The sequence below is a fragment of the Brachyhypopomus gauderio genome, unplaced genomic scaffold (genome assembly GCF_052324685.1).
Source record: "Brachyhypopomus gauderio isolate BG-103 unplaced genomic scaffold, BGAUD_0.2 sc73, whole genome shotgun sequence".
NCBI lineage: Eukaryota > Metazoa > Chordata > Actinopteri > Gymnotiformes > Hypopomidae > Brachyhypopomus > Brachyhypopomus gauderio.
In genome coordinates, this window is record NW_027506894.1 from 903,227 (window position 1) to 975,315 (window position 72,089).

General features: G+C 43.7%; 3 protein-coding genes across 9 annotated transcripts in view; 1 reads left to right on the forward strand and 2 right to left on the reverse strand.

The window, feature by feature from the left end:
• The first annotated feature begins 16,978 nt into the window (after window positions 1–16,978).
• LOC143491303 (uncharacterized) lies at window positions 16,979–32,172 on the forward strand. Of its 2 annotated transcripts, XM_076990162.1 has the most exons (3): window positions 16,979–17,518; window positions 17,915–18,212; window positions 31,244–32,172. In XM_076990162.1, the coding sequence occupies exons 2-3, from the start codon at window positions 17,918–17,920 to the stop codon at window positions 31,477–31,479; spliced, it is 531 nt and encodes a 176-aa protein (XP_076846277.1). In that variant the 5' UTR covers window positions 16,979–17,518; window positions 17,915–17,917; the 3' UTR covers window positions 31,480–32,172. The 2 variants fall into 2 exon arrangements, with proteins under 2 accessions (XP_076846277.1, XP_076846276.1); XM_076990161.1 differs by having other exon boundaries at window positions 16,979–18,212.
• An 11,765-nt stretch (window positions 32,173–43,937) lies between these two features.
• On the reverse strand, window positions 43,938–52,655 carry LOC143491307 (zinc finger protein basonuclin-2-like). Of its 4 annotated transcripts, none has more exons than XR_013125174.1 (5): window positions 51,216–52,655; window positions 50,302–50,404; window positions 48,679–48,914; window positions 45,839–47,302; window positions 43,938–44,137 (listed from the first exon to the last, which is right to left on the reverse strand). XR_013125174.1 is itself a non-coding variant. In XM_076990171.1 (5 exons), exons 1-5 carry the CDS (start codon window positions 51,876–51,878, stop codon window positions 45,944–45,946), a joined length of 1,782 nt encoding a protein of 593 aa, XP_076846286.1. In that variant the 5' UTR covers window positions 51,879–52,655; the 3' UTR covers window positions 44,471–45,943. The 4 variants fall into 4 exon arrangements, 2 of the variants coding, with proteins under 2 accessions (XP_076846286.1, XP_076846285.1); XR_013125173.1 differs by having other exon boundaries at window positions 43,938–44,140; XM_076990171.1 differs by lacking the exon at window positions 43,938–44,137 and having other exon boundaries at window positions 44,471–47,302; window positions 51,216–51,263; window positions 51,843–52,655.
• Window positions 52,656–59,840: 7,185 nt separating this feature from the next.
• The window catches only part of LOC143491265 (NACHT, LRR and PYD domains-containing protein 14-like), a 19,820-nt gene continuing 7,571 nt past the window's right edge, over window positions 59,841–72,089 (reverse strand). For 2 of the 3 annotated variants that reach the window (XM_076990114.1, XM_076990115.1), the window contains 12 exons: window positions 71,954–72,089; window positions 69,976–70,149; window positions 69,760–69,873; window positions 69,406–69,579; window positions 68,942–69,118; window positions 66,555–66,728; window positions 65,869–66,045; window positions 65,230–65,457; window positions 64,932–65,105; window positions 62,614–62,787; window positions 62,362–62,540; window positions 59,841–61,837 (listed from right to left, as the gene is read on the reverse strand). The exon at window positions 71,954–72,089 is cut by the window's right edge and continues 38 nt beyond it. In XM_076990114.1, coding sequence (XP_076846229.1) covers window positions 61,797–61,837; window positions 62,362–62,540; window positions 62,614–62,787; window positions 64,932–65,105; window positions 65,230–65,457; window positions 65,869–66,045; window positions 66,555–66,728; window positions 68,942–69,118; window positions 69,406–69,579; window positions 69,760–69,873; window positions 69,976–70,149; window positions 71,954–72,089 — 1,922 coding nt within the window. In that variant the 3' untranslated portion in view covers window positions 59,841–61,796. The remainder of the gene's footprint in view (window positions 61,838–62,361; window positions 62,541–62,613; window positions 62,788–64,931; window positions 65,106–65,229; window positions 65,458–65,868; window positions 66,046–66,554; window positions 66,729–68,941; window positions 69,119–69,405; window positions 69,580–69,759; window positions 69,874–69,975; window positions 70,150–71,953) is intronic. The other variant, XM_076990116.1, reaches the window with a different exon arrangement.

Below are 72,089 nucleotides of genomic sequence, written 5' to 3' on the forward strand. Positions count from 1 at the left end.
CTAGAATGATGATGTGTATGTGCCCGTTTCCCATCATGCCCTAGTACTAGAATGATGATTTGTACGTGCCCGTTTCCCATCATGCCCTAGTACTAGAATGATGATTTGTACGTGCCCGTTTCCCATCATGCCCTAGTACTAGAATGATGATGTGTACGTGCCCGTTTCCCATCATGCCCTAGTACTAGAATGATGATTTGTACGTGCCCGTTTCCCATCATGCCCTAGTACTAGAATGATGATTTGTACGTGCCCGTTTCCCATCATGCCCTAGTTCTAGAATGATGATTTGTACGTGCCCGTTTCCCATCATGCCCTAGTACTAGAATGATGATTTGTACGTGCCCGTTTCCCATCATGCCCTAGTTCTAGAATGATGATTTGTACGTGCCCGTTTCCCATCATGCCCTAGTACTAGAATGATGATGTGTACGTGCCCGTTTCCCATCATGCCCTAGTACTAGAATGATGATTTGTACGTGCCCCTTCCCATCATGCCCTAGTTCTAGAATGATGATGTGTACGTGCCCGTTTCCCATCATGCCCTAGTACTAGAATGATGATTTGTACGTGCCCGTTTCCCATCATGCCCTAGTTCTAGAATGATGATTTGTACGTGCCCGTTTCCCATCATGCCCTAGTACTAGAATGATGATTTGTACGTGCCCGTTTCCCATCATGCCCTAGTACTAGAATGATGATTTGTATGTGCCCGTTTCCCATCATGCCCTAGTTCTAGAATGATGATTTGTACGTGCCCGTTTCCCATCATGCCCTAGTACTAGAATGATGATTTGTACGTGCCCGTTTCCCATCATGCCCTAGTACTAGAATGATGATTTGTACGTGCCCGTTTCCCATCATGCCCTAGTTCTAGAATGATGATTTGTACGTGCCCGTTTCCCATCATGCCCTAGTTCTAGAATGATGATTTGTACGTGCCCGTTTCCCATCATGCCCTAGTTCTAGAATGATGATTTGTACGTGCCCGTTTCCCATCATGCCCTAGTACTAGAATGATGATTTGTACGTGCCCGTTTCCCATCATGCCCTAGTACTAGAATGATGATTTGTACGTGCCCGTTTCCCATCATGCCCTAGTACTAGAATGATGATTTGTACGTGCCTGTTTCCCATCATGCTCTAGTTCTAGAATGATGATTTGTACGTGCCCGTTTGGAACGCCACGCTGGGATGTAAACACCGCGCATGTTCTCTGTTTTAGATTAATCTACTTAAAATGGGGCCGTCTGATTGGCCATGCTTTAGAAAAGAGGGATGAATCTATAGTACCTGCTCATCACTAAAGAGGATAGACGCTGTATTTGTCTGTGTGTGTGTGTGTGTGTGTGCCTGTGTGTGTGTGAGCCTGTGTGTGTGTGAGCCTGTGTGTGTGTGTGAGCCTGTGTGTGTGAGCATGTGTGTGTGTGTGTGTGTGTGTGTGTGTGTGAGAGAGAGCCTGTGTGTGTGCCTGTGCATGTGTGTGTGTGTGTGCCTGTGTGTGTGTGTGAGCCTGTGTGTGTGTGTGAGAGAGAGCCTGTGTGTGTGTGCCTGTGCATGTGTGTGTGTGTGTGTGTGTGTGCGCCTGTGCATGTGTGTGTGTGTGTGTGTGTGTGAGCCTGTGTGTGTGTGTGTGTGTGTGTGTGTGTGTGAGCCTGTGTGTGTGTTTGTGTATGTGTGTGTGTGTTTGTGTGTGTGTGTGTGTGTTTGTGTGTGTGTGTGTGTGTATGTGTGTTTGTGTGTGTGTGTTTGTGTGTTTGTGTGTATGTGTGTGTGTGTGTGTGGTCCATCCATTGGTGATATCTGCATCTGGAGGATGTATCTGAGGTACAAATAAATACATATATAGTTATTTAATTAGAGCTCCTCCATCGGTCTGATTTACAGCTGTTGTCTTTGTTCTTCACTGAACTAGATCCACAGTGTCAGAGTTCAGATCTGGTTCATGGCTGACAGCCCAAGATGATTAAGACTTGTTTACTCCATGTGATGACCGTGTTGGTGAATGTTTGTCTATTCTATGTGATGACCTCACTGGTGTTTGGTATTTCCATGTGATGACCTCACTGGTAAACATTTTTGTTTATTTTGTGTGACGACCTCACTGGTAAACATTTGTTTATTCTGTGTGATGACCTCACCAATAAACATCTCTTGGTAAGAATGTAGCTCAGGACAGCGTTAGTTCAGAATATGGACGCATATAAAAGACACAGACTGTGGAGGCAGAAAATGACGAGGGCATAAACAAACAGTGAGGGTTAATTTGGGGGATCAGTCCAGCCTCACACAGCACCACCCAAACTCCACCCAGGCACTCTGTTGAGTCACAGCAGCCGAGTCACTGAAAATGGTGAAATATGATACTATATTTGGAATCTCATCTAGCAATTCAATTTCAGTTCAATGTTGAAGCCACTAAGGTGACACCACAGCTCATAAGCAAACATTTGCTTTGCAGTTCTCAGATGAATAGATGAGAACAGACAATCTCAGGAGAACAAAGAACCTGTAGAACAGAGAACCTATGGAACAGAAAAAAAACAAAACAAACCAACTAAAGTTGCAGTAAGAGGTCACTGTTACAGGCTGCATCCTCCAGTAGGTTAGCCTTAGTTTAGAACGCAGTTTAGAATGTAGTTTAGAAGGTAGATTAGATTGTACTTTAGAATGTAGTTTAGAACATGGTTTAGAATGTACTTTAAAATACAGTTTAGAATATCGTTTAAAATGTAGTTTAGAAGGTAGTTTAGATTGTACATTAGAATGTAGTTTAGAAGATAGTTTAGAATGTACTTTAGAATGTAGTCTAGAACATGGTTTAAAATGTAATTTAGAATGTAGTTCAAAATGTAATTTAGAACTTAGTTTAGAATGTACTTTAGAATGTGGTTTAGAACATGGTTTAGAATGTAGTTTAGAATGTAGTTTAGAACATGGTTTCGAATGTAGTTTAGAATGTAGTTTAAAACGATTTATAATGTAGTTTATAAGGTAGTTAAGAATGTACTTTAGAATGTAGTTTAGAACATGGTTTCGAATGTAGTTTAGAATGTAGTTTAAAACGATTTATAATGTAGTTTATAAGGTAGTTTAGAATGTACTTTAGAATGTAATTTAGAACATGGTTTAGAATGTAGTTTAGAATGTAGTCTAGAACATGCTTTAAAATGAAATTTAGAACGTAGTTCAAAATGTAATTTAGAACTTAGTTTAGAATGTACTTTAGAATGTAGTTTAGAACATGGTTTAGAATGTAGTTTATAATGTAGTTTAGAACATGGTTTAGAATGTAGTTTAGAAGGTAGTTTAGATTGTACTTTAGAATGCCGTTTAGAACATGGTTTAGAATGTAGTTTAGAACATGGTTTAGAAGGTAGTTTAGAATGTACTTTATAATGTACTTTAGAACATGGTTTAGAACAGGGGTGCTCATTACGTCGATCGCGATCGACCGGTCGATCGCGAAGGAAGTGTCGGTCGATCGCGAAGCAATGTGCGTAGATCGCGTCACATAAAATAGTAGTAGATGAATCGCACATCTGCACTGACGGTTGTATTTTGATTGACATTCACGGTAGCCAATCTGCAATCCACTCAACAAATTACGTTCGCCACCCCCCCCCCCGCTCAACAAATTACGTTCGCCGCCACCCCCGGTAGATCTTTCTGACTTGGTCATCTTATAAGTAGCTCGCAAGCTGAAAACTGTGGGCACCCCTGGTTTAGAATGTAGTTTAGAATGTAGTCTAGAACATGGTTTAAAATGTAATTTAGAATGTAGTTCAAAATGTAATTTAGAACTTAGTTTAGAATGTACTTTAGAATGTACTTTAGAACATGGTTTAGAAAGTAGTTTAGAATGTAGAGGTGTATTCAACTAAAAATTTTCATAGTCGAATCTGATTCGTCAGCTTTTCCCTTTAGTCGACTAATAGTCGAATCGGGTTTATTTTTTATTTAGAGTACCTAAAACGGAATCCCGTTTTCATTCAGGACTTTTTTCCTCTTCAAAGTAAAAACCTAAAACACTCAGATAAATGAATAAACACGGTAGGTTGGCTTTATTCAGCTTTTATTTATTTACTTATTTATTTTTTTAATGAAACATTAGATAACATTAACCGTCAGTGCGCATTGCGCCTTTCGAACTGTCAGACAGGCACTGTGCAACATGTCAAACATATTTTAAATAAAATATGCCTGCCTGAAAATATTAAAAAATTGCCACACAACAGCAAAATAATACAAGGAAAGGTTCAAGTAATGGGTTTAAAAGCAAACAACAACAAAAAATGTTTAGGCTATAGGCCTACTGGCCGAGACGCACCGCAACGAGACGAGACAACACGACTGAAACGACAAACGTTTTTTTTCGCCTTACACGTTTTAAATGGTATGCCATGTTGGTTGTTGTGCGAAATGAAAGACGTTGATGACATAACTTGCACTTTACTTTGTTTGATTCATCTTTGTTTTTCAAAATACTTTTGAAGTTTTTTAGTAGCCATTATAATCTCGGAAGATGCTGCGCGTATTCTGTAGCGTGTTCAGCTCCGCTCGTTTGGATTGTGCAACAGCAGGATGTGATTTATTATTGTGTAGTAAGGAAGATGCCTATTGTTAATGCGCAAACATAATTTTTTAATATTTATTAACAGAAATTAGGATGATTTTATTTGACAAAAGGTTATATATAACGAAAACAAAGACATTTCATGCAACAACTAATGCTTAGCTGCATCCTTGGGCACCCCCATGCAGTTAGAATGGTATATTTGACTATGACGTTCATAGTCGAGTAGGGGGTATAGTCGACTATAGTCGAATCAGCGACTATTGCAGGTCACCCCTATTAGAATGTAGTTTAAAACGGTTTATAATGTAGTTTATAAGGTAGTTTAGAATGTACTTTAGAATGTAATTTAGAACATGGTTTAGAATGTAGTTTAGAATGTAGTCTAGAACATGGTTTAAAATGAAATTTAGAACGTAGTTCAAAATGTAATTTAGAACTTAGTTTAGAATGTACTTTAGAATGTAGTTTAGAACATGGTTTAGAATGTAGTTTAGAACATGGTTTAGAATGTAGTTTAAAACAGTTTATAAGGGAGTTTATAAGGGAGTTTAGAATGTACTTTAAAATGTAATTTAGAACATGGTTTAGAATGTAGTTTAGAACATGGTTTAGAATGTAGTTTAGAAGCTGTTTTGGCTGATGTGGTGTCTGTAAAACTTTAGATTTTCATTGTTCAGATATCATTCCTGGCATCTACTTCCAACCCTCCCAACTGCCCAAGCCTGTCATTGTCTCTTATTTGGGATTTATACTAAATATGTACTAGGAAACATATTTGGCCAAGGACTTGTAGACGCAGATCTTTCTGGAGGCATTAGTATTGGGCGTGTGGTCCACAAGTCCTCACAAGCTCTCATCACACCTCAGGTCACACATGTAGTAATTACACCACAGAACCTCATATGACACAGTCTGCTGAACTGAAGCTCGACTAAATACTTCCTAATCCCAAACAGTAATGAATATATCCTAATCCCAAACAGTAATGAATATATCCTAATCCCACTGTGATTCAGTCTGTGGGATTAGGATCAACCCACACATTTTCTTTCCTTTTTTAACTGCCCAAATCATCAAGTGCAAGGTGATAAATCTATCCAGGAAAGTACCTATGAGAGTGCTGTGATGACCTATGAGAGTGCCGTGATGACATATGAGTGCTGTGATGACATATGAGAGTGTTGTGATGACCTATGAGAGTGTTGTGATGATCTATGAGAGTGCTGTGATGATCTATGAGAGTGTTGTGATGACCTATGAGAGTGCTGTGATGATCTATGAGAGTGCTGTGATGATCTATGAGAGTGTTGTGATGACCTATGAGAGTGCTGTGATGATCTATGAGAGTGTTGTGATGATCTATGAGAGTGCTGTGATGATCTATGAGAGTGTTGTGATGATCTATGAGAGTGTTGTGATGACCTATGAGAGTGCTGTGATGATCTATGAGAGTGCTGTGATGACCTATGAGAGTGTTGTGATGACCTATGAGAGTGTTGTGATGATCTATGAGAGTGTTGTGATGACCTATAAGAGTGCTGTGATGACCTATGAGAGTGTTGTGATGACCTATGAGAGTGCTGTGATGATCTATGAGAGTGTTGTGATGACCTATGAGAGTGCTGTGATGACCTATGAGAGTGCTGTCATGACCTATGAGAGTGTTGTCATGACCTATGAGAGTGCTGTCATGACCTATGAGAGTGCTGTGATGACCTATGAGAGTGCTGTGATGATCTATGAGAGTGCTGTGATGACCTATTAGAGTGCTGTGATGATCTATGAGAGTGCTGTGATGACCTATGAGAGTGCTGTCATGACCTATGAGAGTGTTGTGATGACCTATGAGAGTGCTGTGATGATCTATGAGAGTGTTGTGATGATCTATGAGAGTGTTGTGATGACCTATGAGAGTGTTGTGATGATCTATGAGAGTGTTGTGATGATCTATGAGAGTGCTGTGATGATCTATGAGAGTGTTGTCATGACCTATGAGAGTGCTGTCATGACCTATGAGAGTGCTGTGATGACCTATTAGAGTGCTGTGATGATCTATGAGAGTGTTGTGATGATCTATGAGAGTGCTGTGATGATCTATGAGAGTGCTGTCATGACCTATGAGAGTGCTGTCATGACCTATGAGAGTGTTGTGATGATCTATGAGAGTGCTGTCATGACCTATGAGAGTGCTGTGATGACCTATGAGAGTGCTGTGATGATCTATGAGAGTGCCATGATGGCCAAAGTGTTTCTGAGATTTCCAGAGGAGAGCTTCTGTTCACCCGTCACACTGTTCATCTGTTCACCTGTCACAGTGGGAATCACACAGAACTCCCACACGATGGCGGCTCAAAGACAGAATAAACAGGACCATTACAAACGTGTAGCTCATCAAAGGAGAGTTGGGGTTGTTCACACAGCTAAAGTCAGTAGTGGCTGCAGTGTTGAGGATCACACTGTTATTCTCCAGTCACAACAACATCATTTATGTGATGAATGGGTCTTAGGTAACTCAATATATGTAACTGGTGCAAATGTTATCTGTGAATTATCTCTGACCTTGAAGTCCAGGTGATACCTCACTGCATTGCAGATATACCAGTGCCGTCCCAGTGTTGAGGGACATTAGGCCTTTTGTGTCTCCTGGTACACCACTCAGATTATGGACCAAGTCTGATAACAGAGGTGTCAATTCCAGGTTCAGAAAGTAAAAGTCCTCACCAGGATTTTGCTCAGGCTTCCTGGATTGTGTTAATTCCACTAATTTTACCTGGATTGCACTAATTAGAAAATCTAGCAAGCTTGAGCAAAATCCTGGTGAGGACTTTTACTTTCTGAACCTGGAATTGACACCTCTGCTGAGGGCAGTCATGGCCTGGTGGTAGGGAACTGGTCTTGTGACCGGAGGGTCGTGGGTTCGATTCCCAGACCTGAGGCCATGACTGAGGTGCCCCTGAGCAAGGCCCTTAACCCTCAATTGCTCACTTGTATAAAAATGTAAGTCGCTCTGGATAAGGGCGTCTGCCAAATGCCATAAATGTAAATGTAATGTAATGCTGATAGCTTAATCATAGTTCATCAGTCCTAGGGTTTATCATAACCTGTCAGAGAACAATGTCTATGATTGAGTCAGTAGAGAATGTGTTCATTATTCATTTTTGCTAACATCACTTACTACAGAGTCAAAGGGATGGACTATCTGGGCAGGACCTCATGAGAACAAGTGATGACAGGTGTCAGCCAATCAGATAGCACTTGTATTCTGAATTCTGAAATCTATATTCTGAACTCTGAATTCTATATTCCGAAGTCTGAATTCTGCATTCTGAACTCCAACGTAACATTTTCCAGTCACTTGATGTGCTTGCAGAACTCTGGTCCCAAAACTATAGTATCTCTAATAAAATATACGCCGTCAGAGCTGCTAACCTCTAATAAACTACTGAATCTCAGCTTTATCCTTTCAGGTTTCATTCCCAGGTGTAGTCCAGCTCTGCTCTGCATCTACAGGATTTATAAGCCTGTCTTGTAAGATGCATATCTGTTATATTAATGACAATATAAGAGAAATGTCACTTGCCCTCACACCAAATGTAAACTCTGGTGAACTGACAGGACTTCTCACTCAGATCTGTGTGGGCGTCAGTGAGAACCTGCAGGATTTATGGCTTTCAATCTCCACCCTAAGCGAGGTGAGTCCCTTCTATTGCTTGTTTTCTCCACATTAGTGCCCATATCATCATTCTTTTTAAGTGCGTGTTTAACCTTCGCCATGTCAGCCTCAAGTCAGGCCATGTTCCCCTGAGACGTCTCCGCCCCCAGCACTGCCAAACCCATCCATCAAAGGGAGCTTGTCTAATTCATCCTCACGCTAACACATGCGTGTACACCTTTAGGATGCTGTGGTATGTGTGTTATTGTGTAATATGTACAGTAAGGTTCGTTTTGAGATTTGCTCAGATCTTCAGCAGAGGTAAAAATATCCTTCTTGTTTATTTTACTCCTTTGTCTGTAATGACTCTGTGTCCACCGGTCTCTACCGGTCTCCACCAGTCTCCACCGGTCTCCACCCATATCCCCGTCTTCTCACCAGGACGTGTCACTGATGGAGCGGCTGCTGTCTCTAGCTTAGTGTTGTTGATCTTGTTGTGTTCCCTCTGCCCACGCATGGCTACAGAGATCCAGACGAGCGCGCCCGTCTCTGGGGACGCGGGGAAGCCTGCAGTCACCTTGTTCAGTGCTCCCACAATCACATTAACCCTGTACAGCGGAGTGAGATCCACTCTCTCCGTGCACAGAATCCCTGATCAGCTCCTGCACTCCAGACACGCCACTCAAATAAACCTCCCAACTGTCTGCACGGAGTCTGTGGCCGTGGTTTCTTCTACCCAAACACATGCAGGATTCGTAGCATCCTCTGATAATAGGAAATTATTCCTTTGATCCTAGAGCCTCTCTGATGTATCTTCTAGATTATGTATTATGCATTTTCTAGATTATTTGTTATGCATATTCTAGATCATTTGTTATGCGTATTCCAGATTATTTGTTATGTGTATTCTAGATTATTTGTTATGCGTATTCTAGACTATTTGTTATGGGTATTCTAGATCATTTGTTAGGCCTAATCTAGATCATTTGTTATGTGTATTCTAGATTATTTGTTAAGCGTATTCTATACTATTTGTTATGGGTATTCTAGATTATTTGTTATGTGTATTCTAGATTATTTGTTATGTGTATTCTAGATTATTTGTTATGTGTATTCTAGATTATTCATTGTGCATATTCCAGACAGCTCTTCCCTGGGAGCGGGCACTGAGCCATGGTGAACATGTTCGGAAGTGAGATGGCTAAAGTACATCCTCCTCTTCAGGCTGAGATGGAAAGTCAAGGGGGGGAAACAGACATTTGACTGAAAGCCACGTTATTACGTTACTGGATAAAGCCAATTTCATTTCTCCTCTTGAAATTCAATAAGCAAGAGTATCTTAACTTCCAAACAGCCTCAGATCACAAAGGGCAGGAGACTGCACGCAACACTGATTATACATTTTCTTGGTTCACAATCACTAGAACACAATCACCAATTCACAGGAATGATTATCTAAAACCAGATAAAGGTGTTGTGAATTTTGAAATGATATGCCTGAAATACATTCATGATTGTTATAATGTAATTCAGAAACTGAACGCTGGTTGCATGAAGCATTTCTAATCAGAACACAGTTAGGAAACGTTCTGTCTAATAATTTGAATACATGTCACAACTATTAAATGAAATTCATGTAGATGAATGTGCTGCAGAGAATGTTTGGTTGAGCTGCTGAGCACAGAGCTGCATGTTCTCAGTTGTGGAGTTGTGCCAGTTGCTGTAGTAAAAGTCCAGTTAAGATTGTGATCATTCTTGCCATGCTGTCATATATGATCATTTCTGAATCTTAGTTAGTGCAGAGCATCACAAGCCAGGTTATTCCACTGCCTTTTGATATGGAGGCAGAATGAAACAGTGCCCCCTGGCAGACCCAGTTTGTATTGCATTCATCTACTTTTCAAAGTCCATCCAGATCTCTGGGAGCACCACAACCAAAGGCGCTGATCAGTATGATCTGTATGATCTTTATGATCAGTATGATCAGTATGATCAGTATGATCTGTATGATCTTTATGATCAGTATGATCTGTATGATCTTTATGATCAGTATGATCAGTATGATCTGTATGATCTGTATGATCAGTGTGATCTGTATGATCTGTATGATCAGTGTGATCTGTATGATCTGTATGATCAGCCGTATTCAGGCGTTCAGATTTCCTCTGCATGTCTTTGAAATGTGACGAGGGCTTCAGCACATTAGTGGTGCACCAGGTTAGTTTGAGGCCTATGGGCTTTATGTCCTTTATAAGCCTACATGGATACAGCCAGGCAGACTCCATTTGTGCCGGTCTGCAGCACTACAGAGTCATGTTTCCTCTGGTCGATCTGTTTAAGCAACAAGCCCTTTAAATGATGAATGAGGTGTGATGACTCTCCTGCTTAGAGATCTTCCACTTCATTGGTCTGTGTTTGGCATCCCTGCAAATAAATGTTAGTCAGTTTCACCATGTTGCATTAAATTAATAATAAGACAAGACAGCGATGCTCCTGGAGGAACACAGAGGAGGATCTCTGCACGCTTGACAGACAGCAGCCGCTCACTCGCTCTGACACGCAGTCTGGAGGAACACAGCAGACACCCCAGTGCGTGTGGCGGACAGATGTACACTGCACATAACCTTGAACGGAGCGACCGGCAGTGATCGCCGACGGGCCGGACAACACCGCGGTAATGAAATGAAAAATGGAGAGAGAGAGAGAGAGAGAGAGAGAGAGAGAGAGAGAGAGAGAGAGAGAGAGAGAGAGAGAGAGAGAGAGAGAGACAGCAGAAGTGAAAGAAGATGGGAGACAGAGGGAGGGAGGGAGAGAGAGAGAGAGAGTGGAGAGAGAGTGACAGAGACTGGGAGGGGCCTGACACATACTCAAACAAACACACAAAAGCTCTCTCTCTCACACACACACACACACACACGTACACACACTCAAACACACAAAACACAAAGCTGTCAACATGATGACACAAAGCAGGAGTGATTTACACAATTTAACACTCAGTTTCTTTAGAGTTGTTTGCCGATATCTTCTGTTAAAGGGTAGTTGTGATTTATTGTCTGAATGCATCATTGTAATTCTGTCTCACCCAGTCTGTAAATCTGTAAGGTAAGTCTTGCTTTTATTAATAGGCCAGATCACACACACTTTAGATCAACACACCAGGTCACACACTTTAGATCAACACACCAGATCACACACACTTTAGATCAACACACCAGGTCACACACTTTAGATCAACACACCAGATCACACACACTTTAGATCAACACACCAGGTCACACACTTTAGATCAACACACCAGATCACACACACTTTAGATCAACACACCAGGTCACACACACTTTAGATCAACACACCAGGTCACACACTTTAGATCAACACACCAGATCACACACACTTTAGATCAACACACCAGATCACACACACTTTAGATCAACACACCAGGTCACACACACTTTAGATCAACACACCAGATCACACACACTTTAGATCAACACACCAGGTCACACACACTTTAGATCAACACTTGGCACTTCAGAACAAGAGTATGAAGTTATAGTTCATATTCTTCATTGGCAGGAATACTAACCCTGATTTTTGCCTCAGAGACAGAACTGAACATTTGAAGGCTATAAGCACACGTGTCAATCATGACTGCATCATGATCAAACACTGACGAGTGTGTGAGGTCACGTGCCATCCCACGAGAGGGAGGACTGGTTAGTAATTACACAGCACCGGGTCTTTAGGTATAGATATATTGCCATCATTTGACACCAAAATCGCACTTCCGTTTTAATGTTAAAACAGTGAATCAGCGCGTGAGGCTCTGTGTGGTTAATAGTTCGTGGTTAGTGATGATTACAGTGATGTTTGTCTCTTTATCTCTGTAGCTTCTGAAAGGGCTTCAGTGGCTGCAGTGTGTTTGGGGTCTAAACCAGGTGTGTGTGAGTCACTAAACCCATTGAGGTGCAAGAGAAAGAATAAGAGAGGACCTAAAATATGTGACCTATATGTGACCTATATGTGAACTATATGTGACCTCTGTGTGAACTATATGTGAACTATATGTGACCTATATGTGACCTCTGTCTGATGTATATGTGACCTATATGTGAACTATATGTGACCTCTGTCTGATGTATATGTGACTTATGTCTGAGAGGCAGACAACGTTGCCTCTTCTCCTGGAGTCTGCCTTATAGCATAAGTCACACAACACAGACCCAGGAGAGAGACACAGAAGAGAGACCCAGAGAGACACACAGGAGAGAGACCCAGAGAGAGAGACACAGAAAGACCTAGAAGTCAGCGATTTTGAGACATAGTTCTTTGAAAGAAACGACACAATCAGAATGAGATCAGAATGAGATGTGCGTAAGGTGCTGCTCTTGCATCTGAAGTCTTGTGGGATTCAGGAAGCCAAGCTGAGCACAGATGCTGTTTCATTAGAGCTTCAGGAAAACTGCATCTGTGCTCAACTTGCCTTCCTGAATCCCACATGACCTCATATTGCACAGTACTGCATCTAGTTAGTATTCACTGTCACCACAATAGCAGGAAAGGCAAGCTCAAAATCTTTAGTAGTAATGTTTTATCAGTACTAATGATTAGTATTGAACTAATAGTCCAATCAATACTAGTGATAAATATTCCTCTAGTAGTGTCCAATCAATACTAGTGATTAATATTGCATTAATAGTGTCCAATCAATATTAGTCATTAGTATTGATGTATTGATTTGACACTCCAAATTATAGCTGTCATGGCCTGGTGGTTAGGGAACTGGTCTTGTGCCTGGAAGGTCGTGGGTTCGATTGCACACTTGTATAAAAAAAAAAATCAGCTAAAAATGTAAGTCGCTCTGGATGAAGGTGTCTGCCAAATGCCATAAACGTAAAAATGTAAATGTAGCCGAACCCCTTGTCTTTCCAGCTATAATCTAATTCATTCATGTTTCTTTATTATTAATATTATTTTGGCCTAAAAATATGTCCTGTTCAAATGTTGCTTGTTTTTACTTAATTAAATCAGTGAAGTTTGCCCAATGACCAAATGAACACTGAAGCCTCACTGTTTACTCTGATGTACTGAGTCTTTCATGTGTCCACCTGTGTCATGAGGTGCAGGTGTGTTTCTGTGGACAGATGTTTGAGGAAGTCAAGTCTCCAAACATCACACAGCACACGACACACAGCACAAAACACACAACACACAGCACACAGCACACAACACACAACATACATCACACAACACACAGCACAAAACACATAGCACACAGCACACAACACACAGCACACAACATAAATCACACAGCACACAGCACACAAAGCACACAACACACACCACACAGAACACACAACACAGCAGCACACAGCACACAGCAGCACAGAGAGGACCAGACTTGAGAGTCTGAGAACAGAGTTCTCATTGCTACTGTTTCTGTCTTTCTGTCTTTCAGAAATAATTCTCGCCCGCTGCAATCAGATCTCCCTCACAATATCTCTCTAACTGGAAATAGAAAGTGATTGCTTTGATAAGAATTGAAACCAGTAATTCAACCCTCTGATATCTTCCAGTGAGTTCATTAAAGTTTATTGCAGACGCTAAGACCCAATTTCTGAAACTATGTCTCTTTTGTCGAAACTTAACACACAGCAGCCAATGCTACACACAGCACGCAAAACATCTCACAATTTTGGAAAAAACACACACTTCAACCAAAACTCTTGCAGCTCTTGCCAAAACCATATTATTGCATCTAAACGCTACACACAAATATCAGATGATTAGTCTTTCATATATGTGACTACACACTGAAGTGACAAATGGAAAACACTACTACCATGTGTTTGAGTGTTTAGTTTGTAGTCTGCTGTGAAGGTTTGTCAGAAGTCTTACATGAATATTCACAAATATTGAGGTTATTTCTGCATATTCAGTACATTTACACCATAAAGTAAAACGCAATTACAAGGGAATGTTTTTCTTTTTTTTTGTTTTGCATGAACACTACAGCAACACATTTTGAACTGTCTGGATGATGCTACAGTGTAGCAGCACAGATAAGTTTAGACCCTTTGCCTCCAGAAAACCCAAGGCATGGTTGACCACATGGTCATGTGTGTGAAGAAGTGTGTTTAATGTTTTGCAAAAAGTGTGTTTTAGAATTTTTAAATGAGTGTAAGGGAGAGAATGTGCTTAAGGTTTAGTGCACCAGGTCAATAAATAGGCTACGTGGGTTAGTTGTTTCCAAAGTTCTGCTATAAGTATGACTTTTTGGGTCTTAGCGTCTGTAAAAAACAGTAATTATTCCATCGCTAGCTTCCAGATTATTATGACAAACAGGTTCTTTATTACAAATCAGTGTGTAAATCAAGACTTCAGTAGTGCCATTGTGACATCATAAGTGTAGTTCTGCAGAGCGTGGTGCTCAGATCAGACTTCACTACTGCCATTGTGACATCATACGTGTAGTTCTGCAGAGCGTGGTGCTCAGATCAGACTTCACTAGTGCCATTGTGACATCATACGTGTAGTTTTGCAGAGCGTGGTGCTCAGATCAGACTTCAGTAGTGCCATTGTGACATCATAAGTGTAGTTCTGCAGAGCGTGGTGCTCAGATCAGACTTCACTACTGCCATTGTGACATCATACGTGTAGTTCTGCAGAGCGTGGTGCTCAGATCAGACTTCACTAGTGCCATTGTGACATCATAAGTGTAGTTCTGCAGAGCGTGGTGCTCAGATCAGACTTCGGTACTGCCATTGTGACATCATACGTGTAGTTCTGCAGAGCGTGGTGCTCAGATCAGACTTCACTAGTGCCATTGTGACATCATAAGTGTAGTTTTGCAGAGCGTGGTGCTCAGATCAGACTTCACTAGTGCCATTGTGACATCATAAGTGTAGTTCTGCAGAGCGTGGTGCTCAGATCAGACTTCAGTACTGCCATTGTGACATCATACGTGTAGTTCTGCAGAGCGTGGTGCTCAGATCAGACTTCACTAGTGCCATTGTGACATCATAAGTGTAGTTCTGCAGAGCGTGGTGCACAGATCAGACAGGGCTGCTGGCTTTGGTCTGCTCCCTCATGTATTGTATCTTTCAGAAGCCATTCTGTACATGGGTCTCTGCATGATAACAGTATAAGAAAGATATCCGTGTTGAGGGTGTTTCTGTAGACTTACTAACCCAGCACTGGTGCAATTCAGGACAGAACTACGATCCTGTGTGGGGTCATCGACTCCAATCCTGTCCTCTGGTGCAGCTCTGTGAAGCTGCTGATGTGATCTTAATTGAGTCCAGTTCCCCTACTGTGTGACAGAGAGCGGGGGGGGGGGGGGGGGGGGGGGGCATTCTGACTCACAGAGGTACTAAATATCAGCAAAGATATTGATGAGTGATGTGTGTGACCTTGGCGTGAGAGAGGAGACGTGGGGTTTGAGGAAGCAGCCTAGCTGTCCAGGTCAGAGTCTTAACTACGTAACCACGTCTCGGTGTTGGCCAATTCAAACACACTGATCTTGCCGAATGTGATTATTATAAACCATTCAGACCTGCTGTGCTCATCGTGCTTAATTCACCAGGCAGAAATAGTGAGCGTAGAGTCTGGGCATGTGAGGACTTGCACACGCTTGGCAGTTTTATCACCCAGATCTTCTGTTTGGGGCCCATTCATTTGAGCTGGAGAGCACAAGCACCTTAATGTGGAGCTGTCAACCAAGACTATGTGTGTGTGTGTGTGTGTGTGTGTGTGTGTGTGTGTGTGTGTGTGTGTGTGTGTGTGTGTGTGTGTGTGTGTGTGTGTGTGTGTGTGAACTGCAAGAGCAAAGCTGGTGTGATGGGGAGAACAAACGAGTGAAGGTGAAAGTCAGGTGAGTTCATCACCACCCAGTGACTCATACGCTGGCGACCCACCCAACCCACACGATGGAGATACTTAGAGTGGTGAAGAAAAAACATCTCAGGTTTTCTAGGCACTGTAAGGGACTTGGTCACAATATAACACACTAACGGATCTCTCTTTCTCTCTCTCTCTCTCTCTCTCTCTCTCTTTCTCTCTCTCTCTATCTCTATCTCTATCTCTCTCTTGCACACACACACACACAATGCAAGTTTATTTATACAGCACCCTTCATACACTGCTGTCACTCAAAGTGCTTTATAAAAGCAAATACACAAAAACATAAACAAAAACACACACTCTAAAGGCTCGTGGAGTCCAGCATCACACAGGTGTGTGTTGGGAGGATGTCTGTCCTCTGAGCCTTATCTATACCCCGTGCCGGATATCTCGCGACGTGATCAAGGAGAGGAACACGTGACTCTAGTCTGCCCGATGACCACCTAGCATCAGCAAACTTTATCGCAGGGTCACAAGCCGTGGGCCACCGTTACTTTGCCTTGCTACAATGCAACTTTTTGACGACCCTAATTAAATAATAATAATAATAATAATAATAATAATAATAATAATAATAATAATAATAATCAAGCTTATTCTCAGAGACCGTACATTTTATACAAAATGTTTACAAATTTTAACTAAAATTCAGATATATCTTTGTAAAAGTTTAGTCATTGAACGAAAGAAATATTTCATGTAGAGGAGCTATTAAATGTTTCTAATATTATTTTGAATCTTTTGGGGTGGGGGTGGGGGGAGGTGGACACAATGTAACGGTTTATCTCTCCCTGAAGTATACCTCGAGGTGACAGATCTCTGCGTGAGCTGACTAAAATCCAGATTCGTGTCTTCAATAGTCCAGCTCACCTTTCAGCACTGGACAGCGCACGCCGTTATTGCAGGCGGCGACCGAGGAAACGCATCTGTATTGATGCGTCGCGACGTCCTTACCCAGAACCGAACTCTCCCGAGAAGGCGATGCGATCACCACACACAGATTGTTTATTTCCCATGCAGGCATGCACGAAGGCAAGTGTGTGACTTCTGGAGACCGGAGCGCAATGGGAAAACGGAACCCACACTTTGAATTTAACTTGCATGCCTAATTTGCACGTGTTGGTGGATATCGAATGGTGGCACGTCGTTGTCACGTTGTGTGACCGAGGCTGGACCGGGTGTTTGACATGTCCTACGTCCTCGTCACTAACTTGCTATGGGATATGTACCATCCTCGGAGTTCGTATGGGTAGGACAAAGTCGTGTGTATTCGGAATTCCAAAGGACGGAGTGTTCTTTGTAGCCTGAAAGGTCGTTTTGCTTCGCAGCGTAAACTGTTTCGGCTAATCCTTAACCGAAATGGATCATCCGATCAAGTTCAGGTATGTGTCGTTTGTTTTGCTTCGAATCCCACACTACATCCTGTTTTGGTAAGACGTCAAGCACTTGGGGAAATCGCTCATATCTAGCCCATTCAATCTTAACACGTAATTTCATATTCTGTGACGTGTGCTCCGATCAAACCTATATGAACTCCTGCAACTGGTACGGGAATAACGATTTTGAGACCTTTTTGGAACCGGTGATAACCTGCAAAACGTTGGAAGTGAGACAGTATGGATGCGCGCGGGCTATGCAGAGGGTAACTTCACAAAGAAGTGAGACTGGCGCTGGGAGACACTATGTTTTACTGCAACACTACCGCGATTAAGGACTGGAGCTTCTTTCTGTCTCAGATTTTGCCACTCGTTAACAAGTCGTCCGGGTTTGTTCACCAGAACATGGATAAAGTGGAAGCCGTCACCACTACCGTGGTGACCGCTCTAGAGCCCGACTTGAACGGGATGAGCGCGAGCCGGCCGCCGCTGAACCCGAACCACACGTCTGGACTGGATCATGTTTTTCAGTATTCTTACTCCGAGAACGACATGGTGTACACGGACTACAGGACGCCCCCGAGAGACATCCCCCTGCCCAAAGCCGTGCTGTATCTGGTGATGGTCGCGCTGGTGGTGGTGGTCGTGGCTTACGCCATTGTTGGACACCTGGTGAAGGATCTAGTGCATGAATGTGTTGGTAAGTAAATTCGAAAACTCTCCAAACTGTTTAAACAATTTAATCTGCCGCTAATCCATTTAGATATTCCCATTGTGTGTTTCTGTGCGTGTGCCTGTGTGTGCGTGCCAGGGGGGGGGGGGGGGGTGTATACATCTGTTATGATTTACAGTCCTTTACACGCGCCTGATCTCTCTGTATCAACCCTCGCGCACTACCCCGATCTTATAATGTTCAAGAACGTGCAGTTTCCCTTAAATAATAATAATAACATAATGATTCTGTTTCGATGACTGTACTGATTTCCTCTTTGATCTGTGACAGCTACTCCAAACTAAAGACTTTTTGTACAAAATTAGTGATATGCACTTAAAGAAAGTTTACGTGCATATAAGTGCAAACGCATATATGAATGTGTGTATGTGTGTATATATATTGTACCTAGCAGTATGGGTTCAGACACACACACACACACACACACACACACACACACACACACACACACACACACACACACACACACACACACACACACACACACACACACACACACACACAGATACAAACAACCTGAGTGCTCTGAGCGATACTGTAGAGATTATGTCCCTGGACCTAAATAAAGATGGCAGCAGCAGACCCGCCCCACCCCAAACCCCGCCCTACCTCCCCTGTCCCGCCCCTACCCCACCCCTTTCCACCCTTACTCCGCCCCACATATGTCCTTATGTATAATATCTGAGGAGGACTGCAGGGGGTGACTGTAGTAAAACATGTAGAGAAGGACACTTGGTTTCCAGAGAAACAGAATGAAGAACACTTGGTTTCCAGAGAAACAGAATGTTTCAGACAGAGGTCCTTCAGCTGTGCCAGCAAAATGCATGTTGTGTTTCTCTGGAATCCTTGTGTACTTCACTACAGCACACACACACACACACACACACACACACACACACACACACACACACACACACACACACACACACACACACACACACACACACACACACATGCACAGGTGTTTGCTGTCTGGATGGTTTTGATTGGCAGACCAATCTCTACCCAGCAGTGTGACTGACACATATATAAACTCCAGAAACACTGTTATGCCTGATACATTCACAGTAGTGCAACATCCACCACTGTGCACTACCACTACACTTCCACTACACTACTACCATTATACTACACTACACTACCACACTACTACCATTATACTACACTAAACTACTACACTACTACCACTACACTTCCACTACACTACTACCATTATACTACACTACACTACCACACTACTACCATTATACTACACTACACTACCACACTACAACCATTATACTACATTATACTACCACTACACTACTATGATTATACTACACTAAACTACTACACTACTACCACTACACTACCACACTACTACCATTATACTACATTACACTACCACTACACTACTACCATTATACTACACTACTACCACTACACTACCACACTACTACCATTATACTACATTACACTACCACTACACTACTACCATTATACTACACTACACTACCACACTAATACCACTATACTACACTAAAGTACCACACTACTACCACTACACTACCACACTACTACCACTATACTACACTAAACTACCACACTACTACCACTACACTACCACACTACTACCATTATACAACACTACACTACCACACTACTACCACTTCACTACCACACTACTACCACCATACTACACTAAACTACCACACTACTACCACTACACTACCACACTACTACCATTATACTACATTATACTACCACTACACTACTATGATTATACTACACTAAACTACTACACTACTACCACTACACTACCACACTACTACCATTATACTACATTACACTACCACTACACTACTACCATTATACTACACTACACTACCACATTACTACCACTACACTACCACACTATTACCATTATATATACTACACTACCACACTACCACTACTACACCACCACCACCACCACAATAATACCATTATACTACACTAAACTACCACACTTGTACCATTATACTACCACTACACTACCACACTACACTACACTACCACACTACTACCACTACACTACACTAACCTACCATTATACTACTCTACACTACCACACTACTACCATTGTACTACACTACACTACCACATTACTACCACTACACTACCACACTACCACTACTACACCACCACAATAATACCATTATACTACACTAAACTACCACACTCGTACCATTATACTACCACTACTCTACCACACTACACTACCACACTACTACCACTACACTACACTAAACTACCATTATGCTACTCTACACTACCACACTACTACCATCATACTACACTACCACATTACTACCACTACACTACCACACTATTACCATTATATATACTACACTACCACACTACCACTACTACACCACCACAATACCATTATACTACACTAAACTACCACACTCGTACCATTATACTACCACTACACTACCACACTACTACCACTACACTACCACACTATTACCACTACACTACTGCCACTACGCAACACTACGACACTACTACCACTACACTACCACACTACTACCACTACACTACTGCCACTACACAACACTACGACACTACTACCACTACACTACTACCACTACAAAACACTATCACACTACTACCACTACACTACTACCACTACAAAACACTCACACTACTACCACTACACTACTACCACTACACTGCACTACCACACTACTACCACTACACTACACTACCGCTACACTACCACACCATTACACTACCCCATCACACCACTACACTACCGCTACAGAACCTCAGAACTACACTACCACACCAGGCATTGCTAAATATGACAGCTAGTGGCACAGAAACAGGATATTGGCTGATCAACAGAATCAACAGAATGCACCTGTGAGGGGAGGAGCACCTACAGAATACACCTGTGAGGGGTGGAGCACCTACAGAATACACCTGTGAGGGGTGGAGCACCTACAGAATGCACCTGTGAGGGGTGGAGCACCTACAGAATACACCTGTGAGGGGTGGAGCACCTACAGAATACACCTGTGAGGGGTGGAGCACCTACAGAATGCACCTGTGAGGGGCGAAGCACCTACAGAATGCACCTGTGAGGGGTGGAGCACCTACAGAATGCACCTGTGAGGGGTGGAGCACCTACAGAATGCACCTGTGAGGGGCGAAGCACCTACAGAATGCACCTGTGAGGGGCAGAGTACCTACAGAATACACCTGTGAGGGGTGGAGCAACTACAGAATGCACCTGTGAGGGGCGGAGTACCTACAGAATGTACCTGTGAGGGCCGGAGCACCTACAGAATACACCTGTGAGGGGTGGAGCACCTACAGAATGCACCTGTGAGGGGCGGAGCAAATACAGAATGCACCTGTACCAGCATAGAGGCAACAGAGTTATAAAGAAGTCGTATTCCTTTCTCCAAATGTATAGAGAAAATTGTTTTCCTCCTTCTTCCTGTCCTGAACACACCTTGACAAACTGCACCTGATGCCAAACACTATATTATATATTATACTGCTGCAGTGAGTTTCTGCGCAGACACCTGCTGGTGTTGTATGCTCTATTACCTCTGTGTTTCACTGAGACAGCAAACAGCATCACTGTACCTGCTTTGTTTCGGTCTCTACCAATGAAAGCAGAAGACACGTAATGTAATTTACATGCATTTACATGTGGGCGGGGCCTCATCTTCAGCATTTGCGTTAGCTGCGGTTCCTGTGAGCAGATCACAGGTGTGCTGCTGTCCGGTTGTATTGGGGCTCGTTGCTCTGACAGGTTTGAGCCAAGTGTCAGGACTACACCTGCAGCCCCTTTTAGCACTGAAGCACTTCCCTCTCTCTCACTGCCCTCAAACTCGTGATCTTCAAATAAACCCACAGTGTGCTTGGACAGGCACGAAGAACAGGTTTGCTCTAGGAACAGGGTGTGCTTGAATGATATGTGGTGAGTGATTTGAATAATAAATATAAACTCCATAAAACTCCCATTTGAATGCACACAGGGTTAGTTATCAAACGTCGGCCTGCGGCGATGCTCAGGTTGGACGTCCACCATGCAGAATACAAACAGCAGGAATTAGACTACAGTATTGCCCTCACTGAGTCCTCAAACCCAGGCTCCGCACCGCGGGCTTCAGGGTCTCCCGGACCCGGACCCTGGAATCAGCTCACGAGGGGGCGGTGCCGATCGGCACCAGAGGCCTTGGGGTCCCGCCCCTCCCACGCTGGTGAGGGAATCGCTGTGGCATCGTTCACATTTAGCTCAAAGCACAAGAGCACTAGCTGGAACAAAAGGCTTGTGGCACAACAAGACGTTCAATCACACTGCAGATGGAGACGTGCACCATCTCTGCTCCACGGACCACTGCCTCCAACAACTCATGTGTAATTCACTCTCTCGTTACCAGCAGTGTGTGTGTGTGTGTGTGTGTGTGTGTGTGTGTGTGTGTGTATTTGTCCATTATGGAATATAACAATGGGGAACGGGAGATTTCATATGAGAGAGAGAGAGGGAGAGAGAGAGAGAAAGAGAGAGAGAGGGAGAGATAGAGAGAGAGAGAGGGAGAGAGAGGGAACCAGATAGAGACACAGGCAGAGAAAATGAGAAGCCAGTGTTGCACAGACGCCGTGTTTCCCTTATGAACCTAAACATGTGGTATAAAACTGCAAGACGTCCCCTTTGTATTCTGAGATGTCCTGTGTGCATGTGAGATGTCCTGTGTGCATGTGAGACATTCCATGTACATTTGAGATGTCCCGTGTGCAGGTGACAGGCCTGTCTGGCATTGACTTGTGGACATACAAACTCAAACACAAGGAACATGTGCCGTGTGCCGAGCTACATCGTTTAGGCAAAGGACCCATGAAGTTGAGTCTTCTAGTAACACGTAGCTGATTATACAGGTGAAAGCTGTACAAATTATTATTTCTAATTAAGTGTTTTAATTAAACTTGCTTTAAAGTTATTGATTCATTTGACCAAACCTTAAGAACTGCCACTATATCAAAAATAGGTAAAAAATAAAATATTAAATGTGTTTCTTGACATGATAACATGTCAAACGTTTATATTAGGTTAGTAAAGATTAATGACTTTGCACACTTAGGTGATTAAACGTCTAAGATGTCACTGAACCCAATTAACGTTTGAATCAGAAATCACTCCTCGTGGGAGTCCAGTCCCACAGCAGGGTCTTAGCTGATGGTCTTCAGGCCGCTGTGATATTTGAGTGATCTTGGTTAGGATCGGTTGGAGACACGTGCTCAGTAGAGAGTGTGTGGGCTCAACCCTACGCCCACTGATTTAGTGCATGTCTTTATATTTTATTATATCATTCTTAACAGTTGTGCCTTTAACAGCACTGGCCTAATTTACTCGTTCAGGATATCATAAAGTGAAGACACATTTTTCATTGCTCAGACTCTTTTTTTAGTGATCCCGACCACCAAGTCTCCGCCTCTTCCAGGAATGCAGCCAATGGCTGGTCTTCTAGTGCCACGCGCATCCTCCCAGTGGATGTCTGTTTATCTCACACTGTGTACACACTGTGTAACTCAGTCTACAGTCTGTGGGCAGGTCTGATTTCTATTGGATAAGCTTCTGCTATTTGACCTAAACCACACCCAAAATGTCCCATCTCTACCGTAATCAATCAAACAACTGAAACTAATTTTACCAGTTGCAGCACACAGATCTGTAGTGGATGTGGACAGAGTGGGCGGAGTGGTGTGTTCAGTGGTGGGTTAAGTGGTGTATTCAGTGGTGTGTTCAGTGGTGTATTCAGTGATGGGTTCATTGGTGTGTTCAGTGGTAGGTTCAGTTGTGTGTTCAGTGGTGTGTTCAGTGGTGGGTTAAGTGGTGGGTTCAGTGGTGTATTCAGTGGTGTGTTCAGTGGTGTGTTCAGTGGTAGGTTCAGTTGTGTGTTCAGTGGTGTGTTCAGTGGTGTGTTCAGTGGTGGGTTCAGTGGTGTATTCAGTGGTGTATTCAGTGGTGTGTTCATTGGTGTGTTCAGTGGTGGGTTCAGTTATGTGTTCAGTGGTGGTGTGTTCAGTGGTGTATTCAGTGGTGTGTTCATTGGTGTGTTCAGTGGTGTATTCAGTGGTAGGTTCAGTTGTGTGTTCAGTGGTGTGTTCAGTGGTGTGTTCAGTGGTGGGTTCGATTGTGTATACAGTGGTGTGTTCAGTGGTGGGCTCAGTTGTATGTTCAGTGGTGTGTTTAGTTGTGTGTTCAGTGGTGTGTTCAGTTATGTGTTCAGTGGTGTGTTCAGTGGTGTATTCAGTGGTGTGTTCAGTTGTGTGTTCAGTGGTAGGTTCAGTGGTGGGTTCAGTGGTGTGTTAAGTGGTGTATTCAGTAGTGTGTTCAGTGGTGTGTTCAGTGATGGGTTCAGTGGTGGGTTCAGTTATGTGTTCAGTGGTGTATTCAGTGGTGTGTTCAGTTATGTGTTCAGTGGTGTATTCAGTGGTGTGTTCAGTGGTAGGTTCAGTGGTGGGTTCAGTGGTGTGTTAAGTGGTATATTCAGTAGTGTGTTCAGTGGTGTTTTCAGTGATGGGTTCAGTGGTGGTTTCAGTTATGTGTTCAGTGGTGTATTCAGTGGTGTGTTCAGTGGTGGGTTCAGTTATGTGTTCAGTGATGTATTCAGTGGTGTGTTCAGTGATGTGTTCAGTGGTGTTTTCAGTGATGGTTTTCAGTGGTGGTTTCAGTTATGTGTTCAGTGGTGTTTTCAGTGATGGGTTCAGTGGTGGTTTCAGTTATGTGTTCAGTGGTGTATTCAGTGGTGTGTTCAGTGATGTGTTCAGTGGTGGGTTCAGTGATGTGTTCAGTGGTGTGTTCAGCTGGGCACTGTGTGTATTGGGACTGAGAGATGCCAGATGGCAGCACTGTAAAAACGAAAAAGTTGAGAAAACTCAAAATTTCAAGGCAACTTACTGCACTCGATTTTTGAGTTTTGATCCCAACTCAAACTCTTAAGTTTTTAAGAAATTTACTCACAATTGAGGCCAACTTATTATTTCTTGTTTTAATTATTTATTTTTCACAGGTATATATATAAACTTCAGATTTTAAGTATTGCCTACAAATAATTCCAAATTATTCAAGTTCTGCTAACTTATTATATCTTGCTCAGATAATTTATCTTGCCCATGTATATGAATCTCAAAATGTAAGTTTTACATACCAAGAGTTCCAAATTTTTTAAAGTTGTGCCAACTTACTATATTCCGGCGTGGTGTGGGAGAAAGAAGCTGCAGACAAGTCCATTTTTATCAAGAACAGAGGTTTTATTCTCACCTCCCAAGATAATTGGAACTCACAGGCACAATCAGATCAAACTTGAGGCCTTAAATAGCTTGGCCTTGAACATGGGGGAGGTCATGAAGACGGCAACGTTACACATACATGGAGGGGGAACTACCATAATGCACATGTACATAAAAAATGGACCAGGGTGACTTAACTAATAACACACAATTAATAATCATTAATAACACTATACAGACATAAACACCACATAATACGCATAACAGGGCCGGAGCCACAAGAGCTCATGGGTAATGACGTCACCCTCTGGCACCCCCCCCCATTGGCCTGACGCTACAATATCTTGTTCAGATAATGTATATTTCACATGTACATAAATCTCTAAATTCAATACTAAGAATAGCTAACTGAAGTTGGGTCATATAAGACAAATGACAAAACACATTTGGACGTTAATATTCAGTTCAGAGTAGCGTAGGTCGCTGCTTGCTGCAGGTGAAATCCATTTCAAGATGTCCAGAGTCCAATCACAACCAATCACACCCCCCCCCCCCCCCCCCCCCCCCCCGTTCTCAACAAGGAGTCAAATTGAGCATGTGCAGAGGAGGTAGCCTGGCCTTAACTAGGGTTCAACTACAATTTGTATATTTTGACAATGCAAGTTGTAAGGTCAGATCAACTTTTAACAAGAAACTCAATAAAGTAAGCTGATCCAATTACTTTGTTATAGTTTATGGTGCAATTAATTCTTTTTGGCTCAGCTAAACTAAAAATTATAGTAAGGCGAGCAATTTTAAGTTCTGTTTTTTACAGTGAGGGGATTACTACTGTAATGGAAGAAAAGCACAGAAACACTTCACAGCTGGGGCAGATGGGGCAGTTGGGGCAAGCTGAAGCTGACACTCAGACTAAATACCCCACTACATAACACTCAGACTAAATACCCCACTACACAACACTCAGACTAAATACCCCACTACACAACACTCAGACTAAATACTCCACTACACAACACTCAGACTAAATACCCCACAACACTCAGACTAAATACCCCACTACACAACACTGAGACTAAATACCCCACTACACAACACTCAGACTAAATACCCCACTACACAACACTGAGACTAAATACTCCACTACACAACACTCAGACTAAATACCCCACTACACAACACTGAGACTAAATACCCCACTACACAACACTCAGACTAAATACCCCACTACACAACACTGAGTCTAAATACCCCACTACACAACACTCAGACTAAATACCCCACTACATAACACTCAGACTAAATACCCCACTACACAACACTCAGACTAAATACCCCACTACACAACACTCAGACTAAATACCCCACTACATAACACTGAGACTAAATACCCCACTACACAACACTCAGACTAAATACCCCACTACACAACACTGAGACTAAATACCCCACTACACAACACTCAGACTAAATACCCCACTACACAACACTGAGACTAAATACCCCACTACACAACACTCAGACTAAATACCCCACTACATAACACTCAGACTAAATACCCCACTACACAACACTCAGACTAAATACCCCACTACACAACACTCAGACTAAATACCCCACTACATAACACTCAGACTAAATACCCCACTACACAACACTCAGACTAAATACCCCACTACACAACACTGAGACTAAATACCCCACTACACAACACTCAGACTAAATACCCCACTACACAACACTGAGACTAAATACCCCACTACACAACACTCAGACTAAATACCCCACTACACAACACTGAGACTAAATACCCCACTACACAACACTCAGACTAAATACCCCACTACATAACACTCAGACTAAATACCCCACTACACAACACTCAGACTAAATACCCCACTACATAACACTCAGACTAAATACCCCACTACACAACACTCAGACTAAATACCCCACTACATAACACTCAGACTAAGTACCCCACTACACAACACTCAGACTAAATACCCCACTACACAACACTCAGACTAAATACCCCACTACACAACACTGAGACTAAATACCCCACTACACAACACTCAGACTAAATACCCCACTACACAACACTCAGACTAAATACTCCACTACACAACACTCAGACTAAATACCCCACAACACTCAGACTAAATACCCCACTACACAACACTCAGACTAAATACCCCACTACACAACACTCAGACTAAATACCCCACTACACAACACTGAGACTAAATACCCCCCTACACAACACTCAGACTAAATACCCCACTACACAACACTGAGACTATATACCCCACTACACAACACTCAGACTAAATACCCCACTACACAACACTCAGACTAAATACCCCACTACACAACACTCAGACTAAATACCCCACTACACAACACTCAGACTAAATACCCCACTACACAACACTCAGACTAAATACCCCACTACACAACACTCAGACTAAATACCCCACTACATAACACTCAGACTAAATACCCCACTACACAACACTCAGACTAAATACCCCACTACATAACACTCAGACTAAATACCCCACTACACAACACTGAGATTTCTGACATTAGAGTTTTGAGATTAATTCAAATGTAACATCAGTAAGAACATCCTGCCACAGCCACAACATTCTACTACTGGTAGGTGTGTGTGTGTGTGTGTGTGTGTGTGTGTGTGTGTGTGTGTGTGTGTGTGTGTGTGTGTGTGTGTGTGTGAGTGTGTGTGAGTGTGTAATATGATTTATCCTAAATGTAGGAAAATACTCCAGACGTAATGTTCTGTGGGATTTAGGCCAACATCCAGATGTGTGTAATACCACAGAAGTCAGAGCTGCACCATTTAGACAGAGAACACATGACTCAGTCTAGTGACACAAATAGCATCATTTATAAATATTAATTATATAGGTAAAAGCTGTACAAATTATTATTTAAGTGTTTTACAGTTTTTGACGACTGCTAACGTGCATTTGTCCAATCTGTAGTCACATTTTCAAAACTCCAAACACAGTGAACACAACTTCAGTTTTCAGTGGCTATACTATTAGTTCAATTTATGTTGTTATGGCACAAAATGCAGTCATTTTACATGTTTTTATAATGCTTAAATTTTCTATACACACAAGGTTATACAATAACAAAATTCTGGATCGTTTTTGTCTTATTTACAATTGCTTGTACACAGCATGCCAAAAATGAAAACCTAAGGTTCAAAACCTTAAATATCGTATAAAATGCCAAGTTCTGCAAAACTTGTACTGTTGTACACATTTTTTGCACATATAGATAAATAAAGTATAGTATAATATATATATATATTTATAAAAAAGTATAAAATAAAATGAAGTACAGTAATGTACCGGGTCAGAGAGGAGCAAATATAACAATTTGTCCTGCAATCTCAAGTGCTGGTTTGGTCCTTCACAAATGCCAGATTGGTCCCTATAACAGAGACCTCCTTCTTTTGTTTTTGAATGAAGTCTACCAACAACTGGTTCCAGAAGCAGAAAGGGAACAGGTGAGAGGAAACACGAGGACATTTGTGATGGGAAAATGTAGCATTTTGTCATTCTCATGTAATCACAAACTGGTTTATAGACCATCCAAGAGTGATGTCCCTTTTCCTCCCGCCCTACTCGCCTTTCCTCAACCCCACTAAGGAACTTTTTTCAGTCTGGAGGTGGAAGGTGTATGATCATCGGCCCCATGACCAAATGTCCCTCCTGGATGCAATGGATCCCGGCTGCAGAGACATTTCAGCTGAAGACTGCCAGGGGTGAATAAGGCATACCAAGCTTTTATATCCCAGGTCCATGGCAAGGGCCAACATCAGATGTGATGTGGATGAAAACATGTGGCCAACTGCTGAAGGCCGTTTAGATTAGACCTAACAAGACTGTTCAGTTTTGTATTCTGTTTTTTAATTATTTAATCAATAATTATTTTTGGGTTAGGCCACAATTTACAGTAATGTCCCTAATACAGTAAAATATACCCTATACTACAAAACTGTTACTGACTCCTTTTTTGTCTAATCTACATTCCATATAGTACCTAACAGTAAATATCACTCATTGTGTAGACAGTATGTTGCCAAAAATGCACACATTCGAAAAAAAGGTCCAAATGAAGCGGATTACAGTAAAAATGAACTGACTAAGAAAACAACAGATGTTACTGTAAAATGTCTGTTGTTTGCTGGGAGAGGGTAAAATATTACATGTAATACTGTTTCTGTATTGCCATCAAATGTTAGTTTTTTTACAGTGGTTGTGCAGTGATTGACTATGTTCATCTCGAAAAGAAAATATGTGCTAGTGTTTGAAAGAATGATTGGATACTGAACCAGGTTTGCTGTGTTTTAACAAAGTTGTTTGCATTGTGAAATGCAGAGTTGTTATTTAGTTAAGAAAATGCGCTTTTGAACACGATATTAACTATTTGGCTATTTGTGTGAGGTCAATGTGTTGCTGTATTTAGAGTTTTGACAATGTATCACAAGTATTGGGAAATGCACGTTAGCAGTCGTCAAAAACTGTAATTATACTTGCTTTAAAGTTATTGATTCATTTGACCATACCTTAAAAACACTGCCTACTATGTCAAAAGTAGGTTAAAAAATATAAATTTATCGCTTAAATGTGTTTCCTGACATGACAAAATCAAACTTTTATATTAGGTTAGTAAAGATTAATCACTTTGCACACTTAGGTGATTAAATGTCTAATATGTCAGTAATAACATCCTGCAACAGCCATGACATTCTTACTAGTGTTAGTGTGAGTGAGAGTGTGTGTCTGTGTGTGTGTGTGAGAGAGAGAGAGAGAGAGAGAGAGAGAGAGAGAGAGAGTGTGTGTGTGTGTGTGTGTGTGTGTGTGTGTGTGTGTGTGTGTGTGTGTGAGAGAGAGAGAGAGAGTGTGTGTGTGTGTGTGTGTGTGTGTGTGTGTGTGTGTGTGTGTGTGTGTGTGTGTGCGTGTGTGCGTGCGTGCGTGCGTGTGTGTGTGTGTGTGTGTGTGTGTGTGTGTGTGTGTGTGTGTAATGTGATTTATCCTAACTATAGGAGAATACTGCACACCTGATTTTCTGTGGGATTTAGGCCAACATCCAGATGTAGTCATCAGCTGCTGTGTGTGCACTCTTGGACAGCTATTTAACACACGCAGTGGAATCAGACATCATTACCACTGCATTATCAGACACTATCACTACTGTGTTATATGACATCATTACCACTGCATTATCAGACACTATAACTACTGTGTTATATGACATCATTACCACTGCATTATCAGACACTATAACTACTGTGTTATATGACATCATTACCACTGCATTATCAGACAGTATAACTACTGTGATATAAGACATTATAAACATTGTATTATCAGACAGTATAACCACTATGATATAAGACATTATAACCACTGTTTTATTATACAGTATAACCAATATGCTTAGATTTTTAAAACAAATGGTTGCTTACTGGTCTGGTATTTTCGTAATAAGTCTGATACTCCAGACAAACCAGTCAAATAGGCACTTTTCATTCCTATCGTGATGAAAACACATGACTGCTAACAGTCAGCACCAACACACCCATTTAAACAACACACTGTGCTGTCAGACATGACGCCCAACGTGTCCCATCCTGAATCTAAATGTGTGTGTGTGTGATAACTTGGATGTGTGTGTTCCTCCCTCGTCAGAATGGGTGTTCGGGCCACGATCAGCCAACCGCCGGAGCAAACGTGACATCAGCTACATCACTGCCAGTGCCAACGAGATGAGGGAACTGCCCTCTACAGTGGAAACAAACTACATTACCCATAACCACTCTAAGTGCCCGGGCAGCTTGAAGCAGGAGGAGCTGGTGGTCACCATTGACGACGGCTCACACCTTCCTTGTGCAACAGGCTGGGCCTCCCGCCATCTTCATCCCTGAAGACCATGATGAGGAAGGAGGAAGACCATGATGAGAAAGGAGGAAGACCTTGACGAGGCTCACAGACAAATGTTTGGCCTGTTGAGACACCAAACGCTAAATGCATCGTTGGTCACGTCCCACAGCCATGGGACACGTGGCCAGAGAGATGGACGAAGTTACACGGGGTGGAGCGTCTGAAACCATGACGTCAGAGACCACGTGACTCTCACGCCTCACGTGACTCCCGCGCCTCACATGACTCTCACACCTCACGTGACTCTCACACCTCACGTGACTCTCACGCCTCACGTGACTCCCGCGCCTCACGTGTCTCTCACGCCTCACGTGACTCTCACGACTATCAGGCTGCAGTCCGTCAGACTTTAACGTGGATTTAAAGGCGATTCTTGTGAATCGGAACACACATCACTTCCCTTCTCAAACCTTACTTGAGCTTTTTTGTTTGTTTTTTAATATGTTGCAATTTGTCATTATTGGAGGTTTCCGTTCACATTCATCAATGCACACTGGGCTCAGATTAAGATCCTTAATTTTCATGACAAGCAGGTATTGGTTCTTTGGTTCATGGTGCATTTGATGAATGTATATCCCACTGTACCCCACAGCCGTGTGGGCGTTCAGATGATGTGTAATGGTGAACTGGTTTATATTAACTATAATTAATCATCTTCATTGATTTTACAGAATCAGATTCTGTGTTGAGGGAAGAAACTAAAACAATAAGATGCATATCTTATTTCCCAGGTACATTCGTACATATTAATACAAATTAATACATATCTTATTTCCCAGGTACATTCGTACATATTAATACAAATTAATACAAATTAATACATATCTTATTTCCCAGGTACATTCGTACATATTAATACAAATTAATACATATCTTATTTCCCAGGTACATGAATACAAATTATAATATATATAATTAATATGTATATTATGTCCCAGGTACATTAATAGCAATAACAAATATAGATAATAAAATAATAAAAACTAATTTTTTAAAATGCTAAAAACCAATCTGTGAGAAGCCCATTCCCCGACATCACGGACTGTGCAAAGTCCTTTCAGAAAGTGGCTTAATGTGACAAAAATACTGTATATTATTACTACTATTATTTTGCTATAGTAAACTTTATAAAATATGGTAAAATATAGATGGATCCACAAGTCCAGCTCACACACACACACACACACACACACACACACACACACACACACACACACACACACACACACACACACACACGACATAATGGCTTTATATTGCCAGGTGCAGATTATAGATTATTTAATCATAGATTCATTAAGTTACAGCAAACACTGTTCACCGAATCATGTTCCTAAACATGTCCCAGACAGGACAGAGCTCTGTGTAGCTGTAAACCACTTTAGCTGTAAACCACTGTAAACCAGTTTCATTTTACACCTAAACAAACACACCACACGTCTCAGGTTCATGAACACTACTCATGCGTTATAACTTGCACATGCCTTTATTAAAGATACAGAGAAACATATAGACAGGTAAGACATGAGGTACCTCAGACAGGTGTAAGACATGAGGTACCTCAGACAGGTAAGACATGAGGTACCACAGACAGGTAAGACATGAGGTAATGCAGACAGGTAAGACAGGAGGTACCACAGACAGGTAATATATGAGATAATATAGACAGTAAATATATGAGGTACCACAGACAGGTAAGACATGAGGTACCACAGACAGGTAAGACATGAGGTAATGCAGACAGGTAAGACAGGAGGTACCACAGACAGGTAAGACATGAGGTACCACAGACAGGTAAGACATGAGGTAATGCAGACAGGTAAGACAGGAGGTACCACAGACAAGTAATAGATGAGATAATACAGACAGGTAAGAAATGCGGTACCACAGACAGGTAATAGATGAGATAATACAGACAGGTAAGACATGAGATACCACAGACAGGTAATAGATGAGATAGTATAGACAGGAAATACATGAGGTACCGCAGACAGATAAGACATGAGGTACTTCAGAGAGGTAAGACATGAGGTACCTCAGACATTAACTAGGATTTTCCCAAAGTAAGAATCTAATGGAAATCCCAAAGTAAGAATCTAATGGAAATCTGTAATAAGAAATAAACATATGACTATAAGCCTTCTACACATTAAAACACTTCTAGACTCTATAACCCTTCTATACACTATACATCAACATGAGCCTCTTATAAAAGTAATAACAAATAATAAGTCTGCATACTCCTGAAAACACCATAAAATTATACAATTTCAAGAAGTAGATTAACACAGCATAAGTACAATATGTACAATAACAAAGCCTTAATGAACACTAGTACAGGTCTTGGGTAACTGAGGTAACCATTAACTGTAGTCTGGGGTAACTGAGGTAACCATTGACTGTAGTCTGGGGTAACTGAAGTAACCATTGACTGTAGTCTGGGGTAACTGAAGTAACCATTGCCTGTAGTCTGGGTTAACTGAGGTAACCATTGTCTGTAGTCTGGGTTAACTGAGGTAACCATTGTCTGTAGTCTGGTGTAACTGAGGAAACCATTGACTGTAGTCTGGGGTAACTGAGGTAACCATGGTCTGTAGTCTGGGTTAACTGAGGTAACCATTGTCTGTAGTCTGGTGTAACTGAGGTAACCATTGTCTGTAGTCTGGGGTAACTGAGGTAACCATTGTCTGTAGTCTGGATTAACTGAGGTAACCATTGTCTGTAGTCTGGTGTAACTGAGGTAACCATTGTCTGTAGTGTGGTGTAACTGAGGAAACCATTGACTGTAGTCTGGGGTAACTGAGGTAACCATGGTCTGTAGTCTGGGGTAACTGAGGTAACCATGGTCTGTAGTCTGGGGTAACTGAGGTAACCATTGTCTGTAGTCTGGGGTAACTGAGGTAACCATTGTCTGTAGTCTCAACCAAAACGGACCTGTTTGTGTTCCAGAGTTTATGCACTTAGATAAATCATGGGGACTCCGGCGTTTCTAGTGTACATGTTTTAATTGAGTTAAAAGAAGGAGATTCTCTGAAAACCAACCTAAAGTGATTACATTTACCTCATTTACATAAATAATTTAAAAGATCTGTGTGTAATCTATTGATAGGATTGGATGATATTCCAAAAAAACAAGAATTAAGTGGTTAACCTGGTATAAAACATGATTACTTCATGGTTCCTAAGACACTGCACACAGTCCATAGGTTTGAATGTTTTTATCGGCGTATAACGTCATGTCCTGCGTGTTTTGAATGTTTCTTTTGCTGTATTACATCATGTCCTGTGTGTCATGTAACAGCTCATCTGTCGTACAGGATGGAATAAGGTTCCAATGAGGCACAGTGTGCATTACAGACAGGGATTACAGACAGGGAATACACAACCCATGAGAACAGAAGTCCCGTCTGGAATATCCACAGACAAGGAGCCTTCCTGCATGGTGTTCCCACTGGGATCCATCTGGAGATCAACTGGGACCCAACTGGGTTTGGAATGCCACAAACATCACTACGATAAGATAATCCCAACTTAGTGTACAGACGGGTGTCATCTGAACTTGGGGAGGCACTGCGATAATCTGACTACCATAATCCCATGTAGCTTGTACCTCATCAACGTTGGTCCAGAAAAAAAAATGATGTGCAATGTTTTTTAAAGATGTTTAGAGATTTAGAGCTTTTCTATTTTGTTAATCTTTTGGTTTTTACCAGGCTGTCCAAAAAGAGAATGATGATGATGATGATGATGATGAGGTCATGAGGTGTGTGACTCTGTGTGTGAGGGCAACACGTGTTTGTTTTGGGATTGTGTTTGTTATATCCATCATCATCCTCACTGTGTTCCCACTCCGAAGCTCTAATGGACAAAAAAGTTGCACAAGTCAAATTCTTACAAAGAAAGAAATGGACACACACATTCACCATAGAACTATACAAAACATCGTATTGTCCATTTTTTTCCCTTTATGTTGTGATGAAGACTTCGCTCTCTACGCCAAGGGCTATGTTTCTCAGCTGTGCAAACTGTACTGTAGTTTCCAGGGTGACGCGCTATGGCAACGAAAGCTCCAGTCTAAGACGTGGGTCAAATCGTCCTTCAGGAGAAGCTGTGCACGTGTGAACTGCAGGAGCTGGGGGCTCTCCAGGTCATCCGCAGAAGAAACAGAAATGCCTCAAGTGAAGGACCCTGATTGAAGAACCAAGCAAGTCCTCATTACGGAACTGCCAAAACGCTGAATGGAGATTTCAAGGAAGCTCACGAGCTTTAGCACCTCTGATTCTGCGCTGCGATGAGTATTTTGTTACATTCAACAATGAAAGGGATCAGCACGCTAAATAAATGCTGTGAGACTCATACTTACGCCTCCAGAGCTCAGCAGACGCTCTTATCTAGAACAGAAGTGCTTTGGCTCAGAAGGCCTAGCCCTAGCTAACAGAAATAGGTTAGAGGAAGCGTTTAATTAAGAACCTGAACAGAATGAATCCCTGTCAACTTCGAACTCCCTGTGGTCATCATCCCTGTGTCCTAACGAATGTCCCCATTACGCAGCGTTTAACTCCAGCTGAGTCCCAGATCCTGCCAGACATAGTCACTCCGTCGGGAGGAGCCGGACTCTTCTGAAGGTTGAGCAGCATTTGACCCAGGTCCACTGAGGGTGATTTCTCATTGGTGGGGGGAAGAGCCCCGGCACTATAGACAGATGTAGCTCACGCACCACCCTCCACGCTCCACCCTACACCTACCCTGCTGTCCCAGGTCTCTGTCCCGTCCCTGTCCTACAATAAACTAGGAGCTTTGACAAATGTGCTCTGTCATTTCCTATGGCTCTCTGGTCCATTGGGGGGGGGCATCGGGGACACTTTTAAAAGTCGTTTCTGCTATATGTTCATCACTAGGCATAAAGGTGAAAACCTCACTAGATCAAAATCTCAATTTCTCTTTCTCTCTCTCACTCCCCTCTCTCTCTTTCTCTCTCTCTGTCTTTCAATTATGGTTTTAACATTTCTGTCAAGAATTTCTCTCTGATAGCATAATATAAATAATATAAATAATAATTAAATGCACATTCAAAATATTTATTCACACTTTCAACTTTTCCCTTTGACCATGATGAAATTCTACACTTCTGTCATTTCTATTCTGGCGTTCCACTTCAGTTTCATTGTGGATTCAAACTGTCTGTCTGATCTGTGCTGCGCACGGTAAACCATACAGTTGATGTTGTGTTTTTTTATCTCAGCACCTCGGTCTCTTTCATTAATAACACAATTTGTTTTATTGACTAAACATGTTACTCAAATTGTTATTGAATACCGAAGCCAAGACAGCTGGTAGACAGAATACCACAGTGTCATTTTTGCCTATGATGGTGACTCAGCTAATTAGAGGTGCGATACCTGTAAATCAGCTGGTTACTAATGTTTCTGATCATTGAGGCAGTGTCACTCTATGGTTCTTATTAGGACCATGTATCCCATAAACCTCTCCAGATAAAAATGACAAAGCATTCCTTACGTCATTCTTACCCTCAGCTTTGAGACTTGATGAAAACAATTATTACTGTAGATGTAACAGGAGCTGTAACAGTAGATGTAACAGGAGGTCATTGTTAACATTGGTCTCCCCTACCTTATACTTGGAGTTACACTTACTCTACTGGGAAGACATTTTTAATGTAAACATTTTCTAGGCATATGGAAGATTAAAAAACAATTTTTAAAACTCTAAACCTTTTGATGTAATTAAAGCCTAAAATGCATTAAACTGAAAATAAGTAACATGACTGACCTTACCAGGACAGACCAAATACTGATGAATTATAGAGAGTACATTTCACTTGGAAATGAGGAAGAATTATCTCAAAAATGTAACATCCCATAGGCAATTTAATACATAGAAACAGTGATTAAACTGGAGGGGACGATGATTTCACGGATATTTTCCTTAACAGTAAGTTGAAAGGCCATGGAATAACATGAACTGACTATGCCCATATTTAGCCAATCAGCTTCTGAGATGGGCAGCTGGCCCAGATTTAGCCAATCAGATTGTGAGCAGGGCAGCTGGGCATGAACAGGCCCGTGTGTCCTGCATGGGTAAATGCTGCACGGTGCAGTGAGTTGGAGGGACCCGAGGAAGAGGAGGACAGAGATGAAGGGTGAGGGAGAGGAGGAGGAAGGCCTCATAAATCACGTAGGAGGGAAGCAGGTCAGTGCAGCCCCTCTGATCCTCAGAGTGGTGGAGGTGCTCGTGTGTCTGCTGTGTAGCACGTTAGGACACACAGCACTGTAGATGCACAGTGGAATGTGTCACTTAATTCTTACACTCGCCACAGAAGGAGCCCTTGAACGACCTTGAAAGAAGATCGGCCATGTTCCTGTGGCCCAGTGCGTGTTTACAGAAGCAGGACTGACACCATACTGTAGTGAGTCTATATAACACCCAACATACAGTAGTGAGTCTATATAACACCCAACATACTGTAGTGAGTCTATATAACACCCAACATACAGTAGTGAGTCTATATAACACCCAACATACTGTAGTGAGTCTATATAACACCCAACATACTGTAGTGAGTCTATATAACACCCAACATACTGTAGTGAGTCTATATAACACTTAACATACTCTAGTGAGTCTATATAACACCCAACATACTGTAGTGAGTCTATATAACACCCAACATACTGTAGTGAGTCTATATAACACCCAACATACTGTAGTGAGTCTATATAACACCCAACATACTGTAGTGAGTCTATATAACACCCAACATACAGTAGTGAGTCTATATAACACTTAACATACTCTAGTGAGTCTATATAACACCCACCATACTGTAGTGAGTCTATATAACACCCAACATACTGTAGTGAGTCTATATAACACCCAACATACTGTAGTGAGTCTATATAACACCCAACATACAGTAGTGAGTCTATATAACACCCAACATACAGTAGTGAGTCTATATAACACCCAACATACTGTAGTGAGTCTATATAACACCCAACATACAGTAGTGAGTCTATATAACACCCAACATACTGTAGGTATTTTGATCATTTTCACACTGTACAACACCACTGTTGATCCAATGAAAAGGTTCACATGACCAACCAGGACAGATGAGCAGTGTGGACAGAAGACGTTCTCTGATGCCCTCTGACCAGGTTCTCTGATACCCTCTGACCAGGTTCTCTGTCCACTCTCTGGTCCATGAATGCCACTGACTACAAGGCTGCAGAAGACATTTAAGAGGATTTTTTCAGCACTGCTTGGCAGGACAGAATGTTATACTGTAGCCAAACAGAATATTCCTTATATCTCAAGAAATGCATTTACCCTTTGGTAAACCTCTCTGTTAGAGAAGGATATGAGACTTGACGTAGCTGACGTGTGTCAGGTTTGGAGTTCTCGCACACCCCTCATGTCTCTCGCACCCTCCCGTGTCTCCCGTGTCTGAGGTTTTTCTGAATGTGGAAGCGTCGTCACACAGAAGCTCCACATACCCCACAGCTGACATGACACAGAAATCCCTGAAGCTAGGATCTGCAGTGTTAGGAGGAAGGACTGTGTGTGTGCGTGTGTGCGTGCGTGTGTGTGTGAGGCGGAGAGAGTAAAGGGGAAAGAGAAAGATTGTGTGTGTGTGTGAAGGAGATAAAGATAAAGATGAGCATGAGTGTGTGTGTGTGTGTGTGTGTGTGTGTGTGTGTGTGTGTGTGTGTGTGTGTGTGTGTGTGTGTGTGTGTGTGTGTGTGTGTGTGTGTGTGTGTGTGGTGATTACCAAGTGCATGTATAATGCAGCAATGCCCAATGCACAAGGTATGCTGGACTGTCTCTGGCTGTGTTTGCATGCTTGTTCTGTGCTGCTTGTGTGAGTGTGTGTGTGTGTGTGTGTGTGTGTGTGTGTGTGTGTGTGTGTGTGTGTGTGCATGTGTGTGTGTGTGTTTGTTGCCTTTGTAAAGTGGATAACCAGATTCCTTAGCAGTCAGGTTTATCCCATGGAGGCCCCCGTAACCCTGAGAACGTCAGTTATGTCCCTGCGCTTATTAGTGGCAATGAAGTGGCCCTTAACACCATCGTGGAGACGCAGCTCATCGAGCACAGCACAGGCCCAGTCAGGCGTGATGGAGATCCCATCAGCCCATCGGGCCGGTTCCGGTGGCCCCTCCCCCTCCCACGGGCCCTCCCCCCCATCCTGCTGGAGTTCACACAGCACATCCGGGCTCCACTCACTCACAGACAGAGCTCAGAGCTCCTTCATATCGCCATAGGAACAGTCCTCAGGGGGAGTAGCTTTCCTGGAAGAGTGAGTGTGAAGAAGCGTGGGTAATGTAGTCCGCCCGCCCTTCAGCGGTGGGCCAGCGCTCGCGGCAGGCCGGCCGGCGCTCACACGGACACGGCCTCATTCCCCCACTCAGCTGGGACTAATCAGACACATGAAGAAGAAACTGGGACACTTCCCACTAATGTGCAGGAGTCCTGCTCCAAGCTCCGCCCGTTTAAACACATTCCTGCCTCAGACTGTCTGATTAAAAGACAGACCTAACCAGAGTGCACTCTGAACCACTCTGAACCGCTCTGGGCCGCTCTGGGCCGCTCTGGGCCGCTCTGGGCCGGGGAGACAGAGTTGAGGTTCCTGTGCGGTGCGTCTGTGGTGAAGGTCTCATTCGTGCTTTACTTCTCTACTCGTGCGTGAATCTCCTGATGGATTTAGTAGAGAGATTTCACCAGTCAACATGGATAACCTTTAACAAGTGGTTCTTGCGTGAAATCGATTTGGCCTGCGTGCACAGTAAGCTCACACACGGTTGGACGTCAGACACAGGATCGGTGTGGATTTCAGTGAATAGTTTTTACCATACATAGTGCCCACATGCTTTGAAAAGGATTAAAGAAATGAACACGCTCAAATTTTTTTTTACTTGTGAACCCTAACATGTCGAATCAGTGCTAAAGGTATGTGAGACGGTGTGGATAATCTAAGAGACACACTGCGTAGATTACAGCGAACTGGCAACTCAGACACGGCCACCCAAGACATAACCTACCACCACATAACCTAGCACTCTGAGATTTCCCTGAAATATAAAGTGCATTATAAATAAAATTTATTATTATTATTATTAATCTTTGATCCTAATGCAATCTGACCCATCTGATCAGTCTTTTCCTGTAGTCTTACATTAAGTATGAATTCCAGAGGGTTAGATCTAAGCCAATACTGCCCCCTACGTCTCAAAAGTTAAATGCCCTTTAAAGGTCTAAATACAAATAACAGGTCGTTGTCCATTAATGGCTTCAGCCATTTTGCTGCAGAGGGAGGACTTCCTGTTTAGTTACTACAGTTCAATCACATTACAACACTGTTATAGATTATACTGATGTCTTCTGAAGTACGGTGATACAGGAGTGAAGACTGTTTACACTATCATATAAACCGTGAAGTCTGTTTACTTTTCTATACCATCCATGTTGGCACGTGTACCTTTGGTCAGTAGCTTACAAACTTGCTAGCTCCACTCTTACAATATACATATTCATAACAATATTTCATATATTTACATAGCAATACATAGCAATACACATACATGGCAAAAAAATGTGTTACTTCATCCAAGCATGAGGGTTAGTCCAGAGATGCAACAGGTTGAGTGAGGTAAATACCTTGTTTACACTTGTTTATGTTACCAAATGCCAGAAGCACAACACAGCATGACTGGCTCCATTAGCCCTCATTCTCCTCCGGGGGAGGGGGGGTGTCCTCCTCTTCATCGCTCTACCCAGACATACAGCAACTCTCGAAAAACGTCTCAGTAGGCAAACTGTAAATATGGAAGCCTTTAGTCCCTATTTACATATGGAAGCCTTTATTTAAAATGTCTTCAGCATCTCATTGAAAGTGGGATTAAAACATTATACCAAGTCATCAGCCTATAGATGGGTAGGAGTCCTTATCCTCTTAATCCCTAACAGATTATAAACCTCATAAAGGGTCTTGGATAGATTTGTTCACTGGTCCATCATTTTCTGGAGGAATGCACAACCAGGACCATAACCCTTTTATTAGCTATATCCTGCCTCGGTGGAAACGTCTTGGGATATTTTGTGACAATCTGAGATGACCAAAATAGCCCTCTCCTGTTACACCGCTGACTCCTCTCTGATGGATTCACTATATCCATAGCTCTCTCCAGACAGGCTAGTCAATTACTGGCAGTGACATGATTCTAGCGCCTAGCATTGAACAGTCTGGCCGTGACTTACAGGACCACAATGTGTCCGTGTACAATCCTGGCCAGTAAATTCTCGGCAATTGTCTTCACAGTTTTCATATGACCAACATGATCAGTCCATGGTCCACTGGGCCCTAATCCCAAATTGGTTCCCGTGGGCACTGAGGAATCATCAGATCTAATACCTTCTCCTCCTGTCCAATCAATCACTCATTGTGGAGCACAAATATCTCTCTTTCTCCTGCTCTCACTTTAGCTGGTGCGTCCGCCTTGATCACACCAGTCCACTGTAGATCAACTGTGGAGAAGGATCTCCTCTGACGCTGGCTGCACCCTCATGCCCATAACACAAGGTTGGGTTTGATTCAGAAGTTCAGATGGAATTGGACATTCTTGGCACAATAGAATTGGTTTAGTTACATCTTCTGCCTACAACTCACATTTAAAAAATAATTCTGTCCATTAACTTCATTGCAGACATTAACTGTTGGATATAAAACCTCAATCCCATCTAATCCCATTTTACATCTAAATGAGGGCACTAAGAGTTATGACCAGTCTGAGAGCCATCAGCACCAAGGAGAGTCTCTGCTGCCTGTTTGTTTAACATGTTCGTCTGCAGTAAGACCCCCCCCCCCCCACTTCATTAAGAGTCTGACAACACAGCAACGAACAACCGCGCCCCCCCCCCACCACGTTTATAACAGTACTGGACCACCTGACTTACAACCAGACTCCAAATTCATAAATACACATAAGACGGACGTGTGCGTGTGTGTATGTGTGTGTGTGCGCACGTGCGTGTGTGTGTGTGCGTGTGTATGTGTGTGTGAGTGTATGTGTGTGTGAGTGTGTGCGTACGTGCATGTGCGTATGTGTGTATGTGTGTGTGAGTGTGTGTTTGTGTGTGTATGCATGTGTGTGAGTGCACACGTATGTGTGTATGTGTGTGTGCGCGTGTGTGTGAGTGTGCGCGTGTGTGTGAGTGTGTGCGTGTGTGTGCGTACGTGCGTGTGTGTGCGTATGTGTGTATGTGTGTGTGTGTGTATGTGTGTGTGAGTGTGTGTTTGTGTGTGTGTGTGTATGCGTGTGTGTGAGTGCGCACGTGTATGTGTATGTGTGTGTGTGTTTTCCCCACATAATTCAGATGATATTCATACTCATTCACTCTAAAATTCCCAACATTACACACAAGACTGTGACCTGAATTCAGATTTGCTGTTTGACCTGAACGTGGATCCCTGATAAAGCTGCAACACTTACCTGAAGTCTCGTGATTGACAGACTCGTCACTCCACCCTCAGAACATCAGACTCCACCCCTCAGACTCTGCCCCTGACTCCACCCTCAGACCCTCAGACTCCACCCCTCAGACTCCACCTTTCAGACTCCACCACTCAGACTCCACCCCTGACTCCACCCCTGACTCCACCCCTCAGACTCCACCCCTGACTCCACCCCTGACTCCACCACTCAGACTCCACCCCTGACTCCACCCCTGACTCCACCCCTGACTCCACCCCTCAGACTCCACCCCTGACTCCACCCCTGACTCCACCCCTGACTCCACCACTCAGACTCCACCCCTGACTCCACCCCTGACTCCACCCCTGACTCCACCCCTGACTCCACCACTCAGACTCCACCCCTGACTCCACCCCTGACTCCACCCCTGACTCCACCCCTGACTCCACCACTCAGACTCCACCCCTGACTCCACCCCTGACTCCACCCCTGACTCCACCCCTGACTCCACCCCTCTGATCTTCATGCTCTAATCGTTCTGCTTTGTTGAAGTTATAAATGACTGAGAATTTTATATCAAACTTTCATGATCACTTGGTGGGTGGAGCCACCTGCTGTCACTGCCTCGTCATCCTCTCCACTTGTTGCCAATTGGCTCTGCTCCTTCAACCCCGCCCCCTTCTGGCTGTTTTTCTGGTTTCATTTTGATACACCGTAAAGTGAAAGAAAAAAAAAAAACTTCCCAGAAAAACAAAAAAATCCCACAAATGCGGCAACCAAATGTTGCCCTTGGCAACCACGGAGCAGTCTGCAGTTTCCATTTGACCGTTTGACTTTAGCGTCTCCAAGGTCGAGGACGTGTGTACAGAAACCAGGCATGCGCAGTTCATTAAGCTTGTCAAGTTGGACTTTTAAAAGAAAATGGAAACCTTTTTATTGGATTCGTAGGACACTGCACATTCATAATCTCACAACATGCCGAGGTCCATCATCGTGCCTTCATATGCGGTGAAATACTGGTCGTTTTCATTTTGAGTGAAGATGTGGCGCCCTCTGTTCACCGTCAAGAGAAACTGTTTCCAGGACAGCATTGAGTTGTCCCGTTTTTTTCTGGTAAGCAGTTTAACTGTCTTCATACTCATGGTAACTTATGCTGCTGGTAAAAAAATAAAATCAGGGTTAGGTTTCCTTGACAATATTGTGTGGCTCTACAACCAAAAATTCAAGCTTGCAACCTGACACATATTTCAGCACAACTTCACATCTGCCTTCCTTAATTTATGCAACAATTTCTCACATTATAAACAAGTACAGATGTTGTGTTACGTGTTCATATTGCAACATAAGTAAAGTAACATATATTAATCTGGACACTTAATAACCTTTGGTCATTGTTTCTGTTATTATTATTAATAATAATAATAATAATAATAATAATAATAATAATAATAATAATAATAATCTTTATTTGTATAGCACATACGATACATGCAACTCAAAGTGCTTTACAGAATAAATAAACCGTTACCGTTATATCGTTTATTGTGTTTTATTTTCATTTTTTTTTGTCCACTCTTACGAAAAGGTTTTTGAACCGGATCTGTCCATTCAAATCACAAACCACGAATCGGATACAAATGTGATATAGACGTATATACACAAGTGGCTCACGTTTGATTTGGAACATCAATAAATCAGATTAGAGTCTCTTCATGTTGGTCATGTGAATATAGTCTTAGGTCAGCTAACGGACACTTACATTTATTAACGGTCTGTTGCTTTTCTTAATGGTGTTACCATGCTAAACTAGTATTTGATGTCCCTACAGAGCCGTGTTAGAACTCTGGAATGGTGGATTATGTCTGCGTGTGTCTCTGCTGCCCTCTAGTGGCTGTCTATTTTTAAAACAACTCATGCCTAAGTGAACAAAACATAATGTGTTCTATCAGGTATACAAGTTCTCCTCGTGTTAATATCTCATTGAGTATTTATATATAACACAAATCTGTTTTATTTGATAATACAAGTGTCTTATAACGATGTGACTTGAAGCTGCCATGACTCTAGCAGCACGGAGGAGGCTGCGAGATACAGATGTCCTGCAGGTTCCTGTGAGATTACACTGGTACCAAAAACAGACCAAACACAAAGAACTTGATTAAGTAGGTATTGAATGTGCAGCCACTGCTGTCTGGGAACAGCTGTGCAGGAAGTGATGTCATAAGAAGGCAGCTTACGGCTCTTTACTGAAACACTGTAGATATTTGTCTCATTACTGTAACCTTTAAAGACACTCCGACTCTAACATGCAAATCTGGTTTGTCGTCTTTAACACAAAGAAACGTTACTATGTTATCACAATATACACTTCAGATGCAACATAATTCATTTGTAATGAAACGTAATAGTTGGTCTATTATATACAGTAGCTACTGAGATGTACATGTATGTAGTAGTGACTCAGTCCAGTTTACAATGAGAAGAATGAAGTTTGTTTCTTCTGTTGTGTCCAGAATTCTGTACATCGTTACATACCATGTGGAATTATTTACATTCTCCCCCTCTCTTTCTCCCTTTCTCTCTCTCTTTCTCCCATTCTCTCTCTTTCTCTCTCTCTCTCTCTCTCTCTCTCTCTCCCTCCCTCCCTTCCTTTCTCTCTCTCCCTCCCTCCCTCTCTTTCACTGTATTTGTGTGTGATTCAGTTCCATAATATTGCAAGTTACATTTTTAAAGACAAGTCGGTTATTGTCATAGCAACAGTCTCCATGGACGGCCTACTATTAACATCATGGTGTTTGGTACAGTCAGTGTCATAGGTCACTCATTTGCCCTGTGACCTTTAGGAGAGACTGACCTCTTTCTGTTCTTGTATTGCTCCCCAGTCCTCTGTGCTGCTGTTACCGTTACCATGATTACAAGGTTCTGGGTGTGTGAGCATCATTCCGACTAAAGTGTGAGCTCACACACACACACGTGCCAGGTTCCTGCCTGGTACCTTGTTGTCATGGCCCCTGTTGTCATGACCCCTGTTGTCATGACTCCTGTTGTCATGGCTGTCCTGTTCATTGAGAGTTTCCCTTTTAATCTTCACTGGCATTCTGGACTTGCGTGATTTCTTCTTGGGTGTTGTGTCAGTGGTGGTCAGAAACCTGCTCTGATTGGCTGACCCAGTGAAACCCTCTGGATGGGGCGTAACCTTACAGTCACACACACACGCACAAGGTTTTTCCAGATGTTGGTGAGTTGCCGTGGTAATGGCGAACTGTGGTGGCATGACGTCAGGGGGCCGTTTGAGTGAGAGCACAGTTGGAGAGGATGGTGCAACAGACACGCCAGACGGGAGGATCAGAGGTGTGTGTGGGGCTCTTGGGATGGACGGAGGTGCACGGGGGAGATCAGGAGGTGTCGTGCCCAGAGGAGGCTTCACGGGGCCGGGCAGCGCGGCGTGGGCGGGCTGGGCGTGTGGTGTGTGCGGGCGCGTGCAGGCGGGCGCGTGCAGGCGGGGGTTGGGGTTGGCGCTGTGCCGGTTCCTGCTGCGTAGGGAGCTGAAGATCATACTGCAGCCCTCCACGGTGCAGCGGTGTTTGATCTGCAGGTGCACGGCGTTGTAGTGGATCTTCAGCGTGCCCTTGTCATAAAACGACTTCCCGCACGCACCGCAGCTCACGCGGCGCACAGACGAGCCCGGACGACGGACCCACGTGGCTGAGGAAGAGGAGGAAGAGGAGGAGGAGGGCGCGGGAGTCTGGCCGTTGGCTGGTGAGCCCTGCTGGCGTGCGTTGTGTGCACACGGCAGTGTGTGTGGGCTCACCGAGGCCCCCCCGCCCTCCCCTGTGGGTTCACCCACCATGGCCGTTGTCCTAGTGTCTGCTGCCTCTGTGCCGTCTGTGCCATGATTCTGTTTGGTCTGTCTGGGTTGCCGTAGTCTGCGGGTTGCAGTGGGAGCCTGTGGTTGAAACGTGGGCAGGGGGGTCAGGGGGGCTGCCGTGGACGCCCTGCTGTACTGGAACAGCTGAAGGAAGTCCAGGGCTCCCCCCGGGAGGCTCTCAAAGTGGTGCAGGCCGGGCGGGGCTTGACCCCTGACCCCTTCACCAGTCTGCAACCTGCAACGGGGGCCGTTGCTCTCAATGAACAGCCGAATGTCCGAGTCAACCCTAGTTGCCCTGGAGACTGCTGCCTGGCGACCCTGCTGCTCCTGGACAACCATGAGCTCCACGATGGGTTTTGTCTCCCCAAAGCGCATGAACTGGTTCAGAGCCACGACCTCGTCCTCCAGGGTCATGGTCACCCAGCGATCCAGAACCTTCCCCGCCGAGTCCTGCGCAGGACAACAGGACACTCTGAAAAGACCTGATGAAGGGTCTTCCACCAAGAGTGCAATGTGTGACTGGCTAAACGCTGTCAACATCAGCAGTAGACACTGATTCATCACGGTGGGGTTAGCAGGTCTGTACACTGATTCACCATGGTGGCGTTAGCAGGTCTGTACACTGATTCACCATGGTGGGGTTAGCAGGTCTGTACACTGATTCACCATGGTGGCGTTAGCAGGTCTGTACACTGATTCACCATGGTGGCGTTAGCAGGTCTGTACACTGATTCACCATGGTGGCGTTAGCAGGTCTGTACACTGATTCACCATGGTGGCGTTAGCAGGTCTGTACACTGATTCACCATGGTGGGGTTAGCAGGTCTGTACACTGATTCACCATGGTGGCGTTAGCAGGTCTGTACACTGATTCACCATGGTGGCGTTAGCAGGTCTGTACACTGATTCACCATGGTGGTGTTAGCAGGTCTGTACACTGATTCACCATGGTGGTGTTAGCAGGTCTGTACACTGATTCACCATGGTGGAGTTAGCAGGTCTGTACACCTTCTACTGTCTTTATACTTTATGATTTAAAGAGATTTAGCATTAAAAGAAATTTAGCATTAAAGATACTAAATCAGGGGTCACCAACGTTATGAGTCGCCCGCGGGCTTGTTTTATAAACAGCTCACTATATTGCCATGCACCAAAGCGCTGCATCGTTTATGTTTTTGCTGCTATTAGCGATCGTCCGCGGTTGCTAGCGGTCTTCCCGCTTAGCAATTGACACGCGCACACGAACCCAATCCCCCCCCCGCTCAACAACTTTCTTTCTGGTAGCCCTCCGCAATAATTGGTATCCAAGAAGTAGCTCCCAACTTCAAAAAGGTTGGTGACCCCTGTACTAAATGCTGACTGAATATAGCACAAGACTCCACAGAAGAGACAGTACAGGAGACAAATCCAGAGACAATACAGGGGACAAATCCAGAGACAATACAGGGGACAAATCCAGAGACAGTACAGGGGACAAATCTAGAGACAGTACAGGGGACAAATCCAGAGACAGTACAGGGGACAACTCTAGAGACAGTACAGGGGACAAATCCAGAGACAGTACAGGAGACAAATCTAGAGACAGTACAGGGGACAAATCCAGAGACAGTACAGGGGACAACTCTAGAGACAGTACAGGGGACAACTCCGTAGCCAGCAGATTCAGCCGTCAGTGATCGAGCCCATACACATGAATGAATAAACTACATTTAGTCCAGTTGAGGTCAGAGAGAGAGAGTTTAGATTTCCTTACACTAGAGTTTAGGGTGTAAACGTGTGTGTGCACTACTGTGTATTTGTGTAGTGTAGATATAAGGACACACTACCTGTAATATGTATCCTCTGATGTAGTCACGGAGTGTCCAGCCCAGTGTGTGTAGGATGGTGAGGACCTGTGTGTGTGTGAGCACACTGAACAGACGATCAAGCAGGATCTTCATCCTGACAGGGACGGCCTGTGTCCCGTACAGCAGGACACTGCTTATGTCAAACACCACAGAGGGCTGTACCATCTCCACTTGGCCTGGGGCAAACACTGACCCTGAACACAGTTTACTCACAGCTACACACACGGGCACGCGCGCACACACACACACACACACACACACACACACACACACACACACACACACACACACACACACACACACACACACAAAGAAAATTTGTAAAAATGGATGTTTGTTAACAGATTGCACACCTGCTGTATCTCCTGCTGTCTCTCCTTGTGGTCTCTCCTGCTGTCTCTTCCTGCTGTCTCTCCCTGTGGTCTCTCCTACTGTCTCTCCCTGTGGTCTCTCCTGCTGTCTCTCCCTGTGGTCTCTCCTGCTGTCTCTCCCTGTGGTCTCTCCCTGTTGTCTCTACCTGTTGTCTCTACCTGTTGTCTCTCCCTGTGGTCTCTCCCTGCTGTCTCTCCCCGTGGTCTCTCCTGCTGTCTCTCCTGTGGTCTCTCCTGCTGTCTCTCCTACTGTCTCTCCCTGTTGTCTCTCCTGCTGTCTCTCCCTGTGGTCTCTCCCTGCTGTCTCTCCCTGCTGTCTCTCCTGCTGTCTCTCCCTGTGGTCTCTCCCTGTTGTCTCTCCCTGTGGTCTCTTCTGCTGTCTCTCCCTGTGGTCTCTCCTACTGTTTCTCCCTGTGGTTTCTCCCTGCTGTCTCTCCCTGTGGTTTCTCCTGCTGTCTCTCCCTGTGGTCTCTCCTACTGTTTCTCCCTGTGGTCTCTCCCTGCTGTTTCTCCCTGTGGTCTCTCCTGCTGTCTCTCCCTGTGGTCTCTCCCTGCTGTCTCTCCCTGTGGTTTCTCCTGCTGTCTCTCCCTGTGGTCTCTCCTACTGTTTCTCCCTGTGGTCTCTCCCTGCTGTTTCTCCCTGTGGTCTCTCCCTGCTGTCTCTCCCTGTGGTCTCTCCCTGTGGTCTCTCCCTGTTGTCTCTCCCTGTGGTCTCTCCTGCTGTCTCTCCTGTGGTCTCTCCTGCTGTCTCTCCCTGTGGTCTCTCCCCGCTGTCTCTCCTTGTGGTCTCTCCCTGCTGTCTCTCCCTGTGGTCTCTCCCTGCTGTCTCTCCCTGTGGTCTCTCCTGCTGTCTCTCCCTGTGGTCTCTCCTGCTGTCTCTCCCTGTGGTCTCTCCCCGCTGTCTCCCCCTGTGGTCTCTCCCTGCTGTTTCTCCCTGTGGTCTCTCCCTGTGGTCTCTCCCTGTTGTCTCTCCTACTGTTTCTCCTTGTTGTCTCTCCTGCTGTCTCTCCTTGTGGTCTCTCCCTTTAGTCTCTCCCTGCTGTCTCTCAGAAACCTGAGTGTTTCTTTCCTCTGCCAGTTTATCTGTTCACGTACGCAGCTGCACACACTGATTTGTACACTTCATACTCTACAGGCCTATGGAGATCAGAACATGTCACTTCACACACACACATGTTCACACACACATGTTCACACACACATGTTCACACACACGCTGCTGCACACTGACCGTGTGTGACCCATCCATGTGCGCAGCGGTCACATGACCTGAGGTTGAGCTGGCCCGGCTGGAAGCCATCACAGGTGCAGTTAGCCTGAGTACAGCCAATCACCTGAGAGGTAGAAGAAGTAGAAGAAGAGTACAGCCAATCACCTGAGAGGTAGAAGATGCAGGTGATGGCCATTGCTGACACTTAGACATAATCATGCTTAAACATGTTAAAATGATAGACCTAGTGTTTTAATCATACTTAACCATAAACATGTAAACATGTAAACACACAGAATGAATCACAAACATTTACACACACATAAACACAAACTGGTCCCAACAGCAGCTGCAGATCTGGTCCTGAGATAATGACACACACACACACACACACACACACACACACACACACACACACACACACACACACACACACACACGCGCGCACACACACAATGCAGTCTTTCACTTTACCACAGGAGAGGACATTTATGCTGTTTGTGGTGTGCTGTGACGTGTCTGTAGTGTGAAATGACAGTGTCTGTAGTGTGACGTGTCGTGTCTGTGGTGTGATGTGTCTGGTATGATGTGACGTGTCTGTGGTGTGACGTGACGTGTCTGTGGTGTGACGTGACGTGTCTGTGGTGTGACGTGACAGTGTCTGTGGTGTGACATGACAGTGTCTGTGGTGTGACGTGTCTGTGGTGTGCCGTGTCTGTGGTGTGACGTGACGTGTCTGTGAAGTGATGTGCCGTGTCTGTGGTGTGACTTGTCTGTGGTGTGACGTGACAGTGTCTGTGGTGTGACGTGTCTGTGGTGTGCCGTGTCTGTGGTGTGACGTGACGTGTCTGTGAAGTGATGTGCCGTGTCTGTGGTGTGATGTGTCTGTGGTGTGACGTGTCTGTGGTGTGACGTGTCTGTGGTGTGACGTGCACCTCGTTCACGTCTCTGGACCTGTCGTGTCGTTCCTGCTTCAGCTCCGTCTGCACAGCAGATACACAACAAGACAGGAGTGTAACGGACAGGAACATTAATGAACGTAAAGGAGACACTCGTGAACACACCCGTGAACCCACTCATGAACACACCCATGAACACACTTGTGAACACACTCATGAACACACCCATGAACACACTTGTGAACACACTCATGAACACACCCGTCAACACACTGCTGAGCTGAACTTCAACAAGCATACTCAACACAACACTTGTAATGTACGCCTTCTGTACAAGTTCAAACAGACATGAGCTTCATATTTACCTACTAATCTTATTCATTATTGCAAATATAAAAATGAAAATTTGACAATTTGTTTAAATTATTCAAAACCACCCATCTTATATTTGACCAGCACATACACTCATTGAAGCCACTTGCATTACAATCCTGAAACAACAAATTGTAATTAAGTAAAAATTTTACAATTTCATGAAACCGGTGTTTGTTGATTAATAATGAGTAATTATGTTATGAAGGAAGTATATTTTTAAATGTTTTAAAAATATATTTTTGTGTTTTAAATAAATAAATATTGTCTTGGGCGTGAAGTGAGACCAACCTCTTGAGAGTGAGCAGTGTGTGTCCATGTCCCCATGTCCTGTCCAGGGTACGAGTCCTCTGGAGGTCCAACAGTCCACCCACCCCCCGCTGCACCCTTACCCAGCTTACAGAGCTCCGCCGTGGGCTAGAGAGACAACGACGCCCCCCTGTTTCACCGTCTCCGTGGACTGGAGGTCTGCTTGCAGTCTTCAGTTAAGAAGTGTCTTGGTAATGGATCAAAAATGAAGACCCTAGTGTGGATAAGACGGTCTCCCTTACAGTGATTGGTTTCTCTCTAAATCAAATCACTCCACCCACTTAACGCCAGGACTAGAAAAGCAGAGTGTGATTGGGTGAAGTTCAGTCCGCCGTTTTTAGAAGGTGGGGTCTGTGTAGAAAGTGGGGTACTTTGGAAGGTGGGGTCTGTGTAGAAAGTGGGGTACTTTGGAAGATGGGGTCTGTGTATGTGGGAGACTGGGAGACCTCAAATAGGTTTATCACTCACACAGAGCGATAACACTGAGTGGTGTGTGTGTGTGTGTGTGTGTGTGTGTGTGCATGTGTGTGTATACCTTCTGGGTTGTGGGGGGACCTCAGGAGCGTGGCTGTATGTATGTGTTCGTGTGTGTTTTGTGGGGACATGGGTACCTCAGGAGCGTGGCAGTGCGTGTGTGTGTGTGTGTGTGTGTTGTGGGGATGTGGGAACCTCAGGAGTGTGGCAGTGTGTGTGTGTGTGTGTGTGTTGTGGGGACACGGGGACCTCAGGAGTGTGGCGGTGTGTGTTGTGGGGATGTGGGAACCTCAGGAGTGTGGCGGTGTGTGTGTGTGTGTGTGTGTGTGTGTGTGTGTGTGTGTGTGTGTGTGTGTGTGTGTGTGTTGTGGGGACACGGGGACCTCAGGAGCGTGGCAGTGTTTCTCCTCTTGTGGGGACATGGATCATCTGCAGGTTTAATTTTAACCAGGTTCCTTTGGGAGTGGAGTGGCATCCTTCAGTCAGGGTTAGGATGCCACACCTGTCACCCCAAACCACTGATCCCCCTCGGGGACTCTGGGTGAGTGAGAGGATGTGCATAACTGTGTGTGTTTGTGTGTGCATATGTATGCACATTTGTGTGTGCGTGTGTGTGAGAGACAGAGAGAGAGAGAGAGAGAGAGAGAGAGAGAGGGGAGTGTCTTTACACCATCATTACATGGCTGGCAGATCCAACACGGTCATCAGATTTTACCCCCCCCCCCCCCACAAACACACACACACACACACACACACACACACACACACACACACCTCCTCCCCCACGTCCACAGGGAGGGCTACGATGACAGCAAATGACTTACACATCCAAAACATTTCTGCCTCATCCAAACCACAGCAGCCTACACACACACACACACACACACACACACACACACACACACACAGGACATTTGGAAAATAAAAACATTTTAAATTATAGTAACGATTTAAAAGAACTTCAGAGCTCACAACACATGATACAAATACATACATACACATACACACAAACAAATTAACAAAGGCACTCAGACACAAAAAAAGAAACAGACAAACGTAAAGTAAACATAAACTCATGAATTCATGAGTACTCAAGTGTTGTTAATGTTAATATGTGATATTTTAATATCACACACAGTGTTTATACCACACACGGAGAGTGTTCATATCATAGTGTTCATATCACACCCTGTGTTTATATCACACACGGAGAATGTTCCTGTCATACACAGAGAGTGTTCATGTTCATATCACACAGTGTGATATCACACACAGAGTGCTCATTTTCATATCATAGTCATAGTGACAGGTGAAGAACACGTTAGTGAGAGGTGAAGATTATCAGAAGGGTGCTGTAGAATGAGACGTGGGCATCCCAGGAGTGTAACACTCAGGAGACAGGCAGACAGCTCAGAAGAGAGGCAGACAGATCAGGAGAGAGGCAGACAGCTCAGGAGAGACAGGCAGACAGCTCAGGAGAGAGACAGACACAAATATCGACCAGACGAGTGACGGGTGATGCAAACGCCACAGACACACACACTGAATCACACACGGACAAACGAATGTACTAATGAAGAGTACAAATGAAACAACAGTTGTTACTGTGAAAGACAAAACTGTGTCCTCGTATTCTGTGAATTAACTTAAATGGCACTTAATCGCCTCTTAACACCTCAGAGTAGCTCAAGTTATCATGGTGATATACATGTCGCAAAACTTTTTCAGCATTTGACTTTGTTAGGTTCGTTTGAGAGAATGTTTCATCTCAGCATTAGATGTGTGTGGTTTATATAACTCAGTGGGTCACACCACTTGCTCCGACCAAGATCTCCACACACACACACACACACACACACACACACACACACACACACACACATTCTCTGTTTCCCTCTGTGTGCTGATATGTTTCCTGCTTCACTAAACACAATTCAGAAAGTTGGTTGAAGACTATCCTGTAGACACACACAGACAGCAGGATGACTGCTTAGTGTGTGTGTGTGTGTGTTCTGAGCACAAAGACATACATGTAAATCAGGGCCTGGCTATGGAAGAGGCAGAAAGAGTAGAATGAATGTTTAATGATGGAGACACGTGAGTGTGTCCCATTAATTCAAACCGGATGGGACTGTCATTACTAATTGATGAAGGTTTTGTCCTGGAGGACATTCGGCCTTCACGGAAACCTGTAACTAACTCAGGACGGCATCAAAGCTAAATGTGTGTGAGTGTGTGTGTGTGTCTCTCTCTCTCTCGCACACACACACACACACACACACACACACACACACACACACACACACACACACACACACACACACACACACACACACACGCACCTACCTGTGAGCTAGTCAGGTGATCCAGCCAAAACAAAGAGTCCAAAGAGACAGAAAGTGAGGGAGTGATAGAAGCAAAGAAAGAGGGGGCAGAGAGAAAGAAAGAAAGTGAGGGGAGAGAGAGAGAGAGAGAGAGAGAGAGGAGGAGTCAAACCTACTTCTGTCCTCTTCTCCTTTTATTTGGTGCCACCTTTCTCTGTCCCACATTGTGATTCTGAATGTGTGTGTGTGTGTGTGTGTGTGCTGTCGCTTTTTGTGATTGATCCAACTTGGCACGTGACATGAAAGGGGGAACACACAAAAGAAGAAGATGATGATGATGAAGATTCCTGCAGAAGTTCTGACATAATTAAGACTGGAAACTGTTTCAGAAAGTTCCCATTTTATGTTTACATGGGTATGTATTATTAAAGGATGAAACATGGTCATACACACACACACACACACACACACACACACACACACACACACACACACACACACACATACACAAACACACACACACACACACACTGAACACAGGAGGGCATTCCTTCATGGGGAATGGGGGGGAGAGAGAGAGAGAGAGAGATTTAAATATGATTTTCCAAAGGACAGCTGCAAAAGTCCATTGATTTGATTGGTTGGTTTGATCAAGACAAAAGGAATTTAGGAAATTATCAAACACAGAGATCCAAAGAACACCAGCATACACCTTCTTTACTGTGAGACATTAAAGGAATATAAACTCAGAACAAAAAGGACTCTCAAGAAATCGAGGATCAATCAAAACAAACCAATTTTGGGACAATAGGAATAAGCTTATGAACTAACAATACAAAATGGGGATATTTGGACATTTCCAATTTCTGTTCCAAAGTAAAATCAAATGGAGATCCTCAACAAAATCATATAAACACAAAAAAAGTAGCTTGAATCGACTATTAAAGGCTATTAAAGTACCATGCCTTCTCGTCCAACATCAGTATGTGACCTCACAAATGGGGGGGGGGGGGGGGGGGGGGGGGGGGGGGGTACTGTCTCTCGTCCTTTCCCTTCAGGTCTTTAAATTGAACGTGTGTGTCTCCCGTGGTCAGTCAGCCCTCCAGCACAGTTTATATGCCTCTCTCATCTTGTGTATGAGAGTCTTGAGTCTTACAAGACATGAAGTGAGTCAGATTAAAGTGGAACTCCATCTGGAGTAGCTGAAATGCAGGCACTGCTGGCCCCAGACAGATTAGAAACCAAGAAATTACTCTAAATCTAACCCTAACCCCAACTCCAACTCTAACTCTAATCCTAACCCTAACCCTAGACCCGATAACACAGTACAGTGTCTGTCTCTAAAAACGCGACTGTGTTCTTTGTGCTTGGGGCCACCAGACAGTCCAAGACGGTGTCTAAGTGTCTTGGTGTAGGGGTGTTGAAAAGTGAGTTGCAGGTAAAATGTGGAACTGTCTCATGGCTCCTGTGGACTAGACGGATGGAGCAGCCCCTTATTAAAAACTACACACATTCTCACACACACAAGTATTAGCATACGCATAATACTAACACTTTGGCTCTGTGTAGTTAAGAATTTTTTGATCCATATGAAACAACAGTTACGTATTTCTTAATAATAATTAGTAATACAGCAATAAACCCTCGCAGGGTGCTGTGTTGTGCTTTATAGGAACACATCAGAGTTTCCTAATTGTGGTCATGAGGTTTCTGTGGAACAGGATGTGTATACCTGCGGTATGTATTATTCATTAACACATCATGAGCCAGAACTCCGGCGCTAAGACGATGCAGGCGAGCTCTGTGCGGGTCTCCAGTGGTTTACACTGCTGCTAGACTCAATGTCAACTTCTTCATCACCATCATCATCATCTACTGAGGGAATTAGACGTCCCCTATAGCAGGATGTCTCTGAAAACTGCCTCTGCTGACACTATAAAACGTCGGTGTGCGAGTGTGAGGGTTAGGAATATTTTTTTCTTTTGTGTCTGTCGTTTCTCTCTGCCCAGTAGTCCCTGGTGAAGTGTGTGTTTGATGTGTTAAAGGTTTAGTAAGGATCGAGTTGCAACAGATCAGTTCTTAGTTAAATTGATACATCAGCATATTTTGATAAAAGTTGGGAAACAAACTGAGCTCCTGTCACACACACACACACACACACACACACACACACACACACACACACACACACACACACACACACACACACACACACACGCGCACACACACACACACAGTCTCATACAAGAGTGTGTTAAAGTCACAGTAAACCAGGCACTGTTATGACACTTAAAGGGAAATTATCCAAGAAGCCACTTTTGTGCAACTCAGCATAACCAGAGAACAAAGATTTGCAACTATGTTTAAAAATATAGGCAAATAAAAAGTTCAGAGAGAATGATGTACACGATGTCATGATTTCACACCCAGTGACATGGCAGTGGGTCAGTTCAGTGAGTTATAACTCATCTCACCACGTACATCATGCCAACTGTTCTAATAAATCAGAACAATTTGACATGTTAAACTACAAAAATCAAAAGCATAAGCATCTGTATGTTATGCTGCCAACACATTGCACCTGTTTTCCATGTTGTTAGCACTGTACCTCTTAGCGCACGTACACACACACACACACACACACAGTGACATATACACAGTAAGAGGAGTTTCATTGTCAGTGAGATCCTTCATGCAGTGTTTTTTGCAAGCCAAACAAAGTGTGTGTGAATGGGCAGCTAGGCTGAGGGGCAAACTCCTGGGATTAAGGGTAACATGCCCTTTTAAACTCTTGGGGTTAAGGGTAACGTGCCCTTTTAAACTTCTGGGGTTACGGGTAACGTGCCCTTTTTGAACTCCTGGGATTAAGGGTAACGTGCCCTTTTAAACTCTTGGGGTTAAGGGTAACGTGCCCTTTTAAAGTCTTGGGGTTAATGGTAACGTGCCCTTTTAAACTCCTGGGGTTACGAGTGCCCTTTTTGAACTCCTGGGATTAAGGGTAACGTGTCCTTTTAAACTCCTGGGATTGTCTGTGACAGTTTCTATTCAGACACACTTATAATCTTAGGCAGTGTTCAGTAGGTCTGTCAAGATCACTGCCTTAATTTCATATGATTAATCTTAGAAAAATAATTTTAATCCTCTTTTTGAGTTCAGAGGTCTGTCTCTCTCTCTAGTACAGTGTATGGCTGAATTAGAAGTTAAATTCTAGTCATCTTTAAATCTAGTCAACTTTAAATTAGATCAGACTACAGTACCCATCCTTTAGAAAATATATTTTAACTACTCATAAGGTGTTTCAGTGTCAAAGTTATGAACAAAGCATATAACTGAAAAATTAACAAAGTCCATGCAAGAATTCTCCCGTCTTTTGAGTCTTCAGAAATTGAATACCTGATAGTCCAGGGCAAAGTAGAGTGGGGAGAATGACTCTCCGTGGTGGTGTGAAGGGACCGGCTCTAGCTCCGCCCACAGCGGACACCAGGCCAGTCACGTTTATTGGGAAGTACAACAACATCTGGCCCATCTGTGTGAGCACTTTTAATCACCTTCCTGCTCCGAGAAAACAGGTGGGTAATTCATGACTCCATGGAATTAGTGAAGGACACAGAAACAAAGAGCCTGCTCGTCTCTGTCCGCACACTGAAGCACTAGTCCATGACGTCATCTCTGTCCACACACTGATAGAACATGTTATGGTGCCATCTTGTGGATGAAAACACTATAGCTTTACTAAGAGACAAATATAAGTGAAGAAAGACATCAGGTCAGACTCCCACCTGCCCTCTCTCGGGGAAATAGACTGACCTGTTACTCCAGGTGGTCTCTGGTAATGTTGAGAAAATTAGTTTTTGCTTAGCAATAACATTAGCAAAAGTATATTTTGCTCATCAGTAAATGTGTTATTAAAATTAGATATACAATTGTTAATTGTATATGGATTGTATGTGGAGCTTTAAGCTATATATTTTGAGAAGGGCTATACAGCCTATTGTTGCATCAGAAAATACTTTGGTCTAAGGCAAGTGTTAGACTCTTGTGAAGTGTCTGTAGAATATGTTCTATACTGATAAGCTCCACAGAAGGTCACTTGCACCAACTGCCTGTAAGGACACCCTATCAGGTTGAGACACCGTGACCATGAAATAATGCAAAGTCATGCATGCACGTTGAGAACTCTATGTATGACCATGCAAGTGGACTGAAGGGGTGGAGCATTAGTATATAAACCTGCTTGTTACCAGTACATTTTGGATCTCTCTGATGTAAATGAGATCCCCGGAGATATCTGTTTTAATAAAGGCCTTTTTGCAATTGCAATAATTTTGGTATGTTGTCAACCCCTAACATTAACAAAGGGAAACTTTAGAGGTGCTGACAGGATTAGACTGCACTGTGGTCAAATCACACCCTGATAGATGTTATTGATCTGAAGAACAGGCATCACCACGAAAGCCTGATGAATATTCATAGTTATGTAAATAAAGTTATGTAAATTACCTGTGAGAACTGACCATGTTCTTATTTGGATCATAAAATATTCTAAACTTTATTGTAACTATACAACAAATTTGTGTTTAATTTTTACATACTTTACATACATTTATATACTACTTCTGTACTTTATATTTGATGTATTTTATGTTAGTCTAAATACTGAAAAGGTCAGATTTATTTGGCTGAGAACATAATTCTCTCTCAGTCTCCACTTAATAATTGTGCTCAATTCAACTTATAGATACACTGCCAAGTGTTCGCTCTAGAGGGCGCTAGACTCGTTCAGTGTTTGTGCTTCCAGAAGTGTAGCTTTGATGATCACTAGTGACTCATTGATCACTAGCCCTGCCAAAGGAGCACTAGACTTCAGTCAGTCAACCTGCAAGAGTGGTGTAAGGAGGATACGCGCGCACACACACACACACACACACACACACACACACACACACACACACACACACACACACACACACACACATACCTCACACACACACACACACACACACACACACACACACACACACACACACACACACACACACACATACCTCACACACACACACACACACACACACACACACACACACACACACACATACCTCACACACGCACACACACACACACACACGCACGCACGCGCACACACACACACACACACACACACACACACACACACGCGCACACACACACACACACACACACACACACACACACACACACACACACACACACACACACACAAGAGACCACTAAGAAGGAATCACATGCAGCCATCAGGGAGACCAATCAAGAAGAGACACACACTTATAAGGTCTTAGTCTCTATTTACACACCCAAGGTTGTTGTATTGTACACAACAAGCAACATGATTACACACAATAAAATAATGGCGCATTTCCACTAGGGCCTACTTGGCGCGGTACGGTTCGATTCGCGACGGTTTGTGAGTGTTTCCATTAGTACCAGGTCCCGGTTAGCCGGTACTTTCGGGTACTATTTTTGTACCAACTCGCTCGAGGTTCTAACCGTTCCGAAGCGGTACAGTTCTGTGACGTGGAGGAACAGCATGACACTGATTGGCCAGGGAGTGTCGTCACAGGTTGCGTCAGGAGAGCGACTCCTCCGCTATGCTATGGACTCCTCAGCCATTTTTAAAACCCAAGGAGAGAAGTCTGTTCCCTGGTCAAACGCCGAGGTACAAACCTTTCTGTTAATAATCAGCGATCAAAAAATCCAGGGCGAACTGGACGGGGCCACTAGAAATGTAAAGGTTTTTAGCGAGGTTTCCGCGCTAATGGCCACTCATGGCTACCAGCGGTCCATTCAGCAGTGCCGGTCGGTCCAAGCTAAAAAAGCTTAACGCGATTACCGGGCGGTGAAGGACCATAACGGACGCAGCGGAGCAAACCGCAAAGACTGGAAATGGTTCCAGCAAATGGATGTTATACGGTCACCGGCCAGCCAGTAACGGAAGAGAAAACGTGCTGGACAATGTCGGTGCTGGAGGCCACGGAGAATGGTGAGTGTATTGTGATTTCAGTTTTACTAGGCTCGTAAAAGATGTAATATGAACGTAATATGAACGCATCTATTGTAAACGCAGGAATTTAGAGCTGTGTTTGTAGTTAATGTTACCACCACAGTCACTACTGTACAATAGCTAGCTCTTAGCCTTGCTAGTTGCTAGTTAGCTGTAGCCATAAACACAGCATGAGCAGCGATGACGTGCTACACATTTTGTGCAGTTACGCTACATTGTTGTTGCTTTCACGGGAATGCTTGTGTTTAATATTTGTTATTTTTTATGTTCAAGATTCCCCTTCCACTGACGAGGCGAGCGGAGTTGGCGGAAAATGTTTCCTTCAACCGGGCTTTCCTCGGGCTGCTTGGCGAACTTGTGAACACCATGCGAGACAGACGCCAGTAAACGCACACAAAATGTTGCTTGTAGTACTATAAATATTTATTTCATATAAAGCTATACGTATATATTTGCTTTTTGCACTTTTTTTTTAACTATAACTATATTATTTACATATGTTGTACTTTAAATATCTATATTTCATAATAAAGTTTGATTTCATTTGATTGTATGACTGATGCTTTTTATGCAGGGTGTGTTCAGCCTGTTTGAGTAATACCAAATTATTATCAATAATTAGAGCAACCACATACAATAATGAAGATAAAGATAAATAAGATACAATAATGCTATGTGTTAAGGGGCATCGACCGGTGTTGTGGTCGCATACAAATGATGTCACGACACTACAACCCACGTGCCAACAGCGACTCCACCCACATTGGGGTGGTTCACCATTGTAATGGAAACACAACGCGACCGTACCGTTCCATTGCGACCCGTATAGAACCGTACCGCGCCAAGCAGGACCTAGTGGAAATGCGCCATAAGTGACCCCAGGCTTTAAAAAAGACGGCAGTGAACTCATAACTGTCATGGTCCCATCTCAATATCCCCATGAAGCATCTGAATCCAGTATGCACTGAAGTACGGAGAAGTCACCATGTCTCAGAGCAGGGACAGCGGTGTCCACTGGGACCTGCTGGTAGCGCTGGACACACTGGTGGCACTGGTGGGTCTGTCCCTGCTTCTGGTGCTGGTTGGCTAGCAGAGCTTCAGTCACTTTCGGAGGAGGACACAGGAGGAACATTCAGCAGAACCTGCACAGACAACAGACCCATCACACATGGTGCGGATCAGCTAGACAAACCGTCCCCAAGGAGGACAGCACAGGTAGCAGTGGCTGCCCAATATACATCCTATATACATAATGACTGGATTACATGCAAAATGATACCACAATATTTATCATCTTCCAGAACCCTTCAGGACTCAGTACAAATCACAGAAGTAAAAAGAGAGACAGAAGGAGGGAAGAGAGAGAGAGAAAGTGAGAAAGGTGGAGAGAGAGAAAGAGAGAAAGTGGGGAAGAGAGAGAGAGAAAGTGGGAGAAAGAGAGATAGGGAGGCATAGAGAGAGAGAGGGAGAGAGAGAGACAGAGGGAGAAGGAGAGATGGAGAGAGAGAGAGAGAGAGAGAGAGAGGGAGGCATGGAGAGGGAGAGGTAGAGAGAGAGAGAGAGAGAGAAAGTGGGAGAGAGAGAGAGGGAGACAGACAGAGATAGAGGGAGGGAGGCATAGAGAGAGAGAGAGAGAGAGAGAGAGAGAGATGGAGAGGTATCTCACTGTAGTTTCTATGCCATGCATGATCTTGTGGTTCCCCCAGTAGATCAGAGAGCTGCTTCACTCCTGAGTCTCCTGGTTCATTGTAGTCCAGGTTCAGCTCTCTGAGGTGTGAGGGGTTGGTCCTCAGAGCGGCAGCCAGAGCAGCACAGCCTTCCTCTCCAATCCTGCAGTTCATCATTCTGTAGTAGATACATTTCTGAGTAAGTACAACCGCATGAGAGCATGAATAACAACCAACATTAAACAACTCACTGTAGTTTCTCTAGTTTACACTGTGGGTCCATCAGCAGAGCAGAGAGCTGCTTCACTCCCGCGTCACCAAACGTATTGTCAGTCAGGTTCAGCTCTCTCAGGTGTGAGGGGTTTCTCCTCAGAGCTGAACACAGAGCAGCACAACCGTCCTCTCCAAAGTGACAAAAGCAAAGCCTGCAGAGTGAAGAAGGGTTTCTTACACTCTTTCCACACAAACACACACAGATTAAACGTGCTCTCTCCTTCAGATCAACCTGAACTTGATTAGCTTTAATGGCGTCACAGAACGTATGGCAATAGTGTAATAAAAGACACTTTAGCTGAACATTTAGAAGAAATAAACACAATAGGAGAAATAAAAGAGTAAAACTCACACACACTTCACCAGGCAAAATAATGCACTGCAAAACTAAATAAATATTTCTAAACACTGGGTGTATCTGCAAAGTAGGGGTGGGTATCACCACTGATTTCCCATTTCGATTCGATTTCGATTCACAAGGTCCCGATTCAATTCGATTTTCGATTAGATCCGATTCAATATCGATTCTTGTAGGGACATTTCAGTTACAATAAAAAGTGTAGTTTGAATGTGAAATGTTGTAATGATACAAGGAACACTCAAACTTTATTAAAATGTATTAAGATATTAGTGTTTATACTGTGAACAACAGTTACATTCTTTTTTTAATATCAATTAATGCACACTCTTCCACATAGCTCCTTTACCAGAAAAGGCATTGAAAGCGGTTTTGAACAGCCTTTTAAAGTGCAAATTAAGTTTTTTTTTTTTTTTTTTACATGTAACAAAAACATTTATGAACATAGTTCTGAATATTGTAAACATTAAGGTCCAAAAACTAAGATTTATTCATGACTGGTTTTTGACATCTTGGAGATTGTCAAATTTTTCTGCAAGAAAAGGAGCTGATCAACATGTTGAGGAGTGAGACAGCTCCTTTTTGCAGTAACAATACTACTGTTGAGAAAACTTCACAGCTTTATACTTGACGCGTCGTGACCGGCGTGAGGGTCCGCGCACCGAAAACGACGTAAATCATACACTTTTAAAAGGTGAAATTCAAGCACTTCCGTTAGTTTTTGGCACGGGGAGAACTTGTAGATAGTTTAATCGCAAATGCCTTCTCTAGTGGAGTTTGTTTGGGTTCTGGTTTTTTGAATATCAGAATGGTGTCGCGTTAAATTGGGTTCTGGTTTTTTGAATATCAGGATGGTGTCGCGTTAAATGATTTCTCAGATTTGTGGTATTCCCACAATATTTCACCTCCATGTTGCACAGTTTACACACGGCTGTGCTTTTATCCAACTCTTCCCTACCATCATGGTTTCTGAATCCAAAATTTAACCATACATCTGCAGGGTTGCCAACTTTTCAAGATCGCTTGGAGTGAGATTTGAACCTGGAGGGGGTGGCGGTGTAAAATGGACACAAATTAAGTATTATATCGCGATCGATTGCTCGCCAGTGGTTGGCACCAGAGTGAACTAGTAACTCATTGAATCATAGATGTGGATCAGAGGTACATTTTTTTACTCTTGCTGCAGCCACGCTTAACTGATCACCCAGCCAAGTGGCGGTGCTCAAGAAAAAAAAGGATGATCTCGCGAGATAAAACGCGAGACGTTAAAACGGTACACATATGCGGGGAAAATTGGCTATCCCTGTGTACCCCTGTACCCTGTGTGTCTGTGCCTGTAGTCTCCCTCCCTCTGTCTTTGTCCCTGTTCCACTGTCTGTTGTCCATCATTCTGCTCGGTCCCGGTCTGTCCTGTCCCCTCTCCTGTCTCGTCTCCCTTTGTTCCCCGCATGGTTCTCATGTCAGTGCTTGTGTGTGCTGATGTGTGTTGAGCTTAAGGACCGTACAGGTGTACATGAATCAATTCCACATAAAAACATGCACAACTAAGCAGGACTATGAAAAACATCAGTAATATCTGGTGCTGGTTTGTGCAGTGCACTGGGATGTAAGGATGCCAATGCTGGAGTAATTAATGGTTAATTAATTAATGGCTAATAATTAAATGGCAGTTAATATTCTGGCTGTGCAGTTTTGAACTGTGTAAATGTGAAAGATCCCTCATTGATTCTAAAGTACAGTGTACTGTATGGATAATCCTGTCAAATATGAGATACTGGAAATGGTTTTCGCCTTATTATAAATAATAAATACAAAGCATTGACAGAGTGGAGATATTTAGCTGGTCTCCATAAAGAAAATGTTTTACAACTCAAACCAACTAAGATTGAAAGTGGGTATGTGTACATCCAGAATAAATAAAAAAACTGATGGTCTCACCACAGTCTTTCCAGTTTACAGCGTGGATTTTGCAGTCCAGCGGAGAGCTTCTTCACTCCTGCGTCCTGCAGGTAATTGACGGTCAGTGCCAGCTCTCTCAGACTTGAGGAGGTTGAGCTGAGAGCTGAGGCCAGGATCTCACAGCTTCTCTCCGTGAGACCACAACTGCCCAGTCTAGAAGATACACACCCCCAGTCCACAATTAACTTTTGTGTATTGATTAACAATTTTTACAATGTATTTCTATGCATTTGTTTTACTGTAGTTTAAGCTTCAAAATTCATAAATACTCCCTTACGATAAAGAGACTATATGGTTAGGGATAGGGTAAAAGAGACCACAGGGCACTGACGCAAGATTCTCAAGTCTACATTGTGGATCCTCCAGTAGAGGAGAGAGCTGCTTCACTCCTGAGTCTCCTGGTTTATTGTCATTCAGGTCCAGCTCTCTGAGGTGTGAGGGGTTTTTCTTCAGAGCTGAACACAGAGCAGCACAGCCTTCCTCTGTAATACTGCAGCCAGACAGACTGTAGAGAGAAGGAGAAAAACACCTCAGTGTATTTACAACTCACACAGGAACAACGCAAACAAACTTTATCTGTCTCGCTCTCAACATAATGATAGATTTATTGGTAATTAGTATTCAAGTATAAAGATAAAACAGGAATAAATCTATAAAACTGACATCTTAGTAAAATGTTCATAGTCAGCATGTATACATCGCAGATTAAACAAAGTCAGAAATTCAACTGACTGGGATGTTAGAATTTGGTGTTTGGGCACAAACTATGACTGTAACTAAATGGATTCCTTAATGGTTTTGGATACTATAAAGGTATGTCAGCCATTTTGAAATGACTGAATTTCAAAATTGATTTCTAGAGTGATTATGAGAGAACTACAATTTACAACAATGCACTCATTGTTTATGGACTCACTGTAGTTTCTCCAGTTTAAAGTGTGGATCCTCCAGTATATCAGAGAGCTGCTTCACTCCGGAGTCACCCAGTACATTGTCACCCAAGTTCAGCTCTCTCAGGTGTGATGAGGGGTTTTTCTTCAGAGCTGAACACAGAGCAGCACAGCCCTCCTCTCCAATACTGCAGCCAGAGAGACTGTAGAGAGGATAAAAACTGCATATAGCTCAACAACACCACAGTTCCTGAGACAGTTACGGATACTGGCAGGTTTGAGCAGGGTTCTGATATGGTTGTGATGGTCTTTGTGTACGTATATGTGCAGGGATGGCCAAGAGGCTGGTTCTTATTTAGACTGTTTTTGTACTTTTGTTGTATACCAAGCTCATGCCATCTGTGTGTGTGTGTGTGTGTAGTGTGCTGTTTGAACTTGTATGTTGGGTGCAGTGTGTGTGAAGTGTGCTGTGTGATCCTGTGTGGATCAGGATTCTGATATTGTCGTGATGAGACTGTGTGTAGTGTGCTATGTGTGTGGAGAACTGTACTTTGGGTCTTACACTGTACACGTCCCCAGGATTTTAGGAAACAATTAAATGTCTGATTTTCTGATACAGTGGGAACACTGAGCTGATGTGCCAAACTATCTTCAAAAATCATCTTTAAAAATCAAGAACATAACCTACATCCACTGAAACCAGTGATCTCACCTTAATCCTTCCAGTTTACAGTGTGGAGTCTCCAGTCCAGCAGAAAGCAGCTTCACTCCCGAGTCCTGGAGTCCACTGAAACTGAGGTCCAGCTCCGCCAGACTTGAGAAGTTTGAGCTCAGAACGGAGGCCAGATGAGAACAGCTTTCTTCTGAGAGTTTACAGTGACTGAAACTGGAAGAAACAAAGATGAAATAATCAGAATAAAGAGAGTCTCTCTCTCTCTCTCTCTCTCTCTCTCTCTCTCTCTCTCTCTCTCTCTCTGTGTGTGTGTGTGTGTGTGTGTGTGTGTGTGTGTGTCTCACATACAAGATGAATAAGAAGTGACACTGACTCCGATCCTAGTCAGGTGGATCAGTTAGTCAACATCTTTTTACAACTTGTGTGTGTCTGTGTTGTCAAATGTCAGAGAGTAAGAGACCCGTCACGGTAAAGCCCCTGACCCTTTGGGGGTGTGAAGGTGTAGTCCGCGTCCATATACAGGTGCATCTCAATAAATCTCAAGAACATCATTAAAATCATAATTTATAAAAATAAAAAAAAAGTGAAACCCATATATTAAATAGATTCATGGCAAATATGCCATGCCTCATTGATGCAGTAATTCATGCAAAAGGAGTCCAGACCAAGTATTGAGTGTACTTTACATGCTTTTCAGTAGGCTAACATTTCTGAATTAAAAAATATTTTTCTCAGTTGGTCATTTTCTTCCGAGATAATGATTTTGGGTTTTCATTGGCTGTAAGCCATAATAATGAACATTAACAGAAATAAACACATGAAATAGATCACTATAGGTCATGAATCTATATAATATATGCATTTCACTCTTCTGCGCATTCTTGCAACTGTGCACTCGCGAGGCCGAGGAGGAGGGCCTGGCTGGGTTCTACAGAGAGCTGGCAGATCAAACGAACTCCACCCCCAGCTCCACGAGCAGGATACAACAGATTATCAGGTTGAAGGGCGCAGCCCCCCTCCCACTTCCTGCCCTCCCCCATCGAAATACCAGAGAAGACTTTCCTCTTCCCTCCTCGGAGGGAGAAATTACAGAGTAAACTAGCACCTCAGAAGGCACCAGCATGAGGAGCTGCACCTTCTCAAGAGGTCGAGGAGGAGTTGGAGGCTGAGGAAGAACTCTTCTCCCAAGGCTCCCCCCCTGGGTGCCGCCCCCCCCGGGGTTCCAACGTCGAAGAACGCCTCCTAGTGAGGGCACGAGGAACTGCACGAGGACCCAAAGCCAGCGTGCGTCCCAGGGTGACGTTTCAGGAGCATGACAGTGCCCCTACAGTACCAAACACTGGCGCTCGCACCAAAGGTCCTGATGGGGGACCAAGAGGGAAGCCGTCAGTCCCAACACCCGTCACCCCAGGACTGCCAACCCCGCCAGCCCCAACACCCGTCACCCCAGGACTGCCAACCCCGCCAGCCCCAACACCCGTCACCCCAGGACTGCCAACCCCGCCAGCACCAACACCCGTCACCCCAGGACTGCCAACCCCGCCAGCCCCCACACCCGTCACCCCAGGACTGCCAACCCCGCCAGCCCCAACACCCGTCACCCCAGGACTGCCAACCCCGCCAGCCCCAACACCCGTCACCCCAGGACTGCCAACCCCACCAGCCCCAACACCCGTCACCCCAGGACTGCCAACCCCGCCAGCCCCAACACCCGTCACCCCAGGACTGCCAACCCCGCCAGCCCCCACACCCGTCACCCCAGGACTGCCAACCCCGCCAGCCCCAACACCCTTCACCCCAGGACTGCCAACCCCGCCAGCCCCCACACCCATCACCCCAGGACTGCCAACCCCGCCAGCCCCAACACCCGTCACCCCAGGACTGCCAACCCCGCCAGCACCAACACCCGTCACCCCAGGACTGCCAACCCCGCCAGCCCCAACACCCATCACCCCAGGACTGCCAACCACGCCAGTCACAGGGCATCAGGCGTGGAGGTCTGGGACTCCATTCCAGTTTGTGTTTTTGTCTGTCCTGGTTTTTCTCCCTAATCCCCTTTTCCCTTTTCTGCCCCTTGTTGTTAATGCACCTGTGTGTGTTTTTGTGATTGTCTCTATGCTTTGGTCCAACGTCTTTGCCCCTGTCTTCCCAGAGAGGTTGTTCGGAGCTGTTTCATTTGTTCATGTAAGCGAATAAAGCTGTGTATGTGAAGATTACTCGTCTCCACATCCTGCCACAACTCATGTTACAAGAACATTGAGTATTGTAAATACCTATCTATCTATCTATTGGAACTAAATTGTGCAGTGGATTTCCAAGCAAAGTGTATCATATCATTCCTTTACATTGAGGAATAATATATGGATAATATATTAATTTAAATGAACATTTGCACTGGATAGAAGCACGTCAAGTCAACAACTCACTTTAACTTCTCAATTTTGCAATTTGGATTCTTCAGCAGAGAAGATAGCTGCTTCACTCCTGAGTCCCCCAGGTGAGTGCCACCCAGGTTCAGCTCTCTCAGGTGTGATGAGGAGTTTTTCTTCAGAGCTGAACACAGAGCAGCACAACCTTCCTCTCCAATACTGCAGCCAGAGAGACTGTAGAGAAAAGAGGATAAACATTGCATATAGCTCAATAGCTACACACAGTTCCCGAGAAAGTTAAAAATACTGGTGTTTTGAGCAAGATTCTGATATTGTCATGATCAGCCTGTGTGTAGTGCACTATGTGAGTGGAAAAGTGTACTTTAAGTGTACTTACACTGTATTAAATGTCTGATACGGTGGGAACACTGAGCTGATGTGCCAAATTATCGCCAACACAGATATATGTTCTTTCAAAAATCAAGAACATAACCTACATCCACTGAAACCAGTGATCTCACCTTAATCCTTCCAGTTTACAGTGTGGATTCTCCAGTCCAGCAGAAAGCAGCTCCACTCCTGAGTCCTGCAGGTCACTGGAACTGAGGTCCAGCTCTGAAAGACTTACGGAGTTTGAGCTCAGAGCTGAAGCCAGAACTGTGCAGATTTCCACTGTGAGATTACACGATTTCAACCTGGAAAAACACATTAATAATCAGCACTATATTACCTATATATTGCCACTGTAAGACACAGACATACTCAATAATCTAATAAAGCACTGGGTAAAAAGTAAAAGCATAAATCTATTTCAGTCAAACATGCATGCGCAGTGCTACTGTATATTTGAGATGTTCCACACATCAGTAACTCACGTTAGTTTCTGTAGTTTACAGTGTGGATCCTCCAGTAGAGCAGAGAGCTGCTTCACTCTCATGTCTCTGCTGCCGCTCACACTGAACTGCCTTAAATGTGAAGTGACACATACCCTACAAAGAGCAATTGTTTTTAAACTTAATACATTTTTAAATGTTTAGATCTGTTTAACCTACTATGTGTGTGAAAAGGAATACAGTGAATCAGTAACTCACTGTAGTTTCTCCAGTTTACAGTGTGGATCCTCCAGTAGAGCAGAGAGCTGCTTCACTCCTGAGTCTCCTGGTTTATTCCAGTTCAGATTCAGTTCTCTCAGGTGTGAGGTGTTTTTCTCCAGAGCTGAACACAGAGCAGCATAGCCTTCCTCTCTAATACTGCACCCAGACAGCCTGCAGTGAAATAACACACACACACACACACACACACACACACACACACACACACACACACACACACACACACACACACACACAGCACTATATATATATATATATTATATATATATGTATATACTGTGTATATACTTGCTCAAGGGCACCTAGCTGGGTGTTGAACCCACAACCCTCCAATCACAAGACCAGCTCCCTAAATCTTGGAGATGCTCTTGCTGCTTTTCCCAGATGGATGGGCCACCTTCTTCCTGAAGTCCTCACATGTCTCCTTTCCTCTCTGCATTGCTTATCTGTGTGCTTTACACCTTTGCACAACCTTGTTTTGATTGGCTTCCTCCCCCTTGTAATCAGTGTGGCTCAAATCTTTTTGATTGATCTTCTTAATTAATTACTTGAACACTCACATGTGTTTCACCAGAATCTTTAACCTAATTGACTTCACCAGCGCAGCTGTGGTTCATCTACTTTTGCACTCTACTCTGATTCCTTGTTTCATGTAGTCTGCTGGCAACTCACACATTCCCCTCACAACAAGTACATGGAATTGATTAACATACACCTGACATTTCATATACAAAACTGGTGATGATAAAATAAGAGAATCATAATAACAGAAAGATCTAAACTACTCAAGGAGTTCACAAACTTTGAAGTAATGCTGCATATGTATGTATATAACCACACACTCACAAACAGCCCCGTCGACAGGGGGGGACAACCGGGTCTGTTGTCCCGGGCCCCAGCGCCAGGGGGGCCCATCAAAGAGCCCAGCAATTTATTTTTATTTAAAGTCTATAATTTTAAATAATCTTGAAATCTTTCATTACTATAACTTTCTTTACTCAAAATAAGCTAAATGGCTAAAATATATGTTTTTTTCTTACCTATCTGCATATTTTCCATTAAGTGCATACACCCCCGCCTCACACTGAAAAATGGTTTGATCCAGCACCTACTGTAGCCGCTGGTACCCGCCCAACAGCGGGAAATACAGTGGTGGATCGTTAAAGTAAAGTAAATACAGAAATCTGGAGCGCAGAAAAGAAAGAAAAAACATTTACCTGACGAATTTTAATGTTGCATTGTGTTCCAGGTTTGAATAATGCTGAAATTTAGGCTAAAGTACTTGAAAATCCTTGAAATTGTAACTACTTCGTTTCACAACAAATAGCTGTCTGACTGAACAGTTCCTGGATTACGTTAACAAATACGAGCCTCTTGTAATTCCAGGACAAAACATGAGAGAACGTGAAGACGTTAAGATTGGGTGTTTTGAAAATAAACAACCATTAAATAATGTGATAAAAAGCGAATTATTTCGAATTATTTCGAGTATATTTAACTTAATAAAAAATTTTTTTTTTAAGTTTAACGTGCTGGGAAATATTGAAATGGACCTTTAAAGTGCCGTACAAGTGCTTTAATTCCACCTTGTAAAGGTGTATGAACCCTGCAAACGTGACTTTGTTCATTGCGCTGGAGCGCGGCGCGCGCGAAGTTACAAAATTCGAGAGGTGCACGACCTCGCGAATCGACAGCGCGTGAGGCCCGGTGGCGGTGCCATTGCGATTACGTAATTTTCGCCGCGCGGACCCTCGCGCCACGACGCGTGAAGTATAAACCAGTAAGCTGTCAGAAACAGCTTTGATGTGTGGCTATATTATATACTACAGAGGAAATTCAAATGACGTTATCGGGGGGGGGGCACATGAAACTTTCTTGTCCCGGGCCCCAGCAAGACTGTCAACGGGCCTGCTCACAAATATGTATTTGTGTGTGTGTCTGTAAATCAATAACTCACTGTAGTTTCTCCAGTTTACAGTGTGTATCCTCCAGTAGATCAGAGAGCTGCTTCACTCCTGAGTCTCCTGGTTCATTGTAGTTCAGGTTCAGCTCTCTCAGGTGTGAGGGGTTTTTCTTCAGAGCTAAACACAGAG

Coding starts and splice junctions, on each gene's coding strand:
- LOC143491303 (XM_076990161.1), top strand. CDS start 17,819: ATGTTTTACTGCAACACTACCGCGATTAAGGACTGGAGCTTCTTTCTG. Junction 18,213..31,243: donor TCTAGTGCATGAATGTGTTG/GTAAGTAAATTC, acceptor CTCCCTCGTCAG/AATGGGTGTTCGGGCCACGA.
- LOC143491307 (XM_076990170.1), bottom strand. CDS start 51,311: ATGTTCCTGTCCGTTACACTCCTGTCTTGTTGTGTATCTGCTGTGCAG. Junction 50,405..51,215: donor GGTCCAGAGACGTGAACGAG/GTGCACGTCACA, acceptor TCTACCTCTCAG/GTGATTGGCTGTACTCAGGC. Junction 47,303..48,678: donor TCAGAGGATACATATTACAG/GTAGTGTGTCCT, acceptor TGTCCTGCGCAG/GACTCGGCGGGGAAGGTTCT.